The 71,874-nt window shown below is 44.8% G+C and overlaps 1 protein-coding gene across 3 annotated transcripts; it reads right to left on the reverse strand.

Moving 5' to 3' along the window:
- Nucleotides 1-30,668: 30,668 nt before the first annotated feature.
- On the reverse strand, nt 30,669-59,757 carry ZNF217 (zinc finger protein 217). 3 transcript variants are annotated; one of them, XM_021669116.2, is made up of 6 exons: nt 59,682-59,757; nt 43,529-45,290; nt 39,875-39,991; nt 37,043-38,587; nt 33,420-33,552; nt 32,758-32,846 (listed from the first exon to the last, which is right to left on the reverse strand). In XM_021669116.2, the coding sequence occupies exons 2-5, from the start codon at nt 44,943-44,945 to the stop codon at nt 33,443-33,445; spliced, it is 3,189 nt and encodes a 1,062-aa protein (XP_021524791.2). In that variant the 5' UTR covers nt 44,946-45,290; nt 59,682-59,757; the 3' UTR covers nt 32,758-32,846; nt 33,420-33,442. The 3 variants fall into 3 exon arrangements, with proteins under 3 accessions (XP_064238607.1, XP_064238608.1, XP_021524791.2); XM_064382537.1 differs by lacking the exon at nt 33,420-33,552 and having other exon boundaries at nt 30,669-32,846; XM_064382538.1 differs by lacking the exons at nt 33,420-33,552; nt 59,682-59,757 and adding an exon at nt 55,835-55,878 and having other exon boundaries at nt 30,669-32,846.
- Between the last annotated feature and the right edge of the window lie 12,117 nt (nt 59,758-71,874).

Genomic DNA, 71,874 nt, shown 5'->3' on the forward strand with positions numbered 1-71,874 from the left:
TGCTTCAGTGATCCCCCTAGGTAGCTGGGATTACAGGCACATACCACCACACCCAGCTAATTTTTGTATTTTTAGTAGAGATGGGGTTTGACCATGTTGGCCAGGCTGGTCTCAAACTCCTGACCTCAAGTGATCCTCCAACTGCAGCCTCCCAAAGTGCCGGGATTACAGGAATGAGCCACCACGCCCAGTCTTTTTCCCTCTTAATAGCAGACTCTGACTTTGTTTCTGGTTCATTCCTCCCCTGTGTGCCCCAGGTACCGAGGAAGAGCTGAGACTAATCCTAGCTGTTCCTCATGTGGCATTTCCCTGGCCATTGTTCTGAGTGGGTCACATGCTCATCCCCAAACCCATGACTGTGGCCAGAGGAAGATGATGTTCTGATTACCCCCTGGACTAGGGTTAGAGTGAATTCCACCAGAAGCCCATGAGCTGGGCTGGGGAAATGACAGCCTGAAGGTCAAAGCACGCCTTCCCTTCTATTGCACATCCTCTTCCTGTCAGAGACAGGCTAAGCCACAAACAGAAATACCCTATAAAGAAAGTTTTCTTGAGAACATACAATGTGCAGGCACTACATGTCACATCCACTGTCGCCAGTGAGCGCATACCATGCAATGTAAAGCATTTTATCATCAACTGAAAAGATGAAAACTGGCCAGGCACTGTGGTTCACGCCTATAATCCCAGCACTTTGGGAGGCCAGGGTGGGCAGATCACCTGAGGTTGGGAGTTCGAGACCAGCCTGGCCAACATGGTGAAAGCCCATTTCTACTTAAAAAAAAAATACAAAAATTAGCCAGCATGGTGGCAGGCACCTGTAATCCCAGCTACTTAGGAGGCTGAGGCAGGAGAATTGCTTGAACCCAGGAGGCCGAGGTTGCAATGAGATGAGACTGCGCCACTGCACTCCAGCCTGGGTGACAGAGCAAGACTCCATCTCAGAAAAAAAAAAAAAAAAAAAGATAGACTGGATAAAGAAAATGTGGCATATACACACCATGGAATACTACGCAGCCATAAAGAAGAATGAGTTCACGTCCTTTGCAGGGACATGGATGAAGCTGGATGCCATCATCCTCAGCAAACTAATATAGGAACAGAAAAACAAACACTGCATGTTCTCACTCATAAGTGGGAACTGAACAATGAGAACACATGGACACAGGAAGGGGAACATCACACACCGGGACCTGTTGGCAGTGTGGGGCAAGAGGAGGGAGAGCATTAGGACAAATGCCTAATGCATGCTGAGCTTAAAACCTAGATGACAGGTTGATAGGTTCAGCAAACTATGTAACAAACCTGCACAGTCAGCACAAGTATCTCAGAACTAAAGTAAAATAAAAATAAAAAAGTTTGAATTGTATTGCACATATCTAATGATCTGACAATTCCACCTTAAGGTACCTACCAAGAGAATTACTCTCACATGTGCACAAGGAGGTAAAGTGAAGCTGTTTACAGCAACGCTGTTGGCAAGAGTGGAAAACTGACAAGGACATGCAGGTGAATTTGTAGAGGAAGGGTTGCATGTATGGCATTACTGCTTGAACTCAAGCGGTGAATTAGAGTGAATTCCACCAGAAGCCCATGAGTTCAAGCAGGCTATTCCTCAACCTGGGAGAAGTCTAGGACTACTAACATGATCCCATTTCCTATACATAATGTTAAAAGTGAAAAATAACCAGATTACAGGAAAAAAAGAAGAGAATGAAGCATAGATATGGAAAGTTTTTAAAACCTTCCATATCTATGCAATGCATGGAAAAACATCATGAAAAACACACGTCAATTGATAGCAGAGATTATCTTTGAGGAGGGGAGAGGATTGCGCAAGGCAGGGAATTAAAGGGTGACTTTTGTTTTCTTTTTTTTTTTTTTTTTTGAGACGGAGTTTCGCTCTCGTTACCCAGGCTGGAGTGCAATGGCACGATCTCGGCTCACCGCAACCTCCGCCTCCTGGGTTCAGGCAATTCTCCTGCCTCAGCCTCCTGAGTAGCTGGGATTACAGGCATGCACCACCATGCCCAGCTAATTTTTTGTATTTTTAGTAGAGACGGGGTTTCACCATGTTGACCAGGATGGTCTCGACCTCTTGACCTCATGATCCACCCGCCTCGGCCTCCCAAAGGGCTGGGATTACAGGCTTGAGCCACCATGCCCGGCCTGAAAGACTTTTAAGGCTCTTCATGTTTTCTTGGGAAATTTTTGTAGAAGGACGAGGTAAGACTCAGTTAAAAGGGAGAACGACATTTGGTGAGTGATTCATAAGCTTGTTAGTTCAGATTTCTCTTAAAAAAATGCACATTTTGCACATCTGTTTAAAACTGTGCATTCAGGGGATTCACAGATTCACTGCTAGTCGTCCGTGAGACCCAGTGACCTCTGGTTTAAAATACCTGCAGTGGAGAGAAAAAAACGTGGTAGATTAACCAAGACCTCGAATTATCTGCTGCGCTTCCCATGGAGAGCTGGGATCTAATTCTTCTTCCTCTGAGTACCGGCCAGCCTTAGTGATTGGCTTCCCAATAGATCACAACAGCAGAGGTGCTCTGGGACTTTCAAGGTACGTGGCAGAAACCTTGCTTGCTGAGTCTGCTGGGGACCCCTGGAAACACTCCCTCCGGGGATCCAGCATCTGTGTGGGGATTCTGAGGCTTCCGTGACATCACCATGCTGCAGAGGCCACGTGTAGGAGACAGTCCCAGCTGAGCCCAGCCTGGCAGCCATCTCAGCTAGGGCCCCCAATAGTGAGTGAAGCCACCTTGTATCTTCCAGGCCAGTTCATCCGTCAGCCGTGGAGCGACTTCCAGCAACACCAGTGAGAAGCAGAAAAAGTTTTTCAAATTCTTGACCCACAAAATCAAGAGATCCAATAGTTTGTGAAAGGTTTATAATTTATATAATATGTAATATATGACTTATTATATTATAAATTAATTGTGAGAGTCACAGTCGCACAAGGCAGATGTGGAAATAAGTAATTGCATTATATTGTGAAATGATAGCTGTCATAATTATATACAAAAGTTGTGCATAATGTAAAACATAACATATATAACAGAAAATAGATTGTGGACTTAAGCCACCGAGTTTTAGGGCAGATTTTACGCGGCAGTAGGTGAAACAGGTTGGGACTGCACGCTGCACGCCTAGGATCTGGGTGAGGGTGGAGACCCTGGGAAAAGAACCACTCTGCAGACTTTGTGGCTTATGTGTGTCCTGACATTCCGCTGGGAAGATTAACCTCCTCTTTCCCTTCTTTCCTTCCTTTTCTTTCTTCCTTTTTTCCCCAGACGTTAATTGAGCACCTGCCAAATAAGAATAAAGTGGCCAGGCACAGGTGGTTCACACCTGTAATCCCAGCACTTTGGGAGACCCAGGGAGGATCACCTGAGGTCAGGAGTTCGAGACCAGCCTGACCAACATGGAGAAACCCCGTCTCTACTAAAAATACAAAAGTTTGCCAGACATGGTGGCAGACACCTGTAATTCCAGCTACTGGAGAGGCTGAGGCGGGAGAATCGCTTGAACCCAGGTGGAGATTGCAATGAGCCGAGATTGCACCACTTCACTCCAGCCTGGGCAAAAGAGCGAGACTCCACCTCAAAAAACTAAAAAATAAAAATAAAGCATAGGTTAGTCTCTAGGGAAACAGAAATTGGTTAGATACAGTCCCTGTTCTCAAAGATTCACAATTTTACATGGGCAGACATGGAAATAAGTAATTACAACATATTGTAAAATAATAGATTTAATAGTAACGGAAGTCATTTTTATAATTATAATAAAATATTAGCATTAACTGGCCTTATGTAATGAACTTATTTTATCCTCACAACAAGCATATTAGGTGGGTCCTATAATTATTTCCATTCATCAGATAAGGAAACTGAGGCACATGTAATTTAAGAGGTGCATCCAGGATGGGTGCAGTGACTCACGCCTGTAATCCCAACATGCTGGGAGGCTCAGACTCAAGGATCGCTTGATCCCAGGAGTTCAAGATCAGCCTAAGCAACCAGGTGAGACCCCATCTCTACAAAAAATCAAAAAGTTAGCCAGGTGTGGTGGCACACGCCTGTGGTCCCAGGTACTTGGGAGGCTGAAGTAGGAGGATTTCATGAGCCCGGGAGGTTGAGGCTGCTGCGGTGAGCCTGGGAGACAGAGTGAGATCCCATCTCAAAAAAAAAAAAAAAAATCACAAAGCCACATTTGATGGAAAAATCAAAAGTTGAGTTTCAGGAGTGTTAATTTGTTGATGTACACTGGAAATTCATTGGTGCATTCCAGGGGCCCATCGTAAATGAGGCTAAATTTTTAAAGAAGGAGATTTCATTCTCTAAAAAAAAATAACCTGCTCAGGCCAGACGCAGTGGCTCACACCTGTAATCCCAGCACTTCAGGAGGCTGAGGCAGGCAGATCATCTGAGGTCGGGAGTTCAAGACCAACCTGACCAACATGGAGAAATCCCGTCTCTACTAAAAATACAAAAAAAATTAGCTGGGGTTGGTGGTGCACGCCTGTAATCTCAGCTGCCTAGGAGGCTGAGGCAGGAGAATTGCTTGAACCCCGGAGGTGGAGGTTGTGGTGAGCCGAGATCGCACCACTGCACTCCAGCCTGGGTAACAAGAGTAAAACTCCATCTCAAAACATAAAAATAACCTCCTCAATTTATAGAGACATGAAGTAGCATGGTGGGTGCCAGGGGCTGGGAGACAGAAGTGGGGAGTCTGCATTTAATAGGGACAGAGTTTCAGTTTGGGAAGGCGAAAAAGTTCTCCAAATGGATGCTGGTGCTGGTTGCACAGCAATGCAAACGCATCTAATGCCGGAGACTGCACACTTTCAAATGAGTAAAATGGTCAAGTTTATGTTACTCATATTCCACCACACGCATGAAAATAGCCTGAATTTTTGTACTCTCTTGACAAGCTGGAAGACCTGGCAAGGCTGTGTCTCTCCACGCTGCCCAGTGGCTGCTCCTCACCTGGGCTGAGTCCACCAGGTCCCCACGGTCCCCAACACGCATCGGCTACTCTCCTGCTTTGCTCAGTGACCCACTGACACCCATGCTCACAGCTCCAGAGGGCCCAGCTGGCTGCCTGGAGAACATTCTTCCTCCTGGATGCTACCCCTGGCTTCCTGCATCACCAACGCCCAGAAAGGGTTAGTGTGGAAGAGTCAGGTCCTGAGGCAGTGCGGGACGGCAGGGCTGGGCCTTCCGCTTCTAGCCCATCTGTAATTATGATGATTGCTGCTGCCCAGCGATGAGCCAACTCTCCTGCGAGCATTAAACGGTCATTTATCAAACCCTGAAACTCCGTCTTCAACAGAAAAGCGTGGCCTCGGCCCTGCCCTCGGGCACATAGAAGCCACTCAAATCACCCCTTGTCAGTGTGCCAGGCCAGGGTTCCTGGCCTGCCTAGACCCCCTGACATGTGCAAGGAAGAGTGAAAGCAAGGCCAGGGTCACCATGGGGGACACATCTGCTGTCACTAGTGTGTGTCTGTGTGTGTGAGAGTGTGTGTATGTGAGGGAGTGTGTGTGTGTGTGTGCGCATGCGCGCCTGTATTAAAAACGCTTAGAGTTCAGACAGAGTTGCTTTGCATGTGGGTTACAGCCTGTGTCCATCCCAGGAGCAGCTCTGACAGCCCTGAGTCTCAGTCCACAGATTGAGGTAGGGAAGACAAAGTAGCTTTGTTTCCTTTTTCTTCTTCTTCTTTTTTTTTTTTTTTGAGACAGAGTCTCACTGTGTTGCCTGGACTGGAATGCAGTGGTGTGACCTCAGCTCACTGCAAACTCCACCTCCCAGGTTCAAGCAATTATCCCACCTCAGCCTCTTGAGTAGCTGGGATTACAGGTGTGCACCGCCATGCCCAGCTAATTTTTATATTTTTAGTAGAAACAGGATTTCACCATGTTTCCCAGGCTGGTCTTGAACTCCTGGCCTCAAGTGATCCGCCTGCCTCAGCCTTCCAAAAGTGCTGGGATTACAGGCGTGAGCCACTGCACCTGGCCTCTTTTTAATTAATTTATTCATTCATTTTTCTTTAACCAGTCAGTGTCATACGTTCAATTTTTAAATTTTTTTAAAAGTCCCTCTACGTTATTTTCCTAGGGCTGCTGCAATAAATTACCACAAACTGGGTGACTTTTTATTTGTTTGTTTGTTTGTTTGAGACAAGGTTTCTCTCCACCACCCAGGCTGGACTGCAGTGCTGGGATCATGACTCCTGCAACCTCCACCTCCCAGGCTCGAGCCACCCTCCCACCCCAGCCTCCTGAGTAGCTGGGACCACAGGCTCAAGCCACCACACCTGCCTAATTTTTGTATATTTAGGGTAGAGATGGGGCCTTCTTATGTTGCTGAGGCTGGTCTCAAACTCCTGAGCTCAAGCAATCCTCCCACCTCAGCCTCCCAAAGTTCTAGGATTACAGGCATGAGCCACTGCACCTGGCCTAAACTGAGTGATTTTAAACAAAAGAAATTTATTATCTCACAGTTTTGGGGACCACAAGTCCAAAACCAACTTGTTAGCAGAGCTGTGCTCCCTGTAGCCAACCCTTCCTGGCCTCCCCCAGCTTCAGGTGGTTCCTGGTGATCTGTGGCTGTGGCTGCCCCACTCCAATCTCTGTCTCTGTCTTCACGTGCGTGACCTTCTTCCCGTGACTCTGTGCGTCTTCTCCTTCTCTGTCTCATTGGCCTCAGGGCCCACTCTCCTCCAGGATAACCTCGTCTCCAGATCCTTACCTTCATCACATGTGCAAAGTCTCTCCATCCAAACAAGGTCACATTCTGAGTTCCAGATGGACCCATCGTTTTTGAGGGAGACACAGTTCAACCCACTACATCCTATTACCTCAGCCTTCCGTCCTCCAGGCCACTGGGCCCATGGAATATGTCATCTCAGTCTTTCTTGGGCTTGTAGCACAGTCCTGCGACCTTCAGCATGAAGGTGGGGTGAGGTCCTCAGCCATCCGTCCACTCAGAAAAACACCACGGCGGCCCTTGTCTTTGCCTACATAAACCCTCTGGAGCTACCATGCAACAGAGAACCATTGTTGGCTGGGCGTGGTGGCTCACGACTGTAATCCCAGCACTTTGGGAGGTCGAGGCGGAAAGATCACTTGAGGTTAGGCGTTCAAGACTGGCCTGGCAACATGGGGAAACCCCTTCTCTACTAAAACTACAAAAATTAGTCAGGCATGGTGGCACACAGTTGTAATTTCAGTTACTCAGGGGGCTGAGGCAGGAGAATAGCTTGAACCCAGGAGGCAGAGGTTGCAGTGAGCCAAGATCACGCCGCTGCACTCCAGCCTGGGCAACAGAGCAAGACTCTGTTAAAAAAAAAAAAAAAATTGTTATGGAGCTATAGCATTGCACAAATTCGGGGGCACCATTTCCCAGTGACCGTGACGTGCACAACTGCAGAGTCAGATGCAGCAGCCCCCGTAGGCAAGACTCTTTCAGGACTGCATCTGAGGGCAGGTGACCTAAGTTTAAAGCCCCCCTTGGGCACTTCCTAGCTGTGTAACTTTGGATAACATACTTAACCTCTCTGTGTAGTTTCCTTAATTAAAAAAAAAGGATAGGCCCTGAGGAGGTGAGAAAAAGTTTACAAATACTAAAAACAAGGATAATAGTAATAGTGACTTCACAGGATTATTGTCAGGATGGAATGAACTGATGTCTTCGTGGCACACAGCAAATGCTCTAAGTGTGTGTGTCTATTGTTATTATCTGAGCTGCACAGACCACAGCACATATATTGGAATTTTGCAACAGAGGTTTATTTGTTCCAGCTGCGTTTTTAGAAATTTAATCTAATATATTTATAAAGAGAGATTTTACATATTCAAATTTCTAACCCGTTTTAAAAAACAATCTGAAAACTTGGTGATATGGTTCGGTTGTGTCCCCACCCGTATTGAATTGTAGCACCCATAATTTCCACAGGTTACGGGAAGGACTCGGTGAAAGATAATTGAATCGTGGAGGCAGTTTCCCCCATGCTGTTCTCCTGGTAGTGAATAAGTCTCAAGAGAGCTGATGATTTTATAAGGGGTTTCCCCTTTCACTTGGCTCTCATTCTCCTCTCTTGTCTGCTGCCATATAAGACGTGCCTGTCACCTTCCACCACGATTGTGAGACCTCCCCAGCCACATAGAGCTGTGAGTTCATTAAACCTCTTTCTTCTGTAAATTGCCCAGCCCCTGGTATGTCTTTATCAGCAGCATGAAAACGGACTAATACAGAGGGCAACATTCCATTTGCATTGCCATATAGCTGACATCGGCAACAGCTAAGTAGCCATAGCTCCCATGAAACAGGTTGAAGCCTCCTTGTCCCCCTCCCAATCCTATATGTACACACACACACACACACACACACACACACACACACACCCCTGAGTCCCTCTCTCTGGTCCGCAGTTACCTGCCTGAGCCCTGGTGACGCTGGAATTTGCCACCTCTGCTCTCCTCTAATCCTTTTCATTTACGCAGCAAGGAAACTGACACCCAGAGAGGTTGTGTGACCCACCCAAAGTCAGACAGCAGGTTGCAACAGAACTGAGACTGAGCTCAGGCCCGTCAGCTCCCAGCTTCTTTGCCATCACTAAGATATTTCTAAATGTGGGATAACCCTGATGATGTTTCAAGATGATAGAAATAAAAAAGTTGGAGGCTGGGCGCCACGACTCACACCTGTAATCCCAGCACTTTGGGAGGTCAGGCAGGTGGATCACTTGGGGTCAGGAGTTCAAGACCAGCCTGGCCAACATGGTGAAACCTTGTCTCTACTAAAAACACAAAAATTAGCCAGGTGTGGTGGTGCATGCCTGAAGTCCTACCTACTCAGGAGGCTGAGGCCAGAGAATTGCTTGAACCTGGGAGATGGAGGTTGTAGTGAGCAGAGATCGAGCCACTGCACTCCAGTCTGCGCAACAGAGCGAGATTAAAAAAAAAAAAAAAAAGTTGGAGATCCCTCTTCCTATTTCACAAAGTATTCCTATTTTACTAAGTATTCTGTCTTGGCATAAAGAGGAAATCTTAGAGCTACCTCCTAGACCAGAGGTTCACCAGTGGGAATGATTTTGTCCTCCTGGTGTCTGAAGACATGTTTGGTTTTCACAATTTGGGGGATGCTGGGGGCATCTGGAAGGCAAAAGCCACAGATACTGCTGAACGTTCCACAATGCACAGGACAGCCCCCACAACGAAGAATTCTCCAGCCCAAAACGTCAGTAGTGTCAAGACTGAGAAACCTTGCCAAGACCCTTGCTTCTCTAAGTGTGGTCCGTGGGTTTCCACAGTGTCAGCATCACCTCGAAGCTTGTGAGAAACGGAACATCTTGGGCCCACCCAGACCTAGAAAATCAGAAACAATTTTACCAACATCCCAGATGATTCACTGGCACATTAGATTGCAAGAAGCATGCTTTATATATACTCATTGGCACATTAGGTTTCAAGAACCAGTGTTTCTCAACCTTGGCTATACAATAGCATTTACTGGGGGCAGGGGCGGGATTGAAAATCCTAATGCCCAGGGCATCCTTTGGAGCAATTACATCAGACTATCTGGGAGTGGAAACCAGATATCACTATTTTATTTTTTTGAGACAGAGTCTCACTCTGTCATCCAGGCTGGAATGCAATGTCGCAATCTCAGCTCACTGCAACCTCTGCCACCCAGGCTTAACCTATTCTTCTGCCTCAGCCTCCAGAATAGCTGGGACTACAGGTGCATGCCAGGTGGGAGAATTATTTGAGTCCAGCAGTTTGAGACCAGCCTGGGCAACATAAGATATCTCTGTCTCCAATATACACATTATAAAAAAAACTTTAGGCTGGGTGCTGTGACTCATGCCTGTAATCCAGCACTTTGGGAGGCCGAGGCAGGTGGATCACAAGGCCAGGAGTTTGAGACTATCCTGGCCAAGATGGTGAAACCCCATGTCTATTAAAAATACAAAAATCAGCCGGGCGCGGTGGTGGGCACCTATAATCCCAGCTACTCGGGAGGCCAAGGCAAGAGAATCGCTTGAACCTGGGAGGCAGAGGTTGTAGTGAGCTGAGATCGCACCTCTGCACTCCAGCCTGGGCAACAGAGCAAGACTCCATCTCAAAAAAAAAGCTTTAACAAGAAAAATCGATTACATGTAAAGTTATTAAAGTATAAAAACAAATTTGAGATATCAAACCCTATGTGCTTCTTTATTAATGCATTTAATAACAAAATTCAGAGCAAGTTTTAATAACCATGATAATTCCAAAGTAATGACAAGGTGAATGTGAGTAATATTTCCAGATATCCAGGGCTGCTAGAATGCTATGGGAAAATATCCATGGCTTCAAAGGGTGGCAAAGTGACAGGTACTTGTGCCACTGTGTGGTTTGTTGCCAACTTTCATAATCAAGGAAATGCTATGTTAGAGTTAGAATGTAGAGAAAGTAACTCTTCATAGATTTTCTCATGCAAGTTCGTAGATCTCCTGAATTCTATCCCTGAAATCCCTAGATGAAGAATCCCTGGTAGAGGGAGACAGACAAGCTGATGATAATACACTGTGATTAAGGGCTAAGATTCAGGGAAGTAATACAAAGAGAAGAACTGCGGTGGTTTTAAAATATGTTGGCAGGCCAGAAACAGTGGCTCACGCCTGTAATCCCAGCACTTTGGGAGGCCGAGGCAGGCAGATCACGAGGTCAGGAGATTGAGACCATCCTGGCTAACAGGATGAAACCCCATCTCTGCTAAAAATACAAAAAATTAGCCAGGCATGGTGGCGTGTGCCTGTAGTCCCAGCTATTTCAGAGGCTGAGGCAGAAGAATCGCTTGAACCTGGGAGGCGGAGGTTGCAGTGAGCTGAGATTGCACCACAGCACTCCAGCCTGGGCAACAGAGGAGACTCTATCTCAAAAAAATATATATATATACACATATATATATACACACACATACATATATTTATACACACACACACATCTGCAAATTTTTAGGCAGACAAAGTGGCTTATACCTGTAATCCCAGCACTTTGGGAGGCCGAGGAGGGAGAATTTCGTTAGCCCAGGAGTTTGAGAGTAGCCTAGGAAACATAGCAAGACCCTGCTCTGCAAATAAATTTAAACATAGGCCAGGTATGGTGGCAGACGTCTGTGGTCTCAGCTACTTGGCAGGCTGAAGCATAAGAATCATCTGAGCCTGGGAGGTCAAGGCTGCAGTTATCTGTGATTGTGCCACTGCACTCCAGGCAGGACAACAGAGTAACACTCTGTCTCAAAAATAAAAAAATGAAATTGCAAAATTTCTGCAAATTTTTGATGCTCATCTCAAGAAGTAGAATATAGGTCCCCAGTAATCCACCTCCCCTGAATGAGCAGACCCAGTGCTCATTTCTTTTTTTATTTTCTTTCTTTTCTTTTTTTTTTTTGAGACGGAGTCTCACTATGTCACCCAGGCTGGAGTGCAGTGGCATGATTTTGACTCACTACAGTCTCCACCTCCCGGGTTCAAGCAATTCTCCTGCCTCAGCCTCCCAAGTAGCTGGGATCACAGGTGTGGGCAACCATGCCAGGCTTATTTTTATATTTTTAGTAGAGACGGGGATTCACCATGTTGGCCAGGCTGGTCTCAAACTCCTGACCTCAAGCAGTCCACCCACCTTGGCCTCCCAAAGTTCTGGGATTGCATGCATGAGCCACCACACCCAGCACAGCTCATTTCTAATAAATATAATATAGTAGAAGTGATATTGCATGACTTCCAAGGCCAGACTCTGAAAGACAGTCCTGGCATTTCTGACCTCTCCTCTCTCTCCCTCTCTCTGTCTCTCTCTCTCTGGATACTCACCCTTGGAACCCAGCCTTCATGCTTCAAGAAAGTCCAGACCACATGGAAAACCCACGTGTGGTTAGTTTTCCCATCCAACAGCCCTAGCTGAGATCCTGTGTAACAACCAGCTTCCACTATCAGAAATATGAATGAGAAGTCTTCAAAATGACTCCAACCTGAGTCATCGTCTAACTGTGGCTGCAAGAACCAGCCTGCTGAGCCCTGCCAGCCCCAGAATCATGAGATACAGTAATAACAAATGACTATTATTGTTTTATGTCAAGCCCAGACTAGAGAGTGGGAAAAAAATTTTCCTAGAAGAGCTGATGTTGAGCTAAGACTGAAGAATGAGTATGAGGTGGCCAAGCCAAGGCAAAAAGACTACTTTATGCAAATTCATGTCAATTCAAGAGGACAATTTTGGCAGCCAGCTACCCCAGATTTCATAGAACGCCCACATTGCAGACTTCCATGAACCCAAAAACACTTGAGAGACACAAATATTTCAGTGTCCAATTTAAATTTCCCACAGTGCTTCTTGGTCTCAACTGCTACACGGGTTTCTTTTGTCTGATCTTTTGCCCCAGTTTTTGGTTTGGAAATATGATCATGCCCCAAATCATGGAAACAATCTTCCCTTCTACATCTGAAGAATCCTAGGCTTCAGTGATCATGAAAGATATAGCCATCATCTCCCCCTTTTACTGTGTAATCAAGCATGAAATAAATGACCCGTTAAAAATAAATAAATATGGGGTCACCATATCTCTATTGTGTAATTTGAGGGATCCCCAGTGGGTCCCTAGTTTCACCCATCAACATTTGCCAACCTCCAATTTTCTCATCCCCTCAGTTGCCTGATATTCTACTATCAACAATGCATTTCTCAGAAGAAACTTGGCCCCTTCCAAATCACAATGTTTCTCTTTTAAATGCAGTTTCCCTGAGAAAAGAAAGAAATTAGTATGACATTTAGTGCTAACAGCATAGTATAAATGCGGGTATATAATTTCTTTTCTACTGGAGAGAAGAGATTAAACAAATTGACGGGATCGTTTATAAGAAAGGGAATGACATGAGAGGTATGAGAAAGTCTGGTGTTTTGGGCAGCTCCATATTTATTCTCCTCTTCTCTTGATAACAGCACCCTGATTTCCTTTGGGAAACTACTACTTATTCTCAGTGAGTATAGTTTGGGTGTGGCTGACTGCTCCATCCAGCTGCAAAGCTGAGCAATCTGACCTGGCCAATCAAAGTGCAGCATCTCCTTGGGTACCATGAGAGGTTCAGTGATTAGCACCTGACCGAAGCTCAGTCAATGAGAATCTTACCTGGGACTTTCAGAAGAACCACTGAAAACAAAGTCAGAAAGAATTCTCTCATTTTCTTATTTTTCTTTGTTTTTTTTTTTTTTTTGAGACAGAGTCTTGCTCTGTTACCCAGGCTGCAGTGCAATGGCGTGATCTCAGCTCACTTCTGCCTCCCAGGTTCAAGCGATTCTCCCGCCTCAGATTCCCAAGTGGCTGGCATTACAGGCATGCGCCACTACGCCCAGCTAATTTTTGTATTGTTAGTAGAGACAGGGTTTCATCATGTTGGCCAGGATGGTCTTGATCTCTTGACCTCGTGATCCACCCATCTCAGCCTCCCAAAGTGATGGGATCACAAGCGTTAGCCACCACACTCCGCCTAATTGTTTTATTTTTAGTAGAGACAGGGTTTCGCCATGTTGGCCAGGTTGGTTTCGAACTCCAGACCTCAGATGATCCACCCACCTCGGCCTCCCAAAGTGCTGAAATTACAGGTGTGAGCCACTGCAATTCCACCGAATTATCTTATTTTCCAAGCAACTCAACCCTCCAGCAAACTAGGAGTCATCAATTCACAATCAGGCACTGGTCAGATAAAAATACTTTTAGAAGCACAAGTCTAGGGAAGAAGCTAAACATGAGTTAGGGTCCAGTTAGTGTAGACCAGGGATCTGAAAATGATGACCCTCCAGTCAAATCCAACCCCCCACCCGACCCCCATGTTTTTGTGAATAAATTTATGTACTTATGTGCAATGGCTGTGTTTGCACAAGAGTAGCAATGTTGAGTAGCTGCAGCAGAGACCAGCAGGCCCACAAAGCCAAATATATCACCTATCAGGCCTTTTACCAAGTAAGTTGGCCAACCCCTGGTGCCAAGCCATGGAGAATGTGTGTCTGGAGATGCAGAATCTGGGACTCAAAGGCTCTTGTTAGGTTAGAAACTTTCGTGATGGCAATGTGATTTATAATGAGCATTCACCCCTCTTCCTTCCTTCTCTGCAGGGTTAGGTGTGTTTCATTGCATTTCCTGCCTGATTTGATTGCAGTCAACTCTTTGGCAACATTATTACTCATTCTGAGGCTACAGAGGGGAATTTTCAGTTAAACTTTCAAAGTCTGCAGCCCACTACAAATCACAGTTCTGCTAAACTGAAACAAAGGATGAGAAAGACCTCTTATCCCTCTTTAAACAACCTGGATCCATGGGTTTCAGCAGCTACAGTCATCTGGCACCAGCCCATCAGACAAGTTGCAAGAAAGGAAGATTAAGAAATATGAGCTAGGTGCTCAGTGGCTCACACCTGTAATCCCAGCACTTTGGGAGGCCGAGGTGGGCAGATCACGAGGTCAAGAGATCAAGACCATCCTGGCCAACATGGTGAAACCCCGTCTCTACTAAAAATAAAAAAATTAGCTGGGTGTGGTGGTGCGCGCCTGTAGTCCCAGCTACTCTGGAGGCTGAGGCAGGAGAATTGCTTGAACCTGGGAGGTGGAGGTTGCAGGGAGCCGAGATCGCGCCACGCCACTGCACTCCAGCTTGGTGCCTGGTGACAGAGCAAGACTCTGTCTCAAAAAAAAAAAAAAAAATTAGAAGAACATGAGCCAAACATGGTGGCTCACGCCTGTAACATCATCAACACTTTGGGAAGTTGAGAGGGGGCGGATCACTTGAGGTCAGAAGTTCAAGACCACCCTGTCCTACTAAAAATACAAAAATTAGCCAGGTGTGGTGGCGTGTGCCTGTAGTCCCAGCTACTTAAGAGGCTGAGGCAGGAGAATCACTTGAACCCAGAAGATGGAGGTTGCCATGTGCCAAGATGGCGTCACTGAACTCCAACCTGGGTGACAGAGTGAGACTCCAACTCAAAAAAAAAAAAAAGAAAAGAAAAACGATTCGGAAAAGGAAGGGGCAACTTCTAAGCCTTTTCCACCTTGATGAATAACAAAAATTGTATAAACAATAGTGATTCACCTTTATTGAGTATTTACTATGTGCCAGATTTCTCTCAACTGGAATAAATTAACTCATGAAATATTCCTAACAATGTGAAGTTGGTACTATCGTTATCGTCATCGTACATCTGAGAAGGCTGAGGCTCAGAGAGGTTAAGTAACACAACCAAGGCAACACAACCAGGAAGAGGCAGTGTCAGGATTTGAACCCAGGCTCCTGAGCCATCACACTACACTAGAGTGAAGGTTCTACTACAGTTAGGTCAAGTTAGCGAGTGTTAGGTATTATACTTGCTTATAACCCATTTTTAAAACCTCTCTCTTACATTTCTTCTTCACTTTTTCAACAACCTAATATTAAGGACCTACCAGCCTAGCCTTAGGCCCTAGGGCCACAAAGACGAGTGAAAATCAATACTATTCAAACGGCTAAAATTCCATCCAAATTATTTGTTTAACTCAAAGTTTTGATTTCTGGACAAGTGTGGTGGCTCAAGCCTGTAATCCTAGCATTTTGGTAGGCTGAGATGGGCACATCACTTGAGACCAGAAGTTCAAAACCAGCCTGGCTGATATGGTGAAACCTCGTCACTACTAAAAATACAAAAAAATAGCCGGGTGTGGTGGTGGGCGCCTGTAATCCCAGCTACTTGAGAGGCTGAGGCAGGAGAATCGCTTGAACCCAGGAGGCAGAGGTTGCAGTGAGCTGAGATTGCGCCACTAAACTCCAGAGCCTGGGCGACAGAAAGAGACTCTGTCTCAAAAAAAAAAAAACAGTTTGATTGCTGGCAAATCTTCTTTGGGGTCCTTTAAGCTGTTATCCTATGTTAAACCTTCTGTGTAAATGAGTGTTTCGCCAGGGACATTAGCCTCGAAAGATTCATGTTCTCGCTTTATAGCGTAGATCTGCTTCAAAGTCTTCTTTGTAAAAAAAAAAGAAAAATCAACCCTCTTCAGTAGGGTGAATGTGATGGCCCAGACTGGAGATGCCCCGGTGACCTTGGGAAAGTTTCAGGGCACGTGCTGATGGGCCTGGAAGATTTTGGTTCTGAGGGTGGAGGGATGGAGGCAGCTTCGGCATTTTGTTGATGGTGCTGTTCATGTGTGTGCTTGTGTGTGTGTGTGTGTGTGTCTGTTTAGTGTGCTCCAAGGAGGTGATTTGGAAGGAAGGAAGGCGAGAAGGGGGTGTTACAGCTGTCGCCCTTGGAGCTGGTTTTAAAAGAGCTGATGATGGAAGAAGCTGATTCACAAGAAACTTGTAGGAGACTCTAAGTACAAGCGACATTGCTTGGGTAGAGCTAGCCAGAATGTAAGACACCCATTTTGGGCACAAAATTCAAAGGATAGTCCCAGAACTCCAGTAATCATGGTCGATATTGTAATGCTTTTTTTTTTTTTTTTTTTTTGAGACAGGGTCTCATTTTATCACCCAGGCTGGAGTACAGTGGCGTGATCTCCACACACTGCAACCTCTGCCTCCTCCTGGGCTCAAGCCATCCTTCCACCTCAGCCTCCTGAGTAGCTGGGACCACAGGGGTGCACCACCACGCCTAGCTAATTTTTGTATTTTTTCTAGACGTGAGTTTTCACCATGTTGTCCAGGCTGGTCTGAAATTCCTGATCTCAAGCAATCTGCCTGCCTCAACCTCCGCAAGTGCTGGGATTACAAACATGCAGTATGTTTTTAAAATCAAAATTGATGTCAAAAATTCCATGATGAACAAAATACCAAAACTTTAAATAAGGACAGGATTTGGGGGCCTTGGGGACAACCTGTGGCGACCAGCTGGGGAAAGAAGCCTTCTTGCAGCTTCTGCAGGGAAACTGCATGCCTCTGGCCCCTCAGGACAGGTGCCCTTGGGGGCTTTCAGAGGCAGAGCCAGCCGCAGACACTGAATACTTCAGAGGTTCATTGCAACAAGGCAGGGTGAGGCACCGTAATGGAGGGTGCAGGTCAGCTCTGTTTCTGAGCCTGGGTGAAAACTCGGCCAGGGACTCCTCCAGAGAATTGTGGAAAAAGGGAGTTCTTTAACCCTCCAAATTATGGGCTGGGAGCCACGATAACTTGAGCATCAGTGAGAAAGTGCTCAAGGCTAGTGAAGCCCAGGTGTGTTTATTTGTTCTTTCAACAAAGACAAATGCCCTCCTAGGTGCCAAGTATGCTCAGCCACAGGGAACACAGAGCACCAGGAGGGGGGAAACCAGTCAGCCCATTGTCAAAGAATCACAAATTATGAGGCAGCCTCAGTGAAGGAGCACAAAAAGGATCTAGGTCAAGGTCACAGGCTTGATCTGGAGGAGCTACCTGAGCTGAGGTTAATATCAACACGCTCAGGCCAGGCGCGGTGGCTCACACCTGTAATCCCAGCACTTTGGGAGGCCAAAGCAGGCGGATCACGAGGTCAGGAGTTCGACACCAGCCTGGCCAACACAGTGAAACCCTGTCTCTATAAAAATACAAAAAATTAGCCAGGTGTGGTGGTGGCAAGCACCTGCAATCTCAGCTACTTGGGAGGCTGAGGCAGGAGAATCACTTGAACCCAGGAGGCGGAGGTTGCAGTGAGCTGAGCTCACACCACTGCACACCAGCCTGAGCCACAGTGCAAGACTCTGTCTGTTTCAAAAGAATAAATAAATAAACACCCTCTGCCTCTGCCTCTCCATTTCCCACTCCTTCCACAGTGCCTTTTTTTCTGAGACAAGGTCTCGCTCTGTTGCCCAGGCTGGAGGACAGTGGCGCCATCTCAGCTCACTGCAACCTCTGCCTCCTGGGTTCAAGCAATTCTCCTGCCTCAGCCTCCTGAGTAGCTGGGATTACAGGCGCGCGCCACCATGCCCAGCTACTTTTTGTATTTTTAGCAGACGTGGTTTCACCATGTTGACCAGGCTGGTCTCATGGTGATCTGCCCTTGATCCTGGCCTTGGAATGCTGGGACCCTAAGAAATAAGCCCACTTCTCTCCACATTCAGATTGTTTTCCAAATATATATATATATATAATTTTTTTTTAATGTTTCTGATTAGACTTAGACTCCTGACCTCAAGTGATCTGCCCGCCTCAGCTTCCCAAAGTGCTGGGATTACAAGTGTGAGCCACCGTACCCGGCCTCCAGTGCCCTTTTATTCCCTTTTTTTCTTGCCTTTCCTCTTTTCTTTTCTTTTCCTATGCCATCAGAACCTCCCAGCCTCAGCCCACTGGTAGAATTCGAGGCTGAGCAAGTTCATTACAAAAATATTTCTGAGCCAGGCGTAGTGATACACACCTGTAGTCCCAACTACTCCAGAGGCTGAGGCAGGAGGTCACTCGAGTCCAGGAGTTCTAGGCGCTAATGAGCAATGATGGTGCCTGTGAACAGCCATTTCACTCCAGGCTAGGCAACATAGAAAGACTCCTTCTATAACAATTTTTCAAAATATTTCTGGCCAGGCATGGTGGCTCAGGCCTGTAATCCCAGCACTTTGGGAGGCCGAGGCAGGCCTATCACCTGAGGTCAGGAGTTCGAGACCAGCCTCGCCAACACAGTGAAACCCCGTCTCTACTAAAAATACAAAAGTTAGCCAAGAGTGGTGGCAGGCATCTGTAATCCCAGCTACTCAGGAGGCTGAGGCAGGAGAATTGCTCAATCCTGGGAGACTGCAGTGAGCTGAGACCGCGCCACTGCACTCAAACCCGGGCAACAAGAACGAAACTCCATCTCAAAAAAAAAAAAAGAAACAAATAGGTGGGAAACAAAGAGGAAAAACCAAAAATTCTATATTCCAAACGATCTAGAATATGTAAAAAGTATGTTCACTTTAAAAAAAATTAAAACATGCTGTCGAGAAAGCTCTAGAAAGAAAAAGAAAATTAAAAAACTGTAAGGAAGAAAGACAGTAACAATGGCCCTGGCCTTGGAACGCTGGGACCCTGAGAAATAAGCCCACTTCTCTCCACATTCAGAATTTTTCCAAATATATATATATACATATACATATCTATAAATTTTTTAAAATGTTTCTGATTAGACTTAGGCTCCAGAAATGACTAACAGATGGAATAGAAAAATATATATTATCTTCCCTCATAAGAAAATTTACAGATGATATTTCTGTGAACATGAGATTAAATCCTATGGCCTTTTATGATGACATTTTAAAATTTATGTTTGCCTCGATTCACAAAAGACTTAAAGCTGAAATGTGGACATATTTTATGGGAACAACTATTTAGTTGAGACTATGCTCCATTGCTGTAATATTCAAAACAGGTTTTTTTTTTTTTTTTTAGTTATATGTTCAGAGGAAGGCCTGGGCATTCTAAGGAAGGTCTGGGCATTCTAAAGAAGAGACATTAGATCAGAGGAGAGCAAACGTTTTCTGTAAAAGGCCCGAGAGTCCGTGTTTTGGGCTTTGCAGATGATGCGGTCCATGTCACCGTTACTTCACTCTGCTCTTGCACCAGGAAAGCAGCCGCAGACCACAGGCAAGCCAACAAGAGTGGCTGTGTTCGCATAAAACTTTCTTTATGGACACTGAGCTTTGAATTTTAGGTAACGTTCACATGTCATAAAATATTCTTCTTTTACTTTTTTTTCCTTTTTTTGAGTCAGAGCCTTGCTCTATTGCCCAGGATGAAGTGAAGTGGCGAAATCTCGGCTCACTGCTGCAGCCTCCACCTCCCAGGTTCAAGCCATTCTTCTGACTCAGCCTCCTGAGTAGCTGGGATTACAGGCATGTGCCGCCACACCCAGCTAATTTTTGTATTTTTAGGAGAGATGGAGTTGCGCCGTCTTGGCCAGGCTGGTCTTGAACTCTTGACCTCAGGTGATCCACCACCTTGGCCTCCAAAAGTGCTGGGATTATAGGCATAAGCCACCACTCCTGACCTTCTTTTACTACTTTTTTTAGCTCTTTAAAATGTGAAAATTATTCTTAGCTCCCTGGCCATGCTAAAACTTACAGTGTGCAAGATTTGATTCATGGGCAGTAGTTTCTGGAAACCTGTTTGAGAACAACGTTCTCAGCGTTTCCTGAGATGAAATCCTTCCTGGAGATGGTAATCGATGTCTCTCAAAAATAAAGATACGGCCGGGCACGGTGGCTCATGCCTGTAATCCCAGCACTTTGGGAGGCCAAGGAAAGCAGATCACGAGGTCAAGAGATCGATACCAGCCTGGCCAACATGGTGAAACCATCTCTTCTAAGAATACAAAAATTAGCTAGGCCTGGTGGGGCATGCCTGTAGTCCCAGCTACTTGGGAGGCTGAGTCAGGAGAATCACTTGAGCCCGGGAGGTTGAGGTTTCAGGGTTTCAGTGAGTCAAGATTGTACCACTGCACTCCACCCTGGCGACAGTGAGACTCTGTCTCAAAAAAAAAAAAGGAAAAGAGAAACTTAGTCCTGGGACACGATCTTAAAAACAATTGGTACTATTCATGGCTTATGGTGTAATCAACAAAACAAGTTTTGCTATCTCTGATAAATCATCATGTCTGCTCCTTGTAACACTCTCTAAGATAGTCTAAAATATTCTAGCCTTTGACCCAGTAATTCCAGTTTTCTGAAATATCTAACCATGAGGAAATCTAAAATGTGGACAAAGGTAAATGCACAAAAATGTGAACATAGTGTTTCTATAAACACGACACTCCAAAGAAACCAAGACTAAGTTTAGGACAGTGGTGTCCAAATATATGTTTCATTCATCAGTAGAAGGAGTTACAATGTTCAAAAATTATGACTACAATAAATATTAGTAACTGGGGGAAATGTTTTCTCTTACACCATTAAGTAACCAAAAAATGATCAAATTTTGATTATAAAGTTTAATCTTGGCCAGGCACAGTGGCTCGTGCCTGTAATCCCAGCACTTTGGGAGGCCAAGCCGTGTGGATCACCTAAGGCCAGAAGTTCAAGACCAGCCCGGTCAACATGGCAAAACCTCGTCTTTGCTAAAAATACAAAAATTAGCCAGGGGTGGTGGCAGGTGCCTGTAATCCCAGCTATTCGGGAGGCTGAAGCGCTGGAATTGCTTGAACCTGGGAGGCAGAGGTTGCAGTGAGCCCAGACTGTGCCACTGCACTCCAGCCTAGGCAACAGAGCAAAATCCTGAATCAAAAAAAAAAAAAAAAATGCAATCTCAAAACAAAGTTTTGTTTTGTTTTGTTTTTTGTTTTTTTAGAGATGGGATCTTGCTATGTTGCCCAGGCTGGAGTGCAGTGGCTGTTCACAGGCGCCATCCCACTACTGATCAGCACGGGAGTTTTGACCTGCTCCGTTTCTGACCTGGGCCAATTCACCCCTCCTTAAGCAACCTGGTGGTCCCCTGCTCCCAAGAGATCACCATATTGATGCCGAACTTAGCGCGGACACCCGATCAGCACAGCGCACTACAGCCCAGAACTCCTGGGCTCAAGTGATCCTCCCACCTCAGTCTCCCGAGTAGCTGGGACCACAGGCACGCGCCACCGCGCCCAGCAAAACAAAGTTTTAATGTACGAAAAGAACAGGCCTCAAATGTTAATACTTCGAAACTGAGAGATTATGAGTATTTCCTTTTTCCATGGCCAGCGAGGGGTAGTTGTTAATTTGCCAAGAAACCTCTCTCTTTTCTGGAGCAACTGGAGAGACCAGAGAACAGGAAAGCTCATTCGCTGTTGCCACAGTCTGGCTCCACTCCTTAGCACTATGTTCTCACTAGCTCTGTACAGGTGCACAGTCTGGTGTCCTTATCTGTAAGATGGGGATGATAAAAGGTTCCTATCTCAAACAGTAGTTGTAAGATTTATTTTTGTGTGTGTATTTATTTATTTTTTGAGATGGAGTTTCACTCTTGTCGCCCAAGCTGGAGTGCACTGGCACGATCTCGGCTCACCACAACCTCCACCTCCCAGGTTCAAGTGATTCTCCTGCCTCAGTCTCCCGAGTAGCTGAAACTACAGGCGCGCGCCATCACACCTGGCTAATTTTGTTTTTTGTTTTTTTGAGACAGAGTCTTGCTCCGTCTCCAGGCGCCAGGCTGGAGTGCAGTGGCGCGATCGCCTCTCACTACAACCTCTGCCTCCCGGGTTCAAGCAATTCTCCTGCCTCAGCCTCCTGAGTAGCTGGGACTACAGGCACGTGCCACCATGCCCAGCTAATTTTTGTACTTTACTTAGTAGAGACGGGGTTTCACCATGTTGGCCAGCATGGTCTCGATCTCTTGACCTCGTGATCCACCCGCCTCAGCCTCCCAAAGTGCTGGCATTACAGGCATGAGCCACCGCACCCAGCCAGTTGTGAGATTTAAATGAGACAAGGCATGAAAAATGCACGGCCCATCGGACATGCTCTGTAACAGTGAACTATTTCCCGGTCTGTGGAAATGTACAGTTTGTTTGAGGAAATTCAGATGAGTTATTCTTTCTTTGTTATCTTGACTTCCTTAAGAATTTTTCTCAAACCAAGAGAATTAACACCTTTAAAACAATGCCTTCCAACACTGATCTTTATGCAAGTCTCAATGAAGTTTTCACTGATTTGTTTTTCATGAGGGGTTTTTTCTTTCCATTTAAAGGACAGTCCTTCAGTCTTCAATTATGTTTTTCCAACTGTCTTGCTTTCTCTTTTGTGAAAAGATGGTGAGAGTAAACGCCAGTTGGATTTTTTGAATACCCTTTCTTACCTGGCAAAATCAAAACTTGGTATCCTTACAATGACACCAGGTTTTTCGACACTACCGGTTAATGAATTCCAAAACTCTGGGAGCTCTGGCTGTCCACCAAAATTAAAGGCCTTCATACCTGCTTACTATCATCTGCTTTTGTTGTTGATTTTGAGACAGGTTCTCAGTTTGTTGCCCAGGCTGGAGTTCAGTGGCGCCATCACAGCTCACTGCAGCCTCAACCTCCCAGGTTCCCGCAATCCTCCCACCTCAGCTTCCCAAGTAGCTGAGACCACAGACGCATACCACCACGTCTGGCTAATTTTTCATTTTTTATAGAGATAGGGTCTTGCTGTGTCACCCAGGCTGGTCTCGAACTCCTTGCTTCAAGCCATCCTCCTGCCTCGGCCTGCCTGCCGAAGTGTTGAGATTACATGCATGAGCCACCAAGCTTGGCTTCATCTGCTTTTGAAATAAGCATGTCATACAATTGCCTGCCCTACCAAAAAAAAAAAAAAAAAAAAAAAAAAGAAGGAAACGTCTTTAGAGGCTAAGCAGTGCCCTTTCCTTTAGGTCACCATCTGTGTATCACAACATAAGTACTAGAGGGAATAGACCTGGGATCTTACCAGGCAGCTCCAGACACATCTGTCCAGTAGACAGGAGAGTATGCTGGGAGCCCTTACTCTCCAGCTAAACAGGTCGGAATCCTCACTGTGATGGTATGAGCTGATGGCTGGTCTGGTTTATATTTGTTTACCCAGAGTTCTACAGCGGCTGATTAATTTCCTAAAGTGGGCCTAGAAATCCAGTAGCTGGTTTCTTTTAGTTTCTCTTGCAGCCTTTGTTTCTAAGTTGCAACCAATTGCTATTCTTAGCTAATACTTCCCTCTTGTGGACAGAAGCTGCATTACCAGTGCCTGGGAGAAAAACCTTTTCCTCTGATCATTTGAAGTCGTCTCTCTAATGGGCTGCCTTTAATGAAACTCAAGGCTGTCCCTACCCAGGGTCTGGGTTCTGACTGCTGTAGAGAGAGAAGGTAACCCAACTGAGGAGAGACTGCTCTAGGCTGTGAGTGTGAATCTACGCTTCACTGCTGGGATGACACCCCCTCGGGCCTCAGTTTCCTAATAAATAAAATAGAATAGTAGGCTTCACACAGTAGGTATGAGATAGAAAAGTTAAGTGGGGCACGGTGGCTCACGCCTGTAATCCTAGCACTTTGGGAGGCTGAGGTGGGTGGATCACCTGAGGTCAGGAGTTCAAGACCCCATCTTAAAAAAAAAAGAAAAAGAAAAAGAAAAAAGAGATCGAAAAGTTAAAAGGAGGCCAGGTACAGTGGATCACGCCTGTAATCCCCACACTTTGGGCAGCCAAGGAGGGTGGATCACCTGAGGTCAGGAGTTCAAAACCAGCCTGACCAACATGGAGAAACCCCATCTCTACTAAAAATACAAAAAGTAGCCAGGCATGGAGGTCGTGGGCACCTGTAATCCCAGCTACTTGGGGGACTGAGGCAAGAGAATCACTTGAACCCAGGAGGTGGAGGTTGCAGTGAGCCAAGACTGCACCACTGCACTCCAGCCTGGGTGACAGAGTGAGACGCCATCTCAAAAAAGAAAAAGAAAAGCTAAAAGGAAAATATAGCATATTCTCCTAGGCATAAATAAAAGTTTGATAAACATTCACTTTAACTCAGTTCCTGTAGAAATTCAATTATATGCCCAGAATTTATATCACATGTATAACAAAGTTGTTTGTTGTTGTTATTGTTGTTGTTTGAGACGGAGTTTTGCTCTTGTTGCCCAGGCTGGAGTGCAATGGTGCAATCTCGGCTCACCACAACCTCTGCCTCTTGGGTTCAAGAGATTCTCCTGCCTCAGCCTCCCAAGTAACTGGGATTACAGGCATGTACCACCACGCCCAGCTAATTTTGTATTTTTAGTAGAGATGGAGTTTCTCCATGTTGGTCAGGCTGGTCTCAAACCCCCAACCTCAGGTGATCCACCTGCCTCGGCCTCCCAAAGTGTTGGAATTACAGGCGTGAGCCACTGCACCTGGTCTTACAACAAAGTTTCAAACGTATTCAAATGTTACAGTTCATAAGATACAAAGTCATTGACTAGACCAATAAATATCTTGGTAGTCTTTGTTATTAAGGATTTCCTCAACCAATATCATTCGTTCATTTATTCAAAATATATTTATTCAGACCAGGAACGGTGGCTCACGCCTGGAACCCCAACAGTTTGGAAAGCCAAGGCAGGAGGATCACTTGAGCCCAGGAGTTTAAAACCAGCCTAGGCAATATGGCAATATCCCATCTATACCAAAAAGTACAAAAATCAGCCAGGCATGGTGGTACATGCCTGAAGTCCCAGCTACTTGGGAGGCTGAGGTGGGAGGATCGCTTGAGCCCAAGAAGGGGAGGCTGCAGTGAGCCAAGGCTGCACCACTGCACTCCAGCCTGGGCAACAGAGTGAGACCCTGTCTCAGAAACAAAACAAAAAAACAAGACAAAACAAAAAATAAAAGGTGTAATTAGTTAGATTTATTCACTGAAGACTTGCCCAGGCATGGTGGCTCACGCCTGTTATCCAGCACCTCGGCAGGCCAAGGAGGGAGAATTACTTGAGGCCAGGAGTCTGAGACCAGCCTGGGCAACATAGCGAGACTTTGTTGCTACAAAAAAAAAAAAATCAAAGATTAGCTGGGTAGGGTGGCATATGCCTATAGTCCCAGCTACTTGCAGGGGCCGAGATAAGAAGATCCTTTGAGCCCGGGAATTTGAGGTTTCAGTGAACTATGGCTGTGACACTACACTCCAGCCTGTGCGACAGAGCATGACCATCTAAAAAAAAAAAAAAAGCTGGGAGCAGTGGCTTACGCGTGGAATCCCAGCACTTTGGGAGGCCAAGGCGGGCAGATCACAGTCAGGAGTTCGAGACCAGCCTAACCAATATAGTGAAATCCCGCCTCTACTAAAAATACAAAAATTAGCTGGGCATCGTGGTGCCTGCCTGTAATCCTAGCTACTCAGGAGCCTGAGGCAAAAGAATCAAGAATCACTTGAACCCGGGAGGCAGAGGTTTCAGTGAGCCGAGATCATGCCACTGCACTCCAGCTTAGGCGACAGAGCGAGACTCCATCTCAAAAAAAAAAAAAAAAAGTAAGCACTATTATTTAGACTAAAAGAGTATAACACTAATATGGAGTCGTAATATTGCAAAGTAAAAGAAAAAAGGAGGCCGGGTGACCCATGTGAGCAAGCAGTTCCACTCCTAGTTATACACTCAAAGAACTTAAAAAAGACATTCAGACAAAAACTTGTCCAGCAACGTTCAGAGCAGCATTACTCCAGCCTGGGTGACAAAGCAATACTGTCTCAAAAAAATAAAAACAAAAGAGGTGTATTGTGAGTCATAACCTCAATTTGTTCATAGTTTACTCTGCTATTTTTTCATTTTTAAAAATTGAAGTATAATACAGCCAGGTATGGTGGCTCATGCCTGTAATCCAGCACTTTGGGAGGCTGAGGCAGGAGGATTACTTGAGGCTAGAAGTTCAAGACTAGCCTGGTCTGTCTACAGATCATCTCTTAAAAAAAAAAAAAAAAAAAAAAACTTTTAAAAGATCTTTATAATTAGTCAGGTATGGCGGTGCATGCCTGTAGTATAAGCTACTCAGGAGGTTGAGGCAGGAGGATCACTTGAGCTCGGAGTTCAAGGCCGCAGTGAGCTATGATTGCCCCACTGCACCCCAGCATCCCAGTGACAGAGTAAGACCCTCGCTTTAAAACAAATATATATATATATAATGTTCAATTTTTTTGTTTTAAAGCGAGGGTCTCACGTGTGTGTGTGTGTGTGTGTGTGTGTGTGTGTAGATATATATATGTATATGAAAAAAAGCAAAAAGTGCCCAAATCATAAGTGTAGACTTCAATTTATTTTCACAAAATAAACCATCACCCAGACCACAAAACGGAAGCCCCCGTCCCCCTTGCTGTCTGTCCACCACCAGCATCGCACACACCACCCTGCCTTCCAGCAGCGTAGGTTGCTGTTGCATGAGTGGAGTTACACGGAGCACACTCTTGTGTCTCGTGTCCTTTGCTCAGAAACCCGGTGCCACTCGCCTCTCCTCCCGGTTCTCTCACCCCTTCCTCCTGCCTGCTTGTCTCCCCACTTCTCTTCCCTCTACCCTCATTTATGGATAGATCCATCATCTGCACACCTTTTTGCAAGGTTTCTCCATGTGACTCTATGACTGTAGATCATTCATTCTTGTCACTGTATACTGACCACTGCAACGAGATGCCACAGTTTACTCAGCCATTCCATTCTCGGCAGGCTTTTGCACTTTCACTAGTTTTACTTTATTTGTTTGTTTTGTAGAGATGAGGTCTCACTATGTTGCCCAAGCTGTTCTTAAATTCCTGGTCTCAAGGGATCCTCCCACCTTGGCTTCCCAATGTGCGGGGATTACAGGCAAGAGCCACCACGCCCAGTCTATGCTATTTTAAAGTATCAAACTATTGGTATTATTGTTCATGTACTACCATCATTTCTGTACTTAACAAAATCTGTAACCAGAATAATTGGCATCACCTGGCACACCCAAGGGGGTATTTGTGGCATTAAAGTTGCATCTGGGCTGGGTGTGGTACATCTGGGCTGGGTATGGTGGCTCACACCTGTAACCCCAGCATTTCGGAGGCTGAGGCAGGTGGTTCACTTGAGGCCAGGAGTTTGAGACCAACCTGGCCATCATGGTGAAACCCCATCTCTACTAAAAACACAAAAATTAGCCAAGTGTGGTGGTGCACACCTGTAGTCCCAACTACTCGGGAGGTGGAGGTGGCAGTGAGCTGAGATTGTACCACTGCACTCCAGCCTGGGAGACAAAGTGAGACTGTCTCAAAAATCGCAAAACAAAAAACAAAACAAATAAACTTGCATCTGAATAGAAGTTCCAGAAGCCTTGCGATCACCGTCATCCCGAGTTTCATTCCCATTTCGGGGATGTTGGATCAATTTTCCTTGCTAGTCATCTTTAGGTTCCACAAGTTGCACTCAGCCTTGTCCATTTCCAGAAGTTCTTTTTTGAGATGGAGTTTCGCTCTTGTTGCCTATGCTGGAGTGCAATGGCACAATCTCAACTCATTGCAATCTCCGCCTCCTGGGGTCAAGCAATTCTCCTGCCTCTAGCTTCTGGAGTAGTTGGGATTACAGGCATGTGCCACCACATCCAGCTAATTTTTTTTTCTTTTTTTCAGACCGAGTCTCTCACTGTTGCCCAGGCTGTAGTCCAGTGGTGCAATCTCAGCTCACTGCAGTCTCCACCTCCTGGGTTCAAGCAATTCTCCTGCCTCAGCCTCGCAAGTAGCTGGGACTACAGGCGTGCGCCACCGTGCCCAGCTAATTTTTTTTGGATTATTTTTAGTAGAGATGGGGTTTCTCTATGTTGATCAGGCTGGTCTCAAACTCCCGACCTCAGGTGATCCACCCACCTCAGCCTCCCAAATTGCTGAGATTACAGGCATGAGCCATGGTGCCTGGCCCAGAAGTTCTTGATGGACCTATATGCAAATGAAGGGTAGAGGGAAGAGAAGTGGGGAGACAAGCAGGCAGGAGGAAGGGGTGAGAGAACCAGGAGGAGAGGGGAGCGGCTCCAGCCTCAGCTCCACCCCACCTAGAGCCTGAGCGACTCCTTCCCTTCCTTCAGGACTGGCTTTCCCCCTTCTCCCTCCAGGGCCAAATCCTGTCTCTTAGAACTTGACTCCTCCTTCCCACGGTCATTTATTTTCCCCTCGGCTTTCTTGCCTTACATCCTCCCTGTAAAATACAAGCCCTGCCCCTGGCACTGAGAGCCTCACACCTGGGGGCAAAGTGAAGAAAACAATGGCAGTGACAATTTCTTTTTGTCTTCTTTTAATTAAACTGGGCTTTGGGGGCCAGGCGAGGTGGCTCACACCTGTAATCCCAGCACTTTGGGAGGCTGAGGCAGGCGGATCACTTCCGGTCAGGAGCTAGAGACCAGCCTGGCCAAGACAATTAAACCCTGTCTCTACTAAAAGTACAAAAATTAGCCAGGCATGATGGCACACACCTATAATACCTCAGGAGGCTGATGCAGGAGAATCGCTTGAACCTAGGAGACAGAGGTTGAAGTGAGCTGAGATTGCACCACTGCACTCCAGCCTGGGCAACAGCGTGAGATTCCACCTAAAACAAAACAAAACAAAACAAAAACTGGGCTTTTGGCATCACTGGAAAGAAAAATCCAAATAACAGCGGTGTCCTTTAGCTTTGCTGTGACATCCTCCCTGTAAAATACAAGCCCTGCCCCTGGCGCGCAGGTGCAAGGACTAGACTTGCAGAGTTCCTGATGGAGCAAGTCTAGGGCAAACCCAGTAATTTGCATTCCTAACAATTTCTCAATGATTCTGCCAGTCAGGGACAACTTGAAAACTATAGACAAACAGAACTACAGAAAGAAATCTGAAAGGCTCACTGGGCAGTGCTATGAGTAATAACTCTGGCGTCGTGTTTGTTATACGGTAGAGTAGAGCCATCATGTTACTATCATCAGGAACCCAGGTTTTCAGAAAATCAAAAATAAAATCAAAGTAAAAAGGCTAAAACATTAGTTGGAAATAGCAGTATAATTCACTGAGGATTCCTTTTTGATCGTATTTATTTCCTTTTTCCTTACATTAAAAAGGCCAGGAGCACAAGCACCCAGGTAGGAGTTAGTACCCTTTGCGGCCAAATCGCCCTCATTACAGCTTCCCATAAAAGGAACCCAGGATTCTCGGATAAAGCCAGTTCCCAGGTGTGGGTCAGTAGAGGTGGGATCCGAAACGTCTTGCATTTTGGGTTTTTTGAGACAGAGTCTTACCCTGTCACCCAGGAGACAGAGGTTGTAGTGAGCCGAGATTGTGCCACTACACTCCAGTCTGGGCGACAGAGCGAGACTGTCTCAAAAACAAAAAAGAAAAAAACTTAAAAAAAAAAGGTTGGCAGGAACTTTAGGACGGACGGATGGCCAGTGAACACACCTGAACCACGTATCGAGCCGTCACTACAGACTGGAAAACCAAATGCTGCATGTCTGAGTGGCCAAGCAAGAGAAAGGACATAGCCCCAACCCCCTCACACTGAACCCAAATCTCCATTAGTCTAGATTTGCTAGAGGCCAAACTGGTAAAATGAAACCACAAATATGCAGTTAAAATCAAAAAGAATGTGAGGACTTCTACAGGACAAACGATCCAGTTTCTTCAATACATAAAATGTGATAAAATATATGTTGGGGCCGAGGGTAGGGTCAGATTAAAAGAAACTTAAGAAGCCTGTCCACTCAATGCAACAGGTCTTGTTTGGATCCTGAGGGCATCCAGCCACCTCTAAGACGTTTCTGAGGCAACCAGGAAACATGGACATGGACTAGGAGATAATTATGAGAAATCCTTGTTCAAATAGTTTCGTGTGACAACGAAAAGTTCTTATCTGGTAGAGATACTGAAGAACTTCAGAGATAAAATTAGGCCCAGTGCAGTGGCTCCTATCAGCACACCTAATTTTTCTATTTTTAGTAGAGACGGGCTTTCACCCTGTTGGCCAGGTTGGTCTCAAACTCTTGGTTTCAAGTGATCCACCCGCCTTGGCCTTCCAAAGTGCTGGGACTACAGCTACAGGTGTGAGCCATGTGGCCTTAAAACTGTGTTTAGAAGCCATGTGTGACAGCTTGCTACTTGGGAGGCTGAGAGCTGGAGATCACTTGAGCCCAGGGGTTTGAGGCTGCAGTGAGCTGTGACTGTACCACTGCACTCCAGCTTGGGTGACAGAGACCACAACTGAAGAAAAAAAAAAAAGAAAACTAAAAAGTTAAATAAAAGAAAATCAGAAACACAACAAACACTGAAACCCAAGATTGCAAAACACCAAATCTATATTTACACTTCCACATATCATAACATAACTTTAAGCTGAAATATATCATAAATAAAACAAGTAATGTCTACTGTTTGACAACTTATCAACAATTAAAATAAATCAAACTGGAATGAAATAAATACATAAACAAAAATCCCACAAATTGTACCTCTATTATATGTACTGTTGTCTCAAAGAAAAAAACACATATAAAACCAGTAGTATACCAAGTTAATACTGATGGACACAAAGACATATTTTGAAGTACAAAGGGCTGTAGGAAAATAATTGGTATTTTTATACATTCAAAAATGTGGTTAAAAAGACAAATTTGAAAGTCCAAAAAATTCCAGCATGACACAAACTGACTTGTTTTCAAATAGATTTGGTGATTCTTTTTTTTTAAATGCAGGTTTAAATTCCAGCCCTCCATTATCACATACCCCCTTTTAAGATTTATGTTTCTAGTCACAGCAAGCTCTCTGTAACACTCATTGGATTAGGCAAAGATTGAGTCAATCATCTTGCAAATGTGTTAATCTTCAAAAATAGGCTATAAAAGTGCAAAACTATGAAAACAAAATCTAGATTATGTACATATGGCTCAGCTTGTGAACAGGAAAAAAGGTCAATAGTGTACACTTTCCTGATACAAAGCACTTCATTGCAATGCCAGCAGACTGATCTCAAATTAGTTCTCCCTTGTAACACAGGAGCTAAGATTCCTATCAAGGACATCTTACGTTGCATAATTTAAAAAAAAAAAATTCTTCTAGAACTTTACCCTTGCTCTATGGAGAAGAGGAAGGCCAGAAAAATGAACAGTGCAAACTTATTTTTGAAAGTTTCTTAATAAAGTCTTTCGTAGTCGCTATGCCCATGTACTAATAAACTCAGCCATGGCCAGCGCATTAAAGAACAAAAATTTAAAATATCTAGGAAGCCAGCTGGTGGCCATCTTCTCTAAAACCCAAATTGCATGTGCACTGAGAAAAATGTTACTGCTTCCAAGCAACCGAAAATGGGAAGGTAACTGAGGTCCAGAAACAGATTTTCTCTTTCTCGACTCCCAGGAGGCTCAGCCAGCAGTTCCGTCTTCAGAATCAATGTGTCTATAGTCAACTTCAGTGTGTCTGTCCACAGCTCACCCAAATGCCAGACACACTAAGACTACCACATACAAACCTAAAACGTTCCCCAAAAACTTTCCCTTAAAACTGTTTCCAAAATCTGCAATCCACATGTATAATTTAGCATTTATGCTTTTATATGCTAATTTTAGGCAAATACCCCCAAACACTGAACTTTCCAACAAAAATGACTTGATAGAAACAAATTTAAGTAACTGCACATACAGTTTATGTTTACACGATGTGGCTCTCCTCTACAGAGGAAACGCTTCTCTGTAGACACACTCACTTAAAAATCCTGTAAGCCATCCCAACCCCCTCAGTCAAGGATCCTGGAGGTTCCAGGACAATCTGGAGAGGCAAGGAAGAAGGCGCCTTCCCCAGCTGACATGCTGAAACTTGCAATAAAATGCTGCCAAATTCAGAATGGCTGACCTCCTTATCTGCAGCACATATTCATAGAGGGTCAATACTTCCATTAACAATTTTAAGACAACAATAGATTTCAGAGGATTCAACATAATACAAAATCATTGAGAGTTTAAAAAAAAAACATACATTTTAAATGAAAGAGCACAATAGCAGAAACTGCTCCAAGTGATGAGCTGTATTAGAGAAAAGGAATACACACAGTATTTGAACAAGCAGGTTTACAACTTAGGTATTTACAGATTTTTACCTGAGGTGCAAGCATTATATACTTTCCCCCACCCTCCCCCAACCCAAATGATTTTTCAGCAGCGCTCAAGTATGCAGAAATTCCACTTCTTATTTGGTCGATTCTAAAAAAAATATTATTCAGGGACAAAATAGAGCTTTCCAGTCCCCATGTATGTAGGTTCCAACTGTTTCAACTAGTTTTTATTGCTATTTGGTACAAAAGTTAACAGAACAACTTTACAAAACTGTAGTGTTCCTTGCAGATTCCTTGTATGTTTTATGTACAGTATAATCACAGCTTATTTCAGTAGCTTTCACCATTCGCTTCTCAAAGGATGAACTACAATTCAATTTCACGGAGAGTAAGCCCTGATGTGCACCAAGACCTAAGGAAAAAAACATTTTTAAAGTGATTAAGATCGAAACTAAATATAGTTTAGAAAATTCTTTACTTAAGAAAGTATAATAAACAGAACCAAACTGTCCTTCAATGCCTAGCACAAAGTCAATGCTCAGTAAATTCCAGTGGCCATGACTGTTTTTCCTATTATCATCACTAACATCCAAAGATCCTGAGGACTCTAATTTTAAAACATCTAAAAATCCAAATCAAATTTAAAAGCAATTTTGTTACATTATGTTAGACAAGTTAATGGTTTATTTCCAATCAAGTAAAAACCAAACCTAATTTTTTCTTTTTCGTGGACGGAACGTTGCTCTGTCACCCAGGCTGGAGTGCAGTGGTGCAATCTGCAATCTGCTCACTGCAACCTCTGCCTCCCGGGTTCAAGGGATCTCCTGTCTCAGCCTCCTGAGTAGCTGGGACTACAGGCACCGGCCACCACGCCCGGCTGGCCTCAAATGCTTGACCTCAGGTGATCCGCTCGCCTTGACCTCCCAAGGGGCTTGAGCCACCGTGCCCGGCCGATCTAGTGTTTTTAACTAAAACATATGCTCACCTTTTATCCCCTAAATTAGTGAATTAAGTTTTTTTGTCATTTGGACGGTAATGTGTGTTCCCAATAAAATTCTCATAGTTTCTCTTTTGTACCATGTTGTTAGATAAGTGTTGATATGACACAGGCCTTTTTCCTGATTGGGAAAAAAAAAAAACACATATTAGAATTAAGGTCAAACAACTAGGTAAGAGGTGTTATAGGTTGTTAAGAGGCCGATTTAAGACTCCTGACACTGATAATGTAACCACAACACACCGTCACACAGTCGCCCGCAGTTTGTTTGCACAGTTACAACTGAATTGTTTTTATGACAACATGTTAGCCCAGAATTTTGCTGATGTCACTCAAACTAAAATTGTCTGGGCTGTCACTAGAAAGAATTAAAAAGCCAGAAGAACTGGCATCCAAAATACTTTAAAACCTATACAAAATCATGAAACAAACTATGTAAAAGTGTTGCTTTTTTTTTTTTTTTTTTTTTAAATCGCTTTAAAGAGGATTTGCCAGCTTGGGCAACATGGTGAGATCTAATCTCTATTAAAAATAAAAAATTAGCCAGACATGGTGGCATGCACCTTTAGTCCCAGCTACTCGGAAGGCTGAGGCAGGATTGTTTGAGCCCAGGAGGTTGAGGCTGCAGTGAGCCGTGATCGCACCACTGCACTCCAGCCTGGGCAACAGTGTGACCCTGTCTCAAAGAGGCGGGGAAAAAAAAGAGAGAATCTGACTTGTACCACACAGAGCCTTTTCCCCCTTTAAGTAAAGAGAAAGTTTTGATTCATGTCCATTTTAAGCACCATGGGTGGAAAAAACGAACACTTTTAATCAAAAGGCAGTAAAAATTACTATTTCATCACAATTTTTGTAAAAGCCACTGGAGTGTGTGAAAGCAATTGTTTTTTAATTCGCTATCTCTACTGAACCAATCAGCATCAAGCAATTCTTGATAGAGTGTTGTCACCACGCAGAATCCTCAATTTAAAACTAACACAAACTGAAATGTGTAAAACTGATTTTGTCTCTTTGGGGAGCACAAACCAGCAGAGCTTCTATCTGATAAAGGAAGGCACTGTGGTTTCATCGAGTTTGCCCAGGGGAAGATGGCCCTGGACACTGAGTTACTTTTTTGCGCATACAGGTATGTGCCAGACACCTATACGAGGGACACCATCAGGACACATCTCCATGGGAGAATCCCACAGTCATCTATGAAGTCAACAATTTACCTATGGGGGAAATAAGGTCATTTTTTAAATTAAAGTTGTCCCTCAGTATCCAAAGAACACTGGCTCCAGGACCGCCCCCCACTCCACAATAGACACCAAAATCCACTGACGCTCAGGCCCCTAATATAAAATAGTGTAGTATTTGCAGTATTCACAGTATTTGTAGCACCATTAATTTGTAGTAATCGTAGTGTAAACTATGCACAGCCTCCCTTATAGTTTCTTTTTTTTTTTTTTTTTTAGGCAGAGGTCTCACTCTTGCACCCAGGCTGGAGTTCAGTCTCGTGATCTAGGTTCTCTGCAACCTCTGCCTCCCCATTTCAAGCGAATTCCAACACTTTGGGAGACTGAGGCATGCAGATCACCTGAGGTCAGGAGCGAGACCAGCCTGACCAACATGGCAAAACCTGTCTCTACCAAAAAAAAACATAAAAATTAGTCGGGCATGGTGGTGAGCACCTGTAATCCCAAGTAGTCCTGAGGCAGGAGAATAGCTTGAACCCGGGAGGCGGAAACTGCAGTGAGCAGAGAGCCATCGCATTCCAGCCTGGGCAACAAAGCAAAACTCCGTCTCAAAAAAACAAACTGTCTCAAAAAAAAAAAAAAATCCCTACATTATTATAATACCTAATATGAAGTAAATGCTATGTAAATAGTTGTCATACTGTATTATCTAGGCAATGATGATAAGGAAAAAAAGTCTGCAGATGTTCAGTACAGATACAACCATCCATTTTTCTCCCCAAATATTTCAGTCCCACAGTTGGTTGGTTGAATCCACTGAGGCAGAACCCAAGGATATGGAGGGCTGACAGCATTTAACAGCAAAACCGTTCACAAGACTGTTTAGGCGACAGTTCTTAACGCTTTCTGCTCCTGCTAGGTCAAGGGTCTCGTGCGGTCCTTACTGGGCACCCTCCATACTGCCCTGTGTGGGAAGCATGTGATGACACACTACATGCATACGGTTTCTGCTCTTAAGAAGTTTACAGGTCAGTAGGGGGTGGTAAGACAGGTAAGGACGAACCCCCAGGATGGGTGCAGTGGCTCACACCTATAATCTCAGCAATTTGGGAGGCTGAGGCCAGCACATCACCTGAGGTCAGGAGTTCGAGACCAACCTGGCCAACGAGCTGATGCCCCGCTCTACTAAAAACACAAAAATTAGCCAGGCATGGTGGCGCGCACACACCTATAATCCAAGCTACTCAGGAGGCTGAGGATGGAGAATTGCTTGAACTCAGGAGGAGGAGGTTACAGTGAGCCGAGAGTGTGCCACTGTACTCCAGCCTGGGCAACAAAAGCAAAACTCTGTCTCAAAAAAAAAAAAAAGGAACCCCCCTCAAAACCCCAGGTGGGTTGGCACTGACTGCTGAGCACATCATGAATGTGTAAAGGAGGCAAAGGGCTGTGATGAAGTGAGGCAAGCTGGGGCCTCAGTTGGCAGCATCTGCAATTTCAACAGCAAGACAGGACTAAACTAGCCCAGTGTTCTCACCCACTGTTTTCATGATGACTCCCACAACAGAAAAACAGTATCAACAAGAAGAATTACTCAAGAATAGGCTGGGCATGGTGGGTCATGCCTGTAATCCTGGCACTCTGGGAGGCTGAAGCAGGAGGATCACTTGAGACCAGGGGTTCCAGACCAGCCTGGGCAACAAGGCAAATCCCCGTCTCTATAAAAAATAAATTTAAGTTAGGCCAGGCACAGTGGCTCACGTCTGTAATCCCAACACTTGGGAGGCAGAGGCGGGCGGATAACCTGGGGTCAGGATTTTGAGACCAACCAGACCAACATGGCAAAACCCCGTGTCTCTCTCTCTCTCTCAAGAGCAAGACCCTGTCTCTAAAAATGAAACAAATTTTTAAAAACTACTCTGGGTAAGAGTTAAACCCACAGAGTTAGGCTTTGGAGGACCACAAACCACTGCCGTAAGAATGCTTCTCTCCGTGACCCCCAAAAACTTTTTGCCACCCACCCCCTGCCACCCTTGGGAGTGGTGCCATCTCCACTGAGAATGCATGGATTAGATATGTCACTGTTGCTGGGGTGCAGTGGCTCACACCTGTAATCCCATCAGGCAGAGGCAGGCGGATCACCTGAGGTCTGGAGTTTGAGATCAGCCTGGCCAATATGGTGAAACCCCGTCTCTACTAAAAATACGAAACCACCGAGCATGGTGGTGCACACCACGCTGGGACCAAGTAGTCCCAGCTACCTGGGAGGCTGAAGCACGAGAATTGAATGCAGGAGGCGGAGGTTGTAGTGAGCCGAGATTGCACCACTGCACTCCAGCCTGGGCAACAGAGTGAGACTCTGTCTCCTAAAAAAAAAAAGGTATTAGTCACTGTCAGCATCAGTGCCGTTTAAACACGACACCCTTCATGCAATACCTTCTAACATCGAGCTGGAGGCTGGACTACTAGCAGGTCCGCAGGTGTAGAGCGGCCCGGAGCCACCATAAGGCTTCTGAACAGTCAGCACATTTGTAGACTCGACCTCACTGGAGCTCAGGAACCTGGGTTTGGGGGGCAGCGCCGGCGACGGGTACACGCAATCCTGCGGCAACAGTGACGTGATGCCTCTGACCAGGTGGTACTTGGGAAGGTCACAGCCTCTTCTGTAATTGGCTCCAGGCTGGTGGTCGACGTCAAGGGCAACCACGGTGGACTTCAGTCTTTTTGGAAGGGGCTCGCTGAAGTCAGCGGCAGTGTTGCTGGCACTCCGATTACAGAAATAGTCTCTCCCTGCAGGTGCCCACGGGCTCTCGTTCTTGGGAGGGTAGTCGATGGAACCATTGATGCCGCCGCCGCCAAGGGCAGGCTGAGAAGGAGCTACCGCGAGGGGTTTCAACTTTGTCTCGGGTCTTTTCGTCTTCTCCGGTGCAGGGGAAACGCTGGTTTTAGGAAACAGCTCAGACTGCTGTTGTCTGGCGGTGGCTCCGAGGCCCCCAACATTCTGCTGTGGCCTGTGGGACTTCAGGTTACTTGGGGCTAAAGTGCTAGAGTCTGTCCCTGAAGTCGGAGGGGCCTTGCCGGGCCCAGGGGGGCTCTGCTTCCCCTTCGCAGATGGCAGGGATTTGGACTGCGCTGGGATAGCAGACTTGGGCTTGGGTTTACAGAAACTAGACAGGGGAGGCACGTCTTTCCCCAGCAGCGCTGGCGGGCATCCGGTGCGCCGACTTCTGAGCAAGGACTTGTTTCGACAGTTTTTATGAACGTCAGGATTGTATTTATGTTCCAGTCTCTGGTGCATCATTAAAACTTCTGGATAAAATGTCTTGAAGGTACAAAATGGACAGGTGATACTTGGAATTAAACTTTTACTCAAAGAAATTGCCGGGCAATTGTGAAGTGCCCCCAGGGATAAGTTTAAAGGTTTTTCATGACAATCCACACTTGGCCTGTGTCTGCCATCAGCTGCGCCCTCCACTGGCTTCTCTTTGGGGCTAAGGTCAAGGTTACGGGTGGCACTGCCATCCGGAGGAGTAGTAGCCTCCACCTGGCTTCTGCAGAGGTTATTTGCCTGAGGTTCAACTGCTGATCTCTTTCTTAACAGGTCCAGGTAAGCAGGGGTAGGGTTTTTATTCACTTTATCAGCACTGTCATCAGCTGCGTTTTTATGGAAATCCTGAGTATCTTTGTGTGCTGGTGAGAGGACAGCGCTGCCCAGGAAAGCCGAAGGCGTCTCCTTCAGCTGCTTTGCAGGTGGACTGCCTGGAACATCTTTGGCACCATCGAAAAATCTTTTCAAATTTTTGGTTTGCGCACTGTCGGCGGTTAATAGTGCATCTTCAGTGTCCTGATTTTTCCCATCGCTCTTGGCTTCAGTGGCAACATCGGCTTGTTTTTCCTTGTGGTGTCTCTCTAAGTGATACCTCAGAGATGTCTTCTGGGCTGCAGCGTAGTCACAAAATTCACATTTGTATGGTTTTTCACCTAAAGCAAGAAATGGCTCTATTACTATAGAAGTGTACAGAAGCATTAAAATAGACCACGTATATTTATTGAGAAAACAGGGGCTTCTCTCTTCCTTTTGCCTTCTCTACCATCACGGGATTTCTCATGGCTTAAATATTTGAAACTGAATACCTATCTTCAATAGAAAAATCAACAGCAACACTTATTTAATCTTCCTAGGGAAGTAAGTATTATTCTACTTTCACAGCTAAGAAAACTAAAAGCACAAAAAGGTTAAAGAACTTGCCTAAGGGTGCACAGCTAGTAAGTGAAAGAGATGAAATTTCAAATCTACGCAGCCTCTGACACCATGATGTCATAGCTCCTTTCACAGTCTAAAGACTACTAAGTAGATTCTCATTTCATTCTAAATCATAAAGACCGCAGACGCAGCATTTAAAAATATTGTAGGTTTTAGGCCGGGCACAGTGGCTCACATCTATAATCCCAGTACTTTGGGAGGCCAAGGTGGGCAGATCACTTGAGGTCAGGAGTTCAAACCCAGACTGGACAACATGGTGAAAGCCCATCTCTACTAAAAATACAGAAATTGGCAGGGTGTGGTGGCAGGCGCCTGTAATACCAGCTACTGGGGAGGCTGAGGCAGGATTGCTTGAACTGGAAAGGCAGAGGTTGCAGTGAGTCAAGATTGCACCACTGTACTCTAGCCTGGGTGACAGAGCAAGACTCAAAAAACAAAAAAGAGGCCTTCAGCCTGGAAAGCTGTCAGCCCCTGAGGCTCTCAATAGGCTACTGGCCCTTCAAAAAGAAAAAAAAAAGGAAGAAAGAAATGAACTTCAAAACAAGAACAAGGGCTCAAGGCATGTTCAACATAACAATAGCCTACAAGAATAAAAATCAGGGCTGGGTGCTGTGGCTCACGCCTGTAATCCCAGCACTTTGGGAGACTGAGTCAGGCAGATCACGAAGTCGGGAGATTGAGACCATCCTGGCTAACACGGTAAAACCCATCTCTACTAAAATTACAAAAAAATTAGCCAGGCATGGTGGCACATGCCTATAATCCCAGCTACTCGGGAGGCTGAGGCGGAGGCTGCAGTGAGCCACACTGTGCCACTGCAATCCAGCCTGGGCAACAGAAGCGAGATTGTTTCAAAAAAAACAAAATAACTGCTGCAATGAACATGCTATGTATTTATTAAGCTATTCCAGAGATCTAGCAGAGTATCTGAACAAACAACAAAAAAATCAGATTAACATCATTTTTTTGACTAGTACATGGTAAAAAAAATAAAAGTTCTTTACCTGTATGCGTTCTGAGATGAATATTGAGGTAATAATTTGAACGGAAAAACTTTCCACAATAACTACACTCTCTTGAAGATGTAAGATGCTTTATTTTTCCTCCATCATCATTTTTATCTTAAAGGAGAAACAAAAATATGTATATAAGAAGGTAGCTGAAGTACATAAATAAGGAATGCTGACTTAAATATTCTTGATATAAACATTTTTGGAAAGCATGAAAAGAATTTATATACTATGGGGTAGAACAAAAAGGCTAGACACACACCAAACGCTGTTTTGAAGTTGTTTGAAGTTTTAAAGTGTTATAATGTGATTTTTTTTTTCTGGGTTAGCAGAGGACGCTATTCAAGATTCACTTGTTTGCCTTAATCATAAAAAGATCATTTAATAGACTGAATTGACCGGGCAGCTTCCGGTTCTCTCAGTTCTCTGAGCAGGCAGGATCTGGTAAACTGAAGGCGGATGTACATACTGTCGGGAAAAACCTTCTTCTTCAGAACAGGTAATTTAGAAAAATGAGCCAATTACACCCCGTCCATCTACTTCCCAACCACCAGGGGAAAAATAAGCTGTTTAAGGTAAGATTCAACAAGTGACCACTAGAGGGCAGCAAGCACAACTTAATCTCCAACAGAAAAAAAAGTTTGGCATTGGGCAAACACCTAGGAAAGTTTGTCAAATTTTAGCAAAGTTTTGGAAAGCAGGCTGTATTGTCCACAGACACTCATGTGGGCAAAACATATCCGACAAATCAAAATCTGTCCCCAAATGACACAGTGTTTGGCTTCAGTCTCTGTGGGACAATCAGGACAATATGTCTCATGGGATCAGTAAGGTCCACTGGGGACTCTAATCAAAGGAGGACTGTGTGTTTGACTTTTTAATCACACACACCGGCCCTCCAAAAGACAGAGGGGCTGCCGTGAAAATGCCACCCCCCAAAGACATGATTAAGCTTTAAATAAATGTCCCCTTTATTTATTAAATAAATAGTAGACCATATCACTATCTACCTGTAAGACAGAGACAAGCTCTTGATCTAAAAAAGTGTCTAAATAAAGACTTTTTTAAAAAATTTATTTGATCTCCCTTAAATCTTCAAAAAGCCAGGTTGATGGTACAATATGATACATCTAGACTACCAGATAATATAAGTTTAGGAAAATCAATTCCCCAAAAACAGAATGCCCAGCTTTTTTTTCTTACAATCATACTCAAACTCGCTGGGTTTATAACTGAGTCTGTATGATGTTGCAATTTCCACCTTCCTACTATGTGTCAGGATTTATGATATGTTGCATCATAGCCAAAAAGCTCTGAAATGCCTTTTCTTTAGAAGAAAGGACATGACATTTCCACATCTACCTGGTTCCTGCTCTCTCAAGCATCACCTCTGACTTTACAGTTACGTTTATTAAAGGACTGTGATCTTTTTACAAATAAGCTGTTGAAATGATCCTTGGGAGATGGAAGTCAAGGGTCAATGAACCATTTTACAAACCGGGAAATCATGGCAAAGAAAGGTTAAGCAACTCATAATTGGTCACAAAACAATACAGTGGTAGAACCAGAACTCAGTGCCAAGCTCTGGTGCTCCCACCCACAGCCCCGTATTCTGTCCCGCCTGATGATCTAGCCCTGTTTTCCACACACCCACCAGTAACCAGCCTTTTATTTCAGGGCACTGGGGCATCTCATGGTGCCCTCAACAGTACTGACATAAGTAGAAACCACTTAGCTAACTGGATTCTGTGTTTAAAGCCTCTTTTCATGATGCCATTAAGACATGATAACGTGTTTTCTAGATTGCTGAAAACTGAAGATTTGTATTTGTAGTATGGCTAAGTGCCAGTTTCCTGTGTCCCAGAAAACTCAAAAACATTCTAAAGATTTGATACACAAACTACACTTCTCATGTCAATCACATGATCAGAAGAAAAGGAACTGGCACTGGCTGAAGAGCGGGTGAAGGAAGAGTCCAATCAACTGTGTGGGCAAATTCCTCATGGGTCTCACACACACAGTTCTCCAAAGGCTTCAAACACACAGTCAAGTTACACTGAGAGGAGGAAAAGGAAGTGTGTGTTTTAACGGAGGATCACTTCCATAAATGCTTCCCTGGCCAGGCCTGGTGGCTCACGCCTGTAATCCCAGCACTTTGGGAGGCCGAGGCAGGTGGATCATCAGCTCAGAGTTTGAGACCAGCCTGACCAACGTGGTGAAACCCCGTCTCTACCAAAAATACAAAAATTAACCAGGCCTGGTGTCAGGGGTCTGTAATCCCAGCTACTCAGGAGGCTGAGGCAAGAGAATCACTTGAACCTGGGAGGCAGAGGTTGCAGCGAGCTGAGACTTCACCATTGCACTCCAGCCTGTGCGACAGAGCAAGACTCAGTAGAAAAAGTAGAAAAAAGAAAAAGAAAAGGAAAAAGAAAAGAGGGAGGGAGGGAGGAAGGAAGGAAGGAGGGAGGGAAGGAAGGAAAAAAAAATACATACATACATACATAAATGCTTCCCTAAGACCAATTCAGGTTCTGATCATTCATCTGTCAATTACGGCCGACCCATCAAGGGTCTTTTTCAACTGTTTTAAGCAGCAGGATCCTCTATTCAAACAAAATATTAAACTCTGAGAGGAGAAGCTCTGGCTACAGTGAGGATGGGCCTAACTCCTCTGACCCAGATAACACCCACCTGGGCTCAGGAATATTATGTGAGCATGCCTTCAGTGATCACCTTGTGTTTCTATAAATGCCATTAGTACAGTGAAAACTGTGCTGAGCAAACGAGCATGCCTTCAGTGATCACCTTGTGTTTCTATAAATGCCATTAGTACAGTGAAAACTGTGCTGAGCAAACGAGCTTTCTTGTGTCTTTGGTGTACTCATATTCCTTGTATTTTGTGACATCATTTGGGTTCCTAGGGTACCTATTAATGGACACTAGCTTGCCAGACAGAAAGGACAGGGTTCCGGACAGCACCAAATTGCTGCCCAAATAATATTGCTGCTCTAGTTGATCATCACTCCCAGTACTTTTTATGACTGCCAGATATTCACCACAGATAAGATCAGGAATGCCAGGAAAACTTATGTGAAGGCCAGAGTCTCTCAATGCTGAAACTACTGACATTTGGGACCAGATAATTCTTTGATGATGGGGCTGCCCTGTACACTGTGGCATATTGAGCAGTGTCCCTGGCCTCTGCCCACTGTAGGCCAGCAGGCACCCACGCGCACGTGCACGCACCCACACACACAGTATGACAATCAAAATGCCTCCAGACATTGCCAGATACTGACTGGGAGCAAAATCACCCCAGCTGAGAAGCACTGCTTTGGGGCTGGATGCACAGGTTATTTTAAAAAAAAAAAAAAAAAATGTGTTTTATTGTGAGCAAAACCTTAAAAAAAAAAAAAGGATTTTCAGAACAAGAAGACCTTTTAACTCAACCCTGTTATTACAGAAATGAGAAAATTAAGGCCCTGAGATGTAAAATGACTTACACAGAGTGATACCACAAAGAACCTGGACTTGGCTCTGGCAATCCAGACCCACTCCCGGCCAGCGTTGTCTGGAGATGGGAACAGAGGGAAAGACAGACAGACAGACACAAGAGGAACAGCATGGGGCAGAGACGGTGCAGCTTACCCAGATGGATTCCTTCGGGAAGCCCATCCTCAGATCCATCTTCAGAACCACCTTCCCCTCGATCCATGGCTCCATTTTCATCCAGCGGGGTGGCAAGGTCAGGAGAGCACGTCCCGGGCTGCCTCCCGTCCACGGACATGGTGGGCGAGTCGGCACCAGCCCTCCGGTCCTTCTTGTGGACCCTGGAGTGCAAGACCAGCTGGTGGTAGGTTCTGAAAGCTTTGCCACACTCGGAGCAGTGGGTGGGCTTCTCTTTGCTACTGTGTATCTTGGAATCCGCATCCACAGAAGGCGCCTCCCCGTGGGAGGGTCTACACTTCTCTTTATCTTGTGAGAGGCCTGTACAACCACCCTTACTTGTTTTGGCCTTTCCAGAACCTTCTGAGTTGCTCTTGTTCGCGCCCCAAATTTCTCCAAGCTCCTTTTCGGAACTCGAGTCGTCATTGTCGGTGCTTCCTTCCTGCCCCGATTCCTTCACTTCTTCTTGGCAAACGGCCACTTTTCCCTTGGTAGCCAGCTGCCAGGCCTGGAAGGTGGTGAACGGATCAAGCTGAGGTACGCAGCTGACGAGCTTCTTCCCAGTTACGGGGCGAGACTTTGGTCTTAAGTTTAAAAACTGCAGGAACTCTTCCCTCGAAGGTGGCATTCCCTCTGGTGGAGAGTCAGTCTGTGTGCTGCTGGGACCGGAAGCAGGTTTTTTGCTGTGCACCTTGTTGTGCTCAATTAGAGTTGCTTTATTTGGAAATAGGAAGCCACAAACCATGCAGATTTTGTAAGGATAGGAGATGCTCTCGGTCACGTGGACCTGGACGACCTCGTTGATGGTTGCTGGACTCTCCAAGCCTTGTTGCAGTTTGCTCCTGGCCCCCGATTTGCCGTTGTGTGTCCGCATGTGGTTTTTAAGAAACCAAGGCTCCTTGAATCTTCTGCCACACATGCTACACCCATAAGTGAAAGAATCCTTGTGTGTCCTCATGTGCATCTCAACATCAAAAGCGACTCTGAATGTCTGCCCGCACACATCACAGCTGAATTCTTCATTTTCCTTGCAATTCTTTTCCTTGGGAGGTTCTGCCGGCACTTGACTTTTATCAAGAGGACTAAGATACTCTGCTTCAACCCGAAGAACGGCTGGTTCACAAAGGGTGGGCCGGTGCTGCATTAAGACATGTTTATTAAGGTCTTCTGAATGTGTGAAGGTCTGGCTGCAGAACATGCAATCCAAGGCCATGTACCCCTCTATTTGGATGACATTTTTTTCTTGCGTCGCTCTGAATGGAACAACAGCGGCCCCTTTCATTGACAAGGCATCATCCATCTCCATTTGGCTGCCAAGAGAGCTGCCAATCACTTCTGGCCCATCCATGTACATCAAGAGGGATTGAGTTGGCATGTTTCCTGTCACTTTCGATTGCATATAAGATAATCTCAAAGTTCCGTTGGGGAATCTCTGGAGTTGGAATAAGGCCACTTGTAAGACTTGTCACTCAACCCCTCCAACAGCCCTGGGCTTCAGAAGTAGAGCAAATATTTATTAAAGAAGTTCAAAAGAAAGTGTATAGTCCTATAACTTCAGAACTTTTAGGAAGCTTGCTGGTGGTGTCACTGGTTCTTTCCACAAACAAGGCATACAGACTCCCCAGTGCTTTGATTCAAATATGAATCAGCACAAAACATTACTTCTCTTTGTCTCCATTGAATGAGTGCTTCAATTGAGCAAGAAGTCAATCCCAGCAACCTGGAGACAAGGGATTTCCAAACCCTAGAGGAAAAAAAACAGAAACGGTTAGCTACACGCAGAGCAAAGAGAAGGCTGGTGTGGATGAGTCATGTGGTCTTTTCCATGCAGCAGAGAAGGTACCTAATTCAATTGCTTCACTTTTAACTAATATATAGGGCATCCTGTTAAACACGCTTGTTAATTAAATCACTGGCATTCTATCTAGACAGTACACTTACTAAGTCAGAATTTCATCCAGTTAAAATCCAGTTTAAAACAGTGCTTTACTGACTTTAAAATGTCAACTTTTAGGTCAGAAATTGTTAAATTCAGCTAAATACATTTTAAAATGCCACCAAAATGCACACGTGGATGCCATCAAAAGCCTCCCTAAATCTAAAGACTGTAAGAATTGTGAAACTTCAGATGAAAAAATTCAAATGCTTTAAAAAATTTTAAATCCAGTATATATAAAACCACTTAAAATTTGTTTTATATAAAACCATTTAAAATTTGTTTTATAAACAAGCAAATCTGCAACCAAGAAATCTCAGTGCCCAAACACACCCTCAGAGAGTGCGCATACAGAGAACAACAAAATAAGCACAAAAATACAGGAACTTTTCCTAAAACTCCCACTCGAAAAATACGAAACACCTCAGAATGGCCACTCATCTTGGCCAGGGGAACCCTGATATATTTCGGTTCACTGGATATTCGAAACCTCAATCCACTGTTCAAATCCCCGCTTGCTTTCAACAACTTTCTGCCTTCAACAAGCACTGGGTGGGGCTTCCTAGTCCAAACAACAAGCAGGGAAAGACATACACAAAACTCCTTTGTGAAGGTATGGATTCAACATAAAATCCTCAACAGGGCCGTCTCAACATGGCTTAGTCTCTCATCAGCAAAGGGGTCCTCTCGTTTTTTAATCTACCTTTCACATCAGGCACTGGCCAGGTGGTAAATTATTTAGCTCTGCTGCTTCTGGTTTAGAAGCTATTTTTCACTCCTGTAGAAGAATTAACTTCTAAAGCCAAGACCCTCTACCTTTATGGCAAACACTGGATAGGCACTGTTTCTAAATAGTCCCAACTATTTCAAACTTAAGTCAGTTAATTCCACTAAAGAAAACCGAAAGGCATACAAACTACTCCCAGCAAAGTAACCATAAAAAACAAAACCATACGTTCTTCCCTCCCTCTACTTCCTTAAAGAGCAAGGAGGGCCTGCAGGCTCAGAGAAGCCAAGGAAACATCTCCTCCTCCTTTACACTCTGAAACAGAAATTCTCGTACTCATCTTTAGTTTTGAATAAACTAGATCTTTAACATTATGCTTTTCTAAGTAAGACTGCAGATCAAGGATTAGGGTAAAAGAAAAAATGTACTCAAGTCTTTACTTTGCTGCAATCACAATGGAGGCTCAACACATGGGCTGGTGACCAGCCTGGTGCGATACAACACTCCAGACATCCGAGTTCTAGTCTGGCTGTCACAACCTTAAAGTTGTCACTGCCACATACCACATCTTTCTATCATTTAATGCAGTTGGTTAAACTACAGGATGGCCTTTACAGTTCCAATATTCTGTGGTTCTGGGAATAGATGACATTGAAAAGAATATTCAATTACTCTGCTAATCAGAATGTTAAGTGATATCTGGACATGAGATTAACAACTTAGGTTTCTATACAAAGAAATCTAAGTTTAATTTGCTTATTCAACAACTATTTACTGAATGCCAGCATCTCAGGCAATGTTTTAACTAAATAACAGTACATCTCTCAGAAAAAGTTATCACACTCTGACAACACTGCTTTCCCTGGCCAAGAACAAAGACTCGTTTATTTGAGGTCCTTCCTACTTTTAGATGCTGAAATGCACTAATTTTTTTAAAAAGTGGCAATAGAAGTTTTTTGGGTTTTTTTTTAATGTTCTTATTTAGCAAAATCAAAGTTAGTCCCTTCTCAGGTAAGAATTAAAAGAAAAAAATCCAAGTTAGTCTTCTATGTCAGTTCTCAACATTATTACTGTATTTTAGAAACTTGACTAATAGGTGAAACTGTAATTTTGGGGAACTCCACTTCTCTATTGATATGCTTTCCAAAAAAGGACACCAGCTCTACACTCAGTCTCAGGATTAGAAATAAGATGTGAGGCAGGGCATGGGGCTCACGCCTGTAATCTGAATACTTTGGAAGGCCCAGATGAGTGGATCACTTGAGGTCAGGAGTTGGAGACCAGCCTGGCCAACATGGCGAAATCCCGTACCTGCTAAAAATACAAAAATCAGCCAGGCATGGTGGTACACACCTGTAATCCCAGCTACTCAGGAATCACTTGAACACAGGAGGTGGAGGTTACAGTGAGCCAAGATCACACCACTGCACTCCAGCCTAGGCAACAGAGCAAGATTTTGTCTCAAAAAAAAAAAAAAAAAAGAAGAAGAAGAAATATGATGTCAGTGCAACCCTATTATTTCCCATGCAGTGAAACAGCATAACTTAGTTACTGAAAAGATGTATCAATAGAAGATGTTTTGATTCCAGTTCTCAATTATCTGGGTTAAAGAAGTTACCATCACTCTCCACACTAAACGTTCTAGGATTATTTCACTGCTGGGTTTCAGTGGGAAGCGATCTTAGGAGAGAGGAAGCTTCCATTCTGCCTGAGACGGTGAACAGCATGGGAGAGCTGGAGATGAGGGCAGGCATTCTAGGCCAAGGGGCCTTCTTTTATAATCAGATGGGGAGGGAAACCCTCCTGGCAAAACAGCAGCAATTCTTTCTCCAGGGAAGCATCTGAGACAGACTCTGATAGTCAATTGTGCCCAACTGTCCTAGGCTCCCAGGGTCACAGCAATCCTTAGGCACCCCAAAGGTGCCACTGCCCAGCCCACCCTACCCCTCAAAGCATTGTCACAGCTCAAGGATGACTTCCTCTGAAAACTTCTGTCCAGATCTAAAACCATCCTGTTTGCCTGTAACTGTCTTTTTCTAAAAGTAACACCTCAGGACAGAAAGACTCTGCTGCCTTGTCCACTGCTGTCCCCAATGCCTGGAACAAGGTGCCTGTCACAGGGTTAGGCACTCAACACACAGCTGGTTTGAATAAACGCCATGGAATTAGCACACGTGTAGAATCAGTATGCACATGTTTGGCTGGAGTCACTAATCATAACTGATCAGAAACTAAAATTAACTTGCATGTTCCTCAAAACTTCTACAAGGCTATCAGTGGCTGCCATCTAATTGCCATTCTACAACTTCAAGAGTGTAATAAAAAAATCATATTTAATCACACCATAAAGTTGGTCAGCACAAGCAAACAAAACCCTGCACATTTGGATTTATACTCACGCCCCTTAACACCCCCCAAAACAAAAATACTGGGCATCCTAGGGGTATCTGACAGCAAATGCCTTCAGCTCTTGACTTAGAAACTGTAACGTAAGGAGACAAAACACTTCCTTAAACTCTAAAACAATGAATAATACTTTAGGTTTACATCGCTTAAAACCAATTTGCTAATCAGTAATCGTTAAAGTGGTTGTAACAATAAAGACGTTAATAACAGAATACAGTAAAACAGAAATTCTAATCTACCAACAGCAAATCACCATTCCAATTGAATGGGCGTGTGCACAAACACAACCCTTCCCAGAAGCCCCCATCTCTCCACACTCCTGCACACAGAAGTCAGCAGTAACCTGATGGCATTGCTGATAGAGGAAATCGTCTTTCTCGGCAAAGAACTGGAGGGGAAGAGAGGATATTATAACCCAACAGTACAATCTAAACGCTTTTAGTTTGCAAGAAAGTGAGCATTAGGAACACACTAAGCTCACTGAAAAGTACTTCACAAAATTTTTTTCCAATGTTTAAAAACATTTTAATCAGGCAAACAACAGAACTCAACCTTCACTCCTATACCCCCAACCCCTAAGGCAAGTGGTTATTCAATGTAGCCATATTTTGAGAGAATACTGGAGTTTAATTTATACTGGAATTATTTAAGTAGATACTTTTAAAATTTACCACAACATAATCTTTGAAATCCAGTAGGAACCATATTGCTAGAAGGGCCTGAAATCTTAAGTGTGCTGTTCTTTCTTTGGGTCACTAATTACACACTCATCTGTGACTAAAGCTACCATGAATTCTACCATTACCTGCAGATTCTGAAATAGCAAATACGACACATTATATATACAGTGCTTAATAAAAAGTACAATAACTGTGCTTAAGTACAACTATTTAGGTACAACAGCCACTTTGCTGACAATCACTGTAATTTGGGATTATTTTCCTTTACATCCAGATGTACTCAAACTGTTAACTTTTAGAAACAGCACAGCCTCTTTGTTTCAGTTTAGCAGGTATTCTTACATTGTTGATATGGAATATGTATCTACCATAATATGAAGCAAGGAGGTATTCAAAGTCCTCAAAAACACAAATATTTATATACAAGCAATTTGTCATACTCCTAACAAAGCTACTTTTTCCTAGTTACTAAAGTGTCCAAATAAGTAGTTATTAAAGCATTCAACTTAAATTGCTATTCCCTGGCCAATGCATCTGTACCCTGAAAACCACAAAATTATCTCCAAGATCTGGTTAGAAGTTTACACTTTTTCTAAAAGTTTTTCCTCTGTATTTTACACACAGTATTTTTTCTTAATCTGACAAGTGGAGAAAACTGCATAGCAATCAAAAAGCTACGGGGTTTTTTTTTTTAATTTTAATTTTATTTTTAATCCTCTAAATCCTTCAATACTATTTCAAGGAAATTACTACAGTCACACCCATGAGGCTAAATGGTCAATCCCACTTTCCTAATATAGCTGTGGAAAGATGCTTACAAATTAAGCAAAAGAAAAAGATTGGAATATTCAAAGTTTATATTTAAGGTTACAACCTAAACTCTTCAACCTGGGAAGCTCTTAAAGGAAATAATTTCATTTTGCTGCAATTGTTCAGAAATTACCTGTTTTAAATAGGATTAGAGACCAAAGTACTATAAAAATATAATCATATAGCATATTTGAGTGTCATTAACTAGAAACTGCCTGATTCATCCTAAATCAGTTAAGGGCAGTTAAGGGACCTTAATAAGAACTTAAAGTATAACATACTAGTTTTAGTTTCAATATTAACAGATACTGTAATCTGCAAAGTGGTTTTTAAAAACATCCTGATCTGAAAAAAAGAGTTATAAGAAAAGTGAAGTTTTAAAAATGTTAATTAAACAAGATTAAGCATTGCTATCAGTTTCTCCTATCACTACTACTTAACCAGCACAACCTTAAGTATTTGTAAAAATTTGACAGCCTAACTGCACCAAAAAAAGAGATTTCAGCAAATTAATAAAGTTTGTTAACCCATTCTGTCTTTACCTGCACTCTTTAACTCTCTGCAGTGAAAGCGCTGAACGTGTATGTGTGTGTACATGTATATACACACATCTGTATACACAAATAACTACGCCTATTACTAAACCGCTACACTACACACTACGCCACTTTTTCCAATGAGCGCTCTGAATTAAACCCAATTCAACTAACCTAGTCAAATACAAACTTAGGCAATGCCTTTTAAGGCATAAGGTCTTTCTTCTGTAAGATTTAAATATTCCCCTTCGTTTCTTTTGTTGACTACATACTAAAGTTGTGTATCTGGCTCTTCGCAGTCACCTGTTTGCTTTCAAAATCAAGGGGAAAAAGTCTCCTTTTAACTAATAATACAATCACTGTTCAGTAGATTTATAAACTGAAAAAAAAAACCCTATATTGATTACAAAAGAAAGAAAAACAATTCTTCTGGTTTAACTGAGTTGCTTTCAGTTATCCTTATTTGATATGGGTAGGAAAAGTAAGAGTATTACTCCTAATGCTGATTCAAGAAATGTCTAGAGTCTACATTTCCAGTCCATTTAACTACATTTTAAATTCCAAAGGTTTCCAGACACACCAGAAAATAATGGAATACCAATATAAAAACACTACACGAACCCGTTAAAAACCTAGCTTCCTAGTCTAGGGTAGCTTTTCTATAGGAAGTACAGGCATGTGGAGGTCAGAAACAGCTTTTGTGAAGCTTAATAAGAACAAAGCTAAGTAAGGAATCAAACTCACTCTCATAAAACTTATTCAGCTGTCTTTTCAGGTTTAGTAATTTTATTTCTCAACTTTATCTTAAAATTACCAAACTGTCCCCAAATTTCCAGTAACTCAGTTATGCTGATACCCTGGGCAGGAAGTAATGGAGATGTTCAAAACAGTCAGTCAACAAATGTTCAAATGGAAAGCATTCCAACGTTAAATATAAAAGGGTAATATGTGGTGGCAGCTGGCTAGTGGGGGCTTCCCCCCTATTTATCTGGAAGATAGATGTGCACAAGAATTGACTATGTCGTGAGCTGCAGATTTTAGGAAAGAATGGTCCCTGTTCTTCCACTTCCTTAAAGTCAGATTTCTATCTGCCCTCGTGGTCTAAATTCAAAAACCTTTGCCCCAGATACCACTGCAACTTTGTCTAACTGTATTACTGGCTGCAGAAAAATAATTCAGTTCACCTTACTCTAAAAACTGTAGTTCAGAGAAGTTTTTATACTGCCCCTAAAATGAGGCCATTAAGTGATATTCAATAATCAGGCTTCCTTCACCCGAATTTAAGAAAATTTCCTGCCGTCTGTGTGTAATACATTCTTTCTTCCACGTGCATGTAAACTAGCTAACGCCCCTCCCCCCCAAAATCTGGAGATGAGGTGTGCTGATCAAGACACCCCTCCATTGTCTCAAGTTTAATTTACATGCTGTAACCAAATCCTTCACTCTTTACAATATTTAACAAGATTGGGATTCCTTTAATTCCATTTTGGTAGCTGTTCTGTAAATACCTTTCAGGTTTTTACTTTTTAATATCCCAAAAATCTGAAAACTATTCTCTATATTTCAACTGTAGTAACTGGATTTAAAAATCTTATTACATTTATTTTACTAGTGGAATGCTCAGTTTATTTAACTGTCTCACCTTTTTCATTCTTACTTTCTAATTCTAAAGCTTGAAAATAGCCATTGCTCAGTACTTCAGCTTCACTTTCCCAATTTATTCATTAAACATTCTGCTCAGCGATTAAAACGAAATGGGAAATTAGGAATGAACCATTTAAAACAAATCACACCCAGCAACCTCAAAATCTGTAACATACAGGCCATATGGGCATACAGGAGATGGAGCAATTTGAATTTTTTTTTAAGCAAATGGAAACTAAGCTTCATATAAAACATAAAAAGGGTCCAGTCATTTACTTTCAAATAAGAGTCAGATAAAAGTAGCTCCTTTTTTAAAGTGGCATCTTTTAGGCAGTCAAGAGTCATTATAACTACTCCAAAGTTCTTATTCACCAATATCATGTTTGTGACAACTGTGAGAAAAGAAAGTCATTTTATAAAGTGGGAAAACAGCACATCTTTTGGGACCCCTGAGGCTCTAATCAGGCATCTCAGAATTAAGAGTCCTCCAGGGTTGGGAAATGGCTACCCTGCTGTGGCGAAAACATGCCATTTCATAATAAATGTTGTTAAGAGAGAAAAAAGTGATTAGCATTTATCTGCAATGAGGAGATAGAAGGACTTAGTCATTGCCAGGCCATTATATTCCTTAATTATTTCATCAGTTTATAAGTGACTTGATGATTAAGTCTTATTTTCAGATTTCCTCCAAAACAAGTCCACTGGAAGGGGATTAGGGGCTCCTATTTCTCCCCTGAAGTTTTCCTGCCAAAAATGGAGGCTTACAAAGAAAATGCAAATCTACCCCCACCTTAAAAGTAAAGGCAGTCAAAGTCAAAACCTTCACTGCTCCTCCTTCCTCCCCTACTACCTGGAAAAAAATGTTGAGCTGTTACCAAAATAGATTCCTCAGGGTAAAGGGGAGAAAAGTTTTCTACAAGTTTTTTCTAAGTGGTGTATTAGTTCCTTTTTTGGGGTAAGAAGTGAAAGGGAACACGAACCCAACACACAATTGCTAAACTTCGATCTCACAAGTTATTAAAAAACAGCAAAGGTCAAACTGCAAAGCGTTAGGAAGGTGTTGTGAAGACAAAAGGACTGAAAGAAGTGGGACACTAAAGCAAAGTATGTGTCCTTCACCAAGAAAGTCATATCTTGTCCTCTACTTCCTCCTTCTGTAGGCAAATAAAGACAGAATTCTAAAAGACTAGCTTTCCAAATCACACCAAATAATTAAAAATCCCAAACAGATTTATTAATCCCATTCTAACAATTAAAATAAATTATAAATCTGAGTTGTAACTGACAATTGAATTTTAAGTCGTTGCCTCCTGAAGTTAATCCTTATATAACTGATTAAAAATGGCAGCAACATCAGGATTAAGAAAAACAAAACAAAACGAAACACTATTAGTCTCTAGAACACTGAACAAAACAGTATCTAAAATAAATATGACTTCTCAGAAGGAAAAAAGTTATCTACCATTAAGGACACACCTTAAAAGTTTTTAGCACTCATTAACTAAGCAAGCACAAACTAGTGGCTTGCCTGTTATATTCTCAGACAAAAAGCAATGAGGTTATTCCTCTGCACTTGTCACTGCAGACACGTAAAGGCTTTTAGAAACTGCATCTATTACTCACTCTCTAAGTATCATAAAACTTAGCATTTTTAAGTCTCGCTTGATATCAAGCAAGAAACAACATCCACTTCAGGGGAAAGCAGTACAGTAAAATAAGGACATTGTAAACGTCCTTCTTGACATATACAAAAGAGAAGGTAAAAGTCCTCCTAAGACCCCTACCTAGTGGCCAGGCCTGGACGGCAGCTGTTGCTACCTCGCTTTTTCTTTTGTTGAGCTTAATCTCATGTCAAGTCATTCAACCAACTCAAAAGCGATGAAGACGTAATTGAATCAACCTGAACTAAATCAGACCTAGGCTTCTTAAAACATACAGCTTAATGCTTCCAAACGATCTAGAAAACTAGGAAACCTACCTACGCTGTGGGACACACAGCGGCCAATAACACAGGACCCCCAAACTGGCCAATGGACCGCTGCAACCGCCATTCCTCCGTGTTTAGGAATGTTCAACGCTTCAAGCCCCTAGGCTAATTCAGGAAGATAAACTGAGGCTCAAGGAATTTCGAAGTGGAACAATATCCCAAAGCCTTAAACCCTGAAATGACTATCCTTTTCTTGGGAGGAAAAAAAGAAAAAGAGAAAAAAGTTTCTGGGGTTCCCAGTGTGGCCAGGATGCCAGGGTCCCAGAAGTGTCCTTTTCTTGCTCCTGTAACTAAACCTGGCGGAAAACTCCCCGCCTGCTCACCCCACCCCCACCCCACCCGCCCAAGAATGCTTCTTCCCGTCGTCGGTGGCCCTACCCAGAATCCTAAAATGTGGGTTTCAACCCGGGCCTTAACGTCTTCCCAAAACCGCGAGACCCAGGTTCCAGCTGCGCGCCCCGCGTGCCGCGTCTTGCCCCTCGGTCGGGACCGCCCAGGTAGCCCCAAATCCAGCCTCCCGGGCCCCCAGCAGCGCCCTCCTCCCCTCCACCATCCCGTCCCGCTCGCAATCGGGGCCAAATCAAGAAAGAAGAGGGCTGTGCATCTGAAACTGAGCGGTTTCACCACTCGGCAACTCCTGGCAGAAACTTCCATTTAAAAAAAAAAAAAAAAAAAAAAAAAACAAGCAGCACTTTTGGGCTAGCATTTCAATCCTTCCTGCCCTTTAGAGATCCCAGTTCGGCTTCTAGCTGGCTCTGGGTGTCCCACTAGAATTGAGTTGTAAAGACATTAAGAGTTTAGAGGACATTAAGACTTTAAAATAAATATCTTCAAAATTAAAAGAGAGAGAAAAAAAACCACCTTATCGCACACATCCAGGAAACGCAGCCCTGCGCTCAGGGATGAGCAAGAGCCCCGGAAGTCTTGGGGACGGATTTTTGAGCACCCAAGGGGGTCACCCGGGCGCGCGTCGGGGTCCGCGGCCAGGCCCAGCCCCTCCCGCGGCCCTTTAGACGCGCCCTCCGCCCGGCCCTTGTGGACCATCCCTGCCATTGTTTGCGGGGGATGCCCGTCCGGACGCATTGTTTTGGCCGTTTCCAAATTGCCCCGGCCCCTCCCAGGCCATCGCGGGGGACCCCGCGCGGACGTCCACCTTCCACTCGCGCCCCGAGGCCGAGTGGGCAAAATGGGAGACCCGCCCAGCGAGGCGACCCAACTTTTCGGAACAGCCCCCCACCGCCCACCCCCGCAGCCCCCGGGTTCCCGGACCCCCGCTCGGGGCGGAGATTCAAGGGACCCCGCACCCCGAGCCCTTCTGAATCGTGCGGCGTGAGTGTGACGGCCAAGCGCGGATACAGCCCTGGTCGCCCGCACCTTCCCGCGGGCGGAAAAGCTGGAGCCGGCTGGGGAGGGGGCGCCCTAGAGGAGCGGAGAGAAAGCGCAGACGGGGGACTGGGGTCATCCTGAGGGGGACAAGACAACGAGAGCCGGGCGGCGCGGGAGCCTCCGCAGGGCCAGGAGGGCGCCCCGGCTGGCGCGGGCGGGGGGCGCGCCCCCTTTACCTGCGGCTCCGGCTCCTCGGCCATTTCCTCGCGCAGCGGCGGCCGGGACTGAGCTGACACCACTGGGGCCGGCCGGGTTTGAATGAGGAGGAGCGGGCGCGAGAGGAGGGGGCGGGGAGGGCGGAGGGAGGGAGGGAGGGAGGCGTCGCGGAGTTTCTATCGGCCTTTTGTGCGGACACCTCCCGGATTCCGCGCCCGCACCCGGCCCCCCAAAAGACACGGGGAGCTCCGAGCGAGGGGCGCAGCCATCCCCCAGAGCGCCTCGGGGCTTCGCGCCTCCAAGACCCCCTAAAAAATGAGCGTCCCCACCCCCACCCCCGCCCCCGCCCGGAGGATTTGGGGGCCGGGCTCACCTCGGGCGCGGGGCTAAGGTGAGCGGGGCGGGGGTGCGCACAGGGGGCAAAGGCGCGGGCGCCCCCTACTCGTCCGCGCGGGAACAGTGCAGGCGCGGGGGGTCCCTAGAGCCGCCGGGGCGCGGCGCGTCCGGCGCTGGGGGACTGTTGGGTCAGAAAGTGTTCAGGGAGCAGCTGTTGCGCCCTCCCTCGGCCCCGCCGCTCGGAGACGCCCCGCCCCCTGCCTTCACCGGCCGCCCGACCCCGCCCCGACCCCGCCCCGACGCCCACGTGACCAGCGCAGGCGCGCCCCCGCTCCGCCCACCGCCGCAGACTCCGCCTCCGGGACACGAGCGAGGGGCGAGCGCGCGCACTCCCAGGTCTCGCCCGGCGACTCCCGCGCACGCGCGCGCCGTGCCCCCCTCCCCGCGCCCCCCGTCCCGCACCCCTCCTCCCGCCATCCGGCTTAACGTGGCGGGCGCGCGCCGCGGCCGTAGCCGTGACAGGTACTCCAGGAGGCGGGGGGCCGCGAGGGTGTGCGCAGGCGCAGACCCGGGCCCCCATCCCCGCCGCCCCCTCTTCAAGGTGTGCCCGGGCGAGGGGAGGGGCCCGCGGTCCGAACCCCTGGGTCACCCCGAATTACAAACAAAAACCTTACGCTATTGCGCGCGAGTTAGAAGGCAGCTGTGAGCCAAAAACACCTCAGATTTTCTTCAAGCGTAAGGAAGGTCGAGAAGATAAACAGTTTTTAAATGAGTATCTTCAGAAAGCTATTTAATTGTTCTGGTTTTTTTTTTTTTCCCTGAAATGGCTGGGCTTGCGCTATTCTAACTTGAGATTTCTAAACTTAGCCCAGGTTCCAAGAATCTACTTGGTTTTGATAGAAACCCATTTGGAGGAAACCGAGGACAAAAAAAGTGGGGACAAAAAAAAAAAAAAAAAAAGAACTACCCTTTCCCCCTTCCCCCCACGCCCAACTCATTTAAAGCGTTTCCCAACTGTTTTTTTTTTTTCTTGCTGAAAAAAAGGACAAAAAAAGGTTCTGATTCCTGAGGCCTGTGATATTCCCCCATTTTAAGGAAGCCTCAAGGAGGAACCATACATAAAACAAGCACATCCCCAATTTTTCTGCCCCAAAATGCCAATGTGAAAGGGATCTATGCAAGTCGCTACCAACAAAATAGCCAAGTATTTATTTTTGTACTGGCCTTCGGCACATCCAAAGTGAAAAAACTTTAAAACACATCAAGAAAAGCATTTAAAATATATTGTTTCCTAAATCAAAAGAATGCACTACAGAAACGATCCGGAGCTGGTGAGCAATGCAGTCCTTAATAAATAGGAAAAGGAATTTGAGAAGACAGCTCAGCAAAGGGGAAAAATTTGCCAAGTGTCATGTTTTGCTGTCATTTTATATATAACTACTAACCTCACATATGGTCTGGTTAGTCTTTTTTAAAAAGGAAGTGAATCAATTACTTACTCACACTTAATTAATTAGCAGTGCCAGAAGTAGATTCTTAGGCCAGCACTAAAAAACTAAATTGGGTAAATTTTTTTTTCACTCAAATCCACTGATACTGATCACTCAGTAGTAGGATTCCTTTTCTCACAAAAGATGAACACCTTTCTTTAAAATATATTTTTTAGTCTTATTGTCACATTTTAAAACACAGCCAAAAACACTCTTCATAAACAAGAAACTTCATTTAACTTTATGAAAACAAATGACTATGCGCCTTGCTACACAACAAAGAAACTATGAACAAGTAGAACCAGGTTGGGCCTTAAATGTAGCCTTATTCTACATGTTAATGGATAACCTTTGAACTCTGAGACCTTGAATGCTGTAAACACAATAGCGCTGATAGTTAAAAATTCTAGTGTCAAAATCGAAGAAAAAGAAAAGTCCAAACTTTTCAGGAGGAATAAGGAGACAATCAAATATTTTGACAAATAATCGTTTCAGTAAGAACAAGGAGATTCCTGGCTCTCAGACCTTGTTGCTACTGAATTATTTTCTGAGCATAAAAGGTTGTGCTTTTTTTTTCCCCTGTGCCCTCCAAAGCTACCACTTTGTTCACGTTATAGCATCATGATGTTAGTTTCGCCGCCTCCCTTAAAAAAAAAAAAAGTACCTTATTATGTCGTAGCTTTTAAAAATTGAAAGATGATTGTATTCACTGATCTATCTGCTAAGAGTTTTATTTATATGTGATCCTCCTTATGTTTGAGCAAAGAATTACAAAGAACCTCGTCCTGGAGATGTGCCAACAACACTGGGAAATCGTTTCAAAATTCTGCCAGTGACTGACTGCTGGGTTGCAAATACATACTGTGTTTTCAGAAGGACATAGAAGGATCTGAATTCGCCCGGGAGGGCTTCCCGGAGACACACTCTTCCCTTAGAATGTGAGACTCATACTTAACGTTTATTTGGAAAGCATGTAGAGTTCAAACAATTAAAATATGGAAACTCCAAAAGTAACAGGAAAACGCTGGAAACATTTGGTTTTGTAATAAAAGCTAAGAACTCATATTGCACAAAGTGAAAACTGAAAATCGAACGTTGGTCTTCCTACGCTTAGCTCCACCCACAAGAAATCCAGCTTCGCCATCACTCCCTGGTTAGACCATCTCTAAAGGAGTCAGGTGCTACTAGACGCCAGCAACAAAAACAAAGAATGGAAGCAAAAGAAAAGCTCTGCACATGTTACTTGGGGAAAGGGCGGAAAAGCCCCACTTCACCTCGTTTTCATGCAGCAGACATCAGCTACACCTCATTTTTCACAATTATCCAAACAGGCCCTCCTCCTTAAGACATACTTCCTAGTATGCGCTTATAAAATCACACCATTATCTCTGATTTAATCCTAGTGATATCAGGCCTCTCCGTTTAGCTAACATCTGATTTTCTATCAAGATCCTGCCAGTCACAGCATGCTCAGATCTAGTAACATAACAAAACCAAAAAAAAAAAGAAAAATAAACTTCTGACTTGCTGTGTTTGACACTTATTGGAATCATCTTTTGAGACTTAGCCTTAATTAGAAGAACAGAATGCAGTATGATCTTCTTATTTCACAAGCATTTATTTTACTGTGGAACTATGATAGAAAAACTATTTGGAAACTGTATGTAAATCCCTGGAGCTGAAACAGAGCCAACATAGATATGGGACTTAAAAGAATTCAGTGTTCAGAGCAGGAAAACCTGAAAAACTGCAGTGAGGACTTAGCAGGAAAAGAACATGAAAAAGTTAGGCAAACCTGCCAGCATCTGCAAACTACAAAGGACATTTGAGAAGGAAACAGGGACAGCCCTCTGAACAAGTCTGAATGCACTACAGTAGGAATAACAAACAACTCTTTTCTATTAAGTTTCTTTAGCCCATGCAAGTCACTGCTCTGTAAAGTATCACAATAATATACAATCAAAATATATATTATATATATACATACATATATATATACATACATACATATATATATATATATATATATATCAGAAATTACCTTTCAGAAGAGAAGGCAGGGTCTGGAACCTGAAAACTCTCTAGGCCTTCACTCTACGTGGCTCCGAAGAACACTGGAAGAGATGTGATTGCTGGTTTTTATAAGCAAACCAAAAAGGGAGGGGTCAAGAATAAGACTCAATTTAAATAAAGGTTTCAGAACCCTCCCAACTTGATTGCATTAGTCAATCTTGATAAGGTTAACAACATTTTTTAACTGGATTTATCCCACTGGTGCATTCGATGAGTGCCCTCCCCCACTGCAAGCACAACTTATGACTCCACTAATATTCTGGATAGTTTTCTGAAATTACCTTCACTCAAAATGTTAACATAAACTGCCTTAAAAACTGCACACAAAACACCACACTGGGAACACCTCTTTAACATTTTCTGCCTTCATCAGATATTCCAAACGAGAAGCTTTGGAATGAGGGACGGAGGGGAAAGAAGCTGGTTAACTAACATTAATTGAAATCCAATTATTATTATCTCCAGCCAAAATCTTAAAATCAAATCAGGATATTTCATCTCCGTCTGCCCCACCCTACACAGACCTTGAATCCGTCAGCAAACCCTCATATGTCTCAATTTTGTCCATTTATCTTTATCGCTAACAAAAGCCTACACCAGGGTACCAATGGCAGGTGCCTTGCCAGCGGACATGGACCCTGCTATTGAAAATGTGTTGGGAAGGGAGAGATCCCGATGAGAATTATGTACATTTAGGAGCTTTCCAAATACGGATGGCATGTTGAGCCATCAGCCTGGAAAAATTGCCCAAAAGAGGTGCTAGTATCGGGCCCTGGGGTGGTTCAGCGCCTGGACATAAAGGAAAAGACAAAGAGGGCAAAGGGGACTGAGAGGAAGCAGGCAGTGAGGTCTGAGGGACATCAGAAGAACAAGGGGTCCCAAATGCAAGGGAGAAAAGGATGTCAGCTCTGTCACGTGTTCTCCTCCAGACAAAGACAAAACTGTATGTACAGGTTTCTCAAAACTTCTTCCTTTCTGGGTTACCTTAATGCTGTCTCTACCTATAACCCAAGATGTGTTTTACAATGGGTATCAGATGAGTTCAACACCCCTCGATGGCTTCCTATGGCCTTGAGGGAAAAAACTCCATAGCTTGCCCCATCAGCCCTGCACATCTGGCCCCTGCCTACCTAAAGCCTCAAGTCCTGGCATGCCCTTCACTGAGGCTCCTACATTCCAGCCTTCTCTGTGACCCAGAGCCTTCAGCCCTGGGGTTCCCCTTGCCTAGCACCCTCTGATTCTCTTCAGGAACTTGGCTTCCACTTTCTGAGAATGGTTTAAACTCCCTGGTTCTGTGGGAGGGGGAGAGGGGAGGCTCTGACGTGGTGTCCTCGTTATGAACATCTCTTCAGTAACTCAGGCTTAGATACTCAGATTCTACCTCTGGAGAGCTGCATAACCCTAGAATTTTTTTTCTTTTTCTTTCTTTATTTCTCTCTTTCTCTCTCTCTCTTTCTTTCTTTTTCTCCCCTCCCTCTCACCTCTCCCCTCTCCCCCCCTCCTCTCCTCCCCTCCCTTCCCCTCTTCGTTTCTTTTCTTTTTCTTTCTTTTTTTTTTTTCCCTGAGACGGAGTTTCGCTCGTTACCCAGGCTGGAGTGCAATGGCAAGATCTTGGTTCACGGCAACCTCCAACTCCCGGGTTCAAGCGATTCTTTCTCAGCCTCCTGAGTAGCTGGGATCACAGGTGCATGCCACCATGCCCAGCTAATTTTTGTATTTTTAGTAGAGATGGGGTTTCATCATCTTATTGGTCAGACTGGCCTGGAACTCCTGACTCAAGTGATCCGCCCCCCACCTTGGCCTCCCAAAGAGCTGGGATTACAGGCATGAGCCACCGCACTCGACCCTAGAATATTATTTAATCTCTCTTGGGCTGGGCGTGGTGGCTCACGCCTATAATCCAAGCACTTTGGAGGCCAAGGCGGGCCGATCACCTGAGGTTGGGAGTTCAAGACGAGCCTGACCAAAATGGTGAAACCTTGTCTTTAAAAAAAAAAAAAAAAAAAAAAACTCTCTTGGGTTTCAGTTTCCTTATCTATAAAAGGGAAGGGATGATGAAGAAGACAATTATAATAATTGTTTGTATTACTTATATAAATAACAGTCACTCACATTTCTTCAAGAGTCTGGAGAATGAAATGAGACACACTACAAAGCTTGTGAACCTCGAATTTTGGGGGCCCTGGCACTGTTCTAGGCATGGGAGATAGAGCAGTAAGCAAAACAAATGAAGTCCTTGTCCCGTTGGGGCTTATCTTCTTGAGGGAAACAGACAACACCCCAGTAGTTGTATTTGCAACCAACCTACTGGGACTGGATAACAAGAGAGGGGAAATGCCTGCTGTTTTAGACTGAGGCTCCCTGAGGAGCAGAGACCCCCAGAAAGTTAGGTGGTAAATCATACCAAGATGGGGAGGAGTGTTCCATTCATTCAGAGGGAACAGAAGGTGAGAAGGACCAGAAAGGAAGAGAGCCAGGCTTGGAGAAAGAACTGGAAGGCGGCCAGTGTGTCTGGGGACCATGGAATGAAGACAGGTTAAGGACAGAAGAGCAAGAAATCAAGGCAGGCCCACGTGAAGCCCGGAGATTCAACTCTATAGTTACAGCAAAATTTCAGTGGTCAATTCTCTGTTCCCTGGTATTGGCCACATCTGCAAAACTTGATAGAGCTGACTGACACTCTTTCCTGCCTTGAACTCGGGTCCTCAAGCTCTCCTGATCTCCCTCAGTCCTCACTAGCTGCTCCCTCCTGGTCCCCTTGGCTCCTTCTTTAGACTCTTCTTGACTTCTAGGTGCTGACATGCCCCAGGGCCCAATGCTAACAACACTTTCTTATTCATGTGATTTTACCCAGTTCGAAGGTTCAGCATGCCATCAATATTTGGAAAGCTCCTAAATGTATATATTTCCCACCCAGAACTCTCCCGTCCACTCCCAAAAGACATTTCCAACTGCTGATTTCGTCTCTACGTGCAAGGTCCCTGTGTTTACAAGGCAGAAATGTAGACCGTCCCATCTCTAAGCCGCCACAATTGACCTTTTCAAAAGTCGTCGTCGGATTATGTCATGGCCCTCATGTGTCCTAGAATAAAAACAAAATTCCCGGTAACACAGCCCTCATGCGTCTTAGAATAAAAACAAAGTTCCTGACTGGGCGACGTGGCTCACACGATGGCTCACATCTGTAATTCGTAATTCTAGCACTTGGGAGTGCAAAGTGGGAGGATTGCTTGAGTCCAGGTGTTTGAGACCAGCCTGGGCAACATAGCGAGACCCTATGTCTATAAAAAAATTAAAGATTAGCCGTTGTGTGCCTATAGAACCAGCTACTCGGGAGGATGAGACAGGAGGATTCACCTGAGCCAGGGAGGTCAAGGCTGTAATGAGCTCAGACTGTGCCACTGCACTCAGCCTGGGCAACAGAGTAAGACCCTGTCTCAAAAAGCATCAACAAAACAAAAGTCCTGATAACATGGCTGGCAAGATCCAGGGGGCCATGCTAAGACTCTGGGTTTTACTTCAAGAGTACTGGGAAGCCACTGAAAGGAAATGGAAATAAAACGGAAAGAACCATCAAACTTCCACTAAGTGTTTCTTTCTCAAGAGATAGTAACATCTCCCAGATAATCCCATCTTGGTTTAACAGAAAGGACAAGACAAACTGTAAGAACTTGGAGTCCTTTTACTTCAAGCTGACATTTTCCTCTTCCTATGCCAAGGGTATGATCAGAGAATTAGAGCGACCTACCCTTCATAACTCGGCCCCTGCTATGATCTTATCAATCTCACTCATTTAGTTATACTGCCTTTTCTTTAAAAACAGAAAACTAGGCAGGCGCGATGGCTCACACCTGTAATCCCAGCACTCTGGGAGGCCAGGAAAGGAGGATCACCTGAGGTCAGGAGTTCTAGACCAGCCTGACCAACATGGTAAGACTCCCCCCCACCCCCATCTCTACTCGAATACAAAAACTAGCCGAGCATGGAGGCAAGTGCCTGTAATCCCAATCGCTTGAACCCGGGAGACGGACGTTGCAGTTAGCTGAGATCGCGCCACTGCACTCCAGCCTGGGTGACAAAGTGAGATCCAATCTCAAAAAAAAAAAAAAGAAAGAAAAAAAGAGAAAACTGATGCTCAGGATCATTACAATTTGTTTCCTACTTTCCCGACTACAATGAAGCCAAGGCACCAATTGAACCCAAGGTCAGACTCCCCCTTAATCACCAACCTACATTTCCTCAGTTCTAAAAATTGACACCGATGCGTATTTCTCGACCCCGGGTTTCCAGGATGTTTACCAGTCAGTCCTGTGTGGCTCTGGGGCAAGGTTGAAACATCCTCGCCCACTATCCTCCCCTCCCCACATTCTGGAACAGCAATAAAGTATTTTGCTTGGTTGCCTGAGGGCTAGCTTCCTCCCACCTGTGTCATCCCTTGAGTTCTTGGTATACCTGTGTACAGAATCCTCTTCCTCACCAGACTGTAATAGTCTGTAAATTTTTTTTTCTGGAGACAGAGTTTCGCTGCCTCTGCCTTCCGGGTTTCAGCTATTCTCCTGCCTCAGCCTCCCAAGTAACTGGGATTACAGGCGCTTGCCACCACGCCAGGCTAATTTTTTGTATTTTCAGTAGAGACAGGGTCTCACCATGTTGGCCAGGCTGGTCTCAAACTCCTGACCTCAGGTGATCCACCTGCCTAGGCCTGCCAAAGCACTGGGATTACAGGCTTGAGCCACCACACCGAGCTGAAATCTCTTTTGAAAGGGAAGCTGGGAACGGTGGCTCACGCCTATAATCCCAGCACTTTGGGAGGCCAAGGTGCTCACCTGAAGCCAGGGGTTCAAGATAAGCCTGGGCAATATGGCAAAACCCTCTCTCTATGAAAAATACAAAAATTATCTGGGCATGGCAGCTCCCACTTGTGGTCCCAGCTACTCGGGAGGCTGAGGCAGGAGAATCACTTAACCCGGGAGGTAGAGGTTGTGGTGAGCCAAGATCACACCATTGCATTCCAGACTAGACAAGAGTGAAACTCCATCTTAAAAAAAAAAAAAAAAAAGAAAAGTAGGGAAGAAAAGGTAATACAAATTAATATACCAATAGCAATTAGTGTTTTTTCCATGGAACTGGGATAGAATGAATGTTTGTAAAATTAAAATGTTCCATGCTAGATGTCACCTTTCCTTCTATGTCTTCTTTGCCTCACCCTCATAGCTAGTCAGTAAATCTCACAAATCCTATCCTTCTAATCTCTCTGGAAATGTACCCTTTCCTTTCTATTCCCACCACCCATGTTTCTTTGTTTCCTTCTGACCTGTTAATCTCATAATCAGTTCTCCTGTACCTGCCTTCTTTCTAATCCCAAATACTTTTTCCTCAGTTCCACTAATAACAATCCTGCTACTGCTTTGTGTGAAATTATCCAAAATATATTTTACTTTTCCAAAAAAAGTCAAGCTCCCTCTCTTAGTATGCAAAACCACACCATGGTTCCAGCCAATCTTTTGGCCTCATTCAATAAATATTGACTACTCCTTTTCTCCCTAGCACGTGGCTAGGTAGTAATTAAAGAATGAGGCACAAAATAAATTGGATTCCTGCCCTCATGCAGCTTATATTTTAACAGGAAACATAGACATTAAATAAATTAACACACAAATAAATAGACAAGCATATAATTACAGAAACCATACACAAAGATTCAGCACTGTCTACAACAGTGAAAAGCCAGAAACTACCCACATGTTCATCAAAAGAAAATGGCCACCGGGCGGAGTGGCTCACGCCTGTAATCCTAGCACTTTGGGAGGCTGAGGCGGGCGGATCACCTGAGGTCAGGAGTTCAAGACCAGCCTGACCAATATGGTGAAACTCCGTCTTAAAAAAAAAAGAAAAAGGGCCGGGCGCGGTGGCTCAAGCCTGTAATCCCAGCACTTTGGGAGGCCGAGGCGGGTGGATCACGAGGTCGAGAGATCGAGACCATCCTGGTCAACATTGTGAAACCCCGTCTCTATTAATACAAAAAAATTAGCTGGGCACGGTGGCGCGTGCCTGTAATCCCAGCTACTCAGGAGGCTGAGGCAGGAGAATTGCCTGAACCCAGGAGGCGGAGGTTGCGGTGAGCCGAGATCGCGCCATTGCACTCCAGCCTGGGTAACAAGAGCGAGACTCTGTCTCAAAAAAAAAAAAAAAAAAAAAAAAAAGAAAAAGAAAAAGAAAAAGAAAATGGCCACATAAGCTATACCATATCCACATATTAAAATATAGACAACTGCCTGGCGCTGTGGCTCATGCCTATAATCCCAGCACTTTGTAATCCCAGAGCTAGACTCTCTCTCAAAAAACAAAAATACACACTGTGTTAATTACGGTGCAGAACAAAAAATTAGGATTAAAAATGTAAAAAAAAAGGAATAAAAATGTTTACTAGTGGGCCAGGCGCAGTGGCTCACGCCTGTAATCCCAGCACTTTGGGAGGCCGAGGCAGGTGGATCAAGAGGTCAAGAGATCGAGACCATCCTGGTCAACATGGTGAAACCCCGTCTCTACTAAAAATACAAAAAAAATTAGCTGGGCATGGTGGCGCCTCCCTGTAATCCCAGCTACTCAGGAGGCTGAGGCAGGAGAATTGCCTGAACCCAGGAGGTAGAGGTTGCGGTGAGCTGAGATCCCGCCATTGCACTCCAGCCTGGGTAACAAGAGCGAAATTCTGTCTCAAAAAAAAAAAAAAAAGTTTACTAGTTTCACATCCTGCTTTTGGATAAACATTTGATACACCATTCTATACTTACTGGTCTCTTTGCTCTATTCCAACTGCCTGCACGCCTCCCCCATCAACCAGTCCCCCAACATGAATGCCATAGATACAAACATCAACCTGTAACCACCCTAATCAGCCCACAAGATCCACTCCAAATGCCAGCTCCTTCAGTTACTCAGTCCTTTGTTCAATGCCTCCTTTATGACATCGACTGCATTATGCCTAGCCCTGGGTAAATGTATTTCTCTTAACCACCTGAATAGGCTGCAGGATTTTCAAAGGGAAGACTAGTTTCCTCTATGTTGTCCAATGGTCAACACACAATAAGTTCTCCAGGCCGGGTGCGGTGGCTCACGCCTGTAATCCTAACACTTTGGGAGGCCGAGGTGGGTGGATCACGAGGTCAGGAGTTCAAGACCAACCTGGCCAAGATGGCAAAACCTCGTCTCTACTAAAAATCCAAAAATATTAGCCAGACGTGGTGACAGGCACCTGTAATCCCAGCTACCCAGGAGGCTGAGACAGAGAATTGCCTGAACTCGGGAGGTGGAGGTTGTAGTGAGCCTAGGGGACAGAGCGAGACTCTGTCACAAAAAATAAAAAATAAAAAAATAAGTGCTCCAATATTTAGCTGTTCCAATATTTAGCTGTTCTGTACTCCTTCAATTTTTTTTTTTTTTTTTTTTTTGAGATAAAGTCTTGCAGGAGAATTACTTGAACCAGGGAGGCAAAAGTTGCAGTGAGCCGAGATCACACCACTGCACTCCAGCCTGGGCAAGAAGAGCTAAACTCCATCTCAAAATAAAATACAAAAATCAGCCAGGCGTGGTGGCACACACCTACAGTCCCAGCTACTCAGGAGGCTGAGACAGAAAGATAATTTGAGCTCAAGAGGTCGAGGCTGCAGTGAGCAGTGTTCATGCCACTGCAGTCCAGCCTGGGCGACAGTCTCAAAATATTAATTAAATAAATAAATAAGAAGAAGTCGGAGGAGGAGAAGACAAGGGATAAGAAGGGGAAAAACAGGCCAGGTGCAGTGGCTTACACCTGTAATCCCAACACTTTGGGAGGCCGAGGCAGAAGGATCACTTGAGTTCAGGAATTCCAGACCAGCCTGGCCAACATGGGGAAACCCTACCTCTATTAAAAATACAAAAATTAGCCAGGTGTGGTGGTACACGTCTGTAATCCCAGCTACTTGGGAGGCTGAGGCACAGGAATCGCTTGAATCCTGGAGGTGGAAGTTGCAGTCAGCAGAGATTGAGCCACTGCACTCCAGCCTGGGCAACAGAGCAAGACTCTGCCTCAAAATAGTAATAATAAAAGAGGAAAAACAAAATAATTTTTGTTTTGTGGCAAAACAAAACAAAACAGTGGCACCCCTGTTTTGTGCCACTCTCAGCTTTAAAGCTGATTTTTTTTTTTTCAATGAATGAGAGGTTCTCATATTGCCCAGCTTGGCATTGAACTCATAGCCTCGCCTCCTCAAGCGCCAGGACGTCTGGCCGGAGCTACCGCGGCTCCCTTTAAAGCTGATTTATATTATGGTGTTACTTAGTTCTCCTGGTAACTTTCGTGCTTAAATCCATTTGCCGATGAGGAAACTGAGGCCTGAGGTTAGCTAACTTTCTGACTTACTTCTCTTACTGGAAGATCTACAACTAGAAGAAAGTGGGATTGTAGCCCAGATCTAAGGCCAAAAGCATGCTGACTCATACCATTCTTCTCTGTCCTAAGTGGTTGACCCTGGCCTTAGGAAAACAAAATAATAGTAACAATCACTGGTTGGGCATTGACTCTGCAGCAAGCACACCATACTCCGTTTCGGGATCCCCCCCAGCGGACTCAGAATCCGGGTCTCCCAGAGTTTTCTAGAAAGTGGTACCTTGGAGCGGTGACCCCCGCAGCAGGTCAGGGCTCAGCTTTTGAAAATGGCTCTCTGGGCTCAAACCAAAACTGGATTCCCTGGCTGTGCCAGTTTGCAACTTCTGCTGACCTGTCTTTGACCCCATTTCCCCCATTTTACAGATGGGGATAACAGAACTCCCTAAAGGCCCAGCACAGTGGCTCCTGTTTGTAATCCCAGCACTTTGGGAGGCCGAAGCAGGTGAATCACTTGAGCTCAGGAGTTCGAGACCTGCCTGGGCAGGATAGCGAGACCCCTCTTCCCATCTCTACAAAAAATACAAAAATTAGCTAGGCATGGTGGCTGAAGTCTGTAATCCTAGTACTTTGGGAGCCCGAGGCAGGAGGACTGCTTGAGTCCAGGAGTTCAAGACAAGCCCTGGCAACATAGCAAGACCCCCATCTCAATTTATTATTTTAAAAAGTAGAAGAAAAATTAAGGGCCAGGTGAGGTGGATCACACCTGTAATCCCAGCACTTTGAGAGGCTGAGGCAGGTGGATCACCTGAGGTCGGGAGTTCCAGACCAACCTGACCAACACGGAGAAACCCGTCTCTACTAAAAATACAAAAGTAGCCAGGCGTGGTGGCACATGCCTATAATCCCAGCTGCTTAGGAGGCTAAGGCAGGAGAATCGCTTGAAACCGGGTGGCAGACGTTGCAAAAAGCCGAAATCGTGCCATTGCCCTCCAGCCTGGGCAACAAGAGCAAAACTCTGTCTAAAAAAAAGATAAAAAATCAGGCGGGCCTGGTGGCACCCGCCTGTAGTCCCAGCTACGCTGGAGGCTGAGGCAGAAGAATCACTTAAACTCGGGAAATGCAGGTTGCAGTGAGCTGAGATGGTGCCACTGCACTCCAGGCTGGGCGACAGAGCGATACTCCGTCTTATCAATTAATTAAATACAAAAATATAAAAATAAAACTTAAAAATAGCACTCGCTGACAAGTGAATTTGGGAGGAATGGGCAAGACAAGACCTCACTCGTGGTAACGGGGTGGGGGAGGTGGGGGTTGGCATACAGTAAGCGCTCAATTAAGGCACACCTTTATGATCCCGACCATCGCCCGCGGCCGCAGAACCTGCCCACTCTGCCAGGGAGGACACCCACAGACGCTCCTTCACCCGCGCAGGGCCCTGCCAGGGCTCAATACGGGGGGGTATTCAGAGCAGGGAAGGGAGAGATCAGCTCTGAACCCGGATCCAGCTCTTCTGGAACCTGGGTCGCTCAATCCTCAGCTACATCGCCCAGTGTAGACAAAGCAAGTGGAATTCTTTGCAGAGTATACCTTGAGCCGGGAATCCTCACAGAAAGTGGGAGCGACCTACCCTTCGGTGTTCCTGGAGCATCTTCTCCAAACTGGAGGTCGAGCCAGGCCTAGGAGACGAGGGGGAGGTGCGGACGACCCACCCGCAGGGAAGGAGGTGAAACTGGCGAGCTCCGGAGAAGGTGTGTCCTCCCCAACCACACCCTCCCACAGGACCCTGAGCCTGGGAAAGGCCGGGGATGAGATTAAGGTCGGAGCCACACCCGTGACCGGCGTCCAGGACACTCTGTAGCCAAGTGTCTACACTGGCGCTCTGAACTGAGTTGACCCAAAGCCTCTTCGCCACTTCCCGCGGGGGGCTTTTGCTCAGCGGTCCCCCAGCACCCACACAGCGAGTATTCTCAGAACCCAGTCTCAAAGACCGCCTGGATTCAAATCCTGCCGCCGCCCTCAACCGCTGGGAGACCCGGGCCACGGCCTCACCCTCTTCCCAGCCTCACCAGCAGAATGGGCGGTCCCGACGGTTACATGCCCTCATCACCATGAAGCCTTAAAACGTTGCCTGGCACACGGCAATCACGCAATAAACGTCCGCCAAGATGACGTCAACCAGGATTCTCCCTGGCAACGTGCTCTAATACCGCCCTTCAGTGTGGGCTAATCCCTTTGGCTCCTTTTTTAATGTGGTTAGCACATTTTATTGACTTTTTTTTTTTTGTCACAAAGACCAAGTCCGCATGTCCTCTTAAAAATATTTTAGGCCGGGCGCGGTGGCTCACGCCTGTAATCCCAGCACTTTGGGAGGCCGAGGCGGGTGGATCACGAGGTCAAGAGATCGAGACCATCCTGGTCAACATGGTGAAACCCCGTCTCTACTAAAAATACAAAAAAATAGCTGGGCACGGTGGCGCCTGCCTGTAATCCCAGCTACTCAGGAGGCTGAGGCAGGAGAATTGCCTGAACCCAGGAGGCAGATGTTGCGGTGAGCCGAGATAGCGCCATTGCACTCCAGCCTGGGTAACAAGAGCGAAACTCCGTCTCAAAAAAAAAAAAAAAAAAAAAAAAATATATATATATATATATATAGAGAGAGAGAGAGAGAGAGAGAGAGAGAGAGAGAGAGAAAGAGAGAGATTATGTTTTGCTCCCACTTGTTTTGAGGAATGACTTCGTCCTGGTCGAGCGAACTAGGATAGTAAGACCGTCTTTCCTGTTCTGTTTCCTTAAAAAGGAAGGGAGGGAATTAAAAATTCAGAGGCTGGATTTTAAACATCTTCATGCTAAGTATTTATCAACTTCCTTTTTTTTTTTTGTCCTCATATAAACATAACAGTAGAGTTTTTCTTTCTCCTTGACTCAAGAAAAAGAAAACAAAAAAACTGACACATTAACTTCTCCAACGCAAGACAGCTGAATTTTCTACAAGGACTTGTAACTGATAGGATACATTCCTTAAAGAAAATAAGAATGCGTTGAACAGAAAAAAACAGTTTCTGCAGTAGTTTTATTTGAAGCCCACAAATAAAAACAGCATGTCCTCAAGGAAACAAAATAGAATTTGGAGTCGCAGCTAAAATGGCTCTACCCTAATCCTCTCTTACCCAGTACTCTGGGGCTTGTTTACAGGAAACCCCTGCCCACCAGAAGTTTTCTGCTCGTTTTCAACCGTGTTTTTTGCATCATCAACTCAGGCATATGGAAACAAATTAAACATTCGGCTTTAAAAAAAATTACAAAGTAAACGAAGAGAACGCTGACCTGTTCCTTTCTACCTTCTTCAGGATGGGTAGAGGCATGAAGAAATGCAGGCTCCCCTCCCCCTCCGGGCTGCGCTTCCCGGCTGGGTGGAAACTGTCTCATTACCACATTTTCAACAAGTAGACCAGTTTCCTCCTTTAATCAAAGTTACTTTGTGGTTGTTTGGCAATCTGCGCATGCCATGTTTTTATAGCTATAGAAAATGCGTATTTATTTATTTTGAAATGACTATGACCATATGAGAAACCTAAGTCAGCCTCTTATAGCCAATGATTTCTAAGAGCTCTGAAAAGCCCGGCCTTTAAACATTTTAATAGAGGCTCTCTCATCCTTTGTAAGTGGAAGTGTAAATTGGTACAGTCCTTTTGTAAACAACTCAATGAGACAAGTCAAGGACCTTACAAATGTTCATACATTTGGATGCAGCAATAACACTCCTGGAATCAATCCTAAGGAAACAACCCTAACGTAT

The sequence above is a fragment of the Aotus nancymaae genome, unplaced genomic scaffold (genome assembly GCF_030222135.1).
Source record: "Aotus nancymaae isolate 86718 unplaced genomic scaffold, 86718_ANA_hifiasm-v0.15.2.pri h1tg000029l, whole genome shotgun sequence".
NCBI classification, from domain to species: Eukaryota; Metazoa; Chordata; class Mammalia; order Primates; family Aotidae; genus Aotus; species Aotus nancymaae.

What these genes read in the sequence shown, in the direction of transcription:
- ZNF217 (XM_064382537.1), bottom strand. Translation starts at nt 44,945, where the DNA reads ATGCAATCGAAAGTGACAGGAAACATGCCAACTCAATCCCTCTTGATG. An exon ending in TCCCGAAGGAATCCATCTGG is followed by an intron (nt 39,992 to 43,528) that starts GTAAGCTGCACC and finishes TTCTCCTTTAAG; the next exon opens with ATAAAAATGATGATGGAGGA. An exon ending in CTCCAGCTCGATGTTAGAAG is followed by an intron (nt 32,847 to 37,042) that starts GTATTGCATGAA and finishes TTTTTTCCTTAG; the next exon opens with GTCTTGGTGCACATCAGGGC.